The following is a 72,089-nucleotide window of genomic DNA, read 5'->3' on the forward strand; positions in this document are numbered from 1 at the left end:
CCCAAACTGATGTAGTGCCTCTATCGTCTAACCTCAAGCCGCCGAAGCTTGACATAAAACCTTTGCCCTCTGATTTGAAATATGTCTATTTAGGTCAAGATGAGAAATACCCGGTGGTGATCTCTGCCCACCTGGAGAAAGAACAGGAGAATATGCTCATATCTACTCTCATTAAGCATAAGGGAGCCCTTGGATGGACGATAGCAGACCTCAAGGGAATCGACCCCTCGATTTGTACTCACCGCATATATCTTGAGGATAATGCTAAGACCGCTCGACAATCACAATGTAGACTAAATCTAAACATGAGGGAAGTGGTTAAAGTCGAGGTTCTTAAACTATTGGATGTGGGTATCATATACCCCATATCCGATAGTCAATGGGTGAGTCCAACTCAATTAGTTCCTAAGAAGTCCGGGATCACCATCGTAGCCAATGCCAATAATGAAATCGTGCCAACTAGAGTTACTACTGGTTGGAGAATGTGCATTGACTACAGGAAGCTGAATATCATCATGAGGAAGGACCACTTTCCTTTGCCCTTCATTGATCAAATCTTGGAAAGGCTAGCTGGTCATTCCTATTACTGTTTCCTTGACGGGTATTCGGGCTATAATCAGATTGAAATCGCCCCTAAGGATCAGGAAAAGACCACATTTACATGTCCTTACGGCACCTTTGCCTACAAAAGGATGCCATTCGGATTATGTAATGCCCCTGCCACCTTTCAGCGTTGTATGATGAGTATCTTTTCTGACATGGTGGGGAAATATCTAGAGGTCTTCATGGACGATTTCTCTGTTTTCGGTTCATCTTTCAGCAAGTGTTTAGAAAGTCTTAAATGTGTGCTGAAAAGATGTGAAGAGAAGAACTTGGTACTTAATTGGGAGAAGGCCATTTCATGGTTCATAAGGGAATTGTCCTTGGACATATTATCTCGTCCAAAGGAATCGAGGTAGATAAGGCAAAAATTGATCTTATCTCTAACCTACCTCCACCCAAGAACATCAGAGATGTGCGATCCTTCTTAGGACACACAGGGTTTTACAGACGATTCATAAAAGACTTTAGTCTCCTCTCTCATCCCTTATGTAATCTTCTGCAAAAGGATGCACCATACGAGTGGACTGAGCAATGCCAGGAAGCTTTCACCAAGCTTAAGGGCATGTTAACCACTGCACCTATCATGCAGCTACCCGATTGGAGCCTTCCTTTTGAGCTTATGTGCGACGCTTCTGATTATGCTCTTATAGCGGTTATAAGCCAAAGAAAAGATAAGAGACCCTACGTCATTCATTAGGCAAGTAGAACTTTAAATTCTGCCCAAGTGAACTACTCGACTACGGAAAAGGAACTCCTAGCCGTAGTGTTCGCTTTGGATAAATTTAGGTCCTACTTGATCGGATCCAAGATCATTATGTACACAGATCACGCAGCACTTAAGTATCTTCTTTCTAAGAATGATTCTAAGCCCCACCTGATACGATGGATCCTTCTACTCCAAAAGTTTGATTTGGAAATTAAAGATAAAAAGGGAGCAGAGAACGTAGTGGCCGACCACCTTTCTCGCCTTAATACTTCTGATTCCCTTGAGGCGACCCATATCAATGAATGTTCCCTGATGAACAACTGTTTAGAGTCTCTCATTCACATTGGTTCGCTGATATTGCTAATTATCTTGCCACAGGTTCCATACCGACACAGTGGACTGCACAAGATAAGAGAAAATTCTTTGCCGAGGTGCGCAACTTTTTCTGGGACGATCTATATTTGTTTAAATATTGCCCAGACTAGATCCTAAGGAGATGTGTGCTAGACGATGAGCATCAGAGTGTCATCTCCTTCTGCCACTCACAGGCCTGTGGTGGTCACTTTTCTGCTAAAAAGACCACAGCCAAGATTTTACAGTGTGACTTTTATTGGCCCACTATGTTTAAGGACACTCGTGAGTTTTGCAAGGCTTTTGAGCATTGCCAGAAATTGGGAGCATTGTCCTGTCGAAATATGATGCCTTTGAATCCCATCCTTATCATCGAGACATTTGATTGCTAGGGCATTGATTTCATGGGACCATTCCCCCAATCTTTTGGAAATCTATATATTTTGCTCGCTGTAGACTATGTCACTAAATGGGTTGAAGCGATTCCGTGTTGGAATTATGACCATCGCACGATCATTAAATTCCTAAAAGAGAACATCCTTTCCCGATTCGGAACGCCTCGAGCTATCATTAGTGATGGGGGCTCATACTTTTGTAATAGGCTATTCGAGAGTTTAATGAAGAAATACGATAACTCTCATAAGGTGAGCACCCCATATCACCCACAGACAAGTGGGCAAGTTGAGATTTTCAATAGGGAGATCAAACACATTTTGGAGAAAACGATTAACCCTGACCGTAAGGATTAGTCAATCCGATTGACTGATACCTTATGGGATTACCGTACGGCGTTTAAAACCCCTATTGGAATGTCTCCCTTTAGACTTGTCTATGGGAAGGCTTGCCACTTGCCTGTGGAGTTGGAACATAGAGCCTACTGAACAATTAAAAAATTGAATTTCAAACTGGACAACACTAGCTCGCTACGCAAACTTCAGTTGAATGAACTTGAAGAAATCTGGAACGATGCATACTAGAACTCGAGAATTTATAAAGACAGAATGAAGGCATTTCATGACCAACGTATTCTACGAAAATCATTCACACCTGGTCAGAAAGTCCTTTTATATAATTCTCGATCACATCTCTTTCCAGGTAAGCTTCGATCTCGTTGGATTGACCCTTACATTGTGATCACTGCGTATCCGCATGAGGTCGTTGAGATAGGAGATCCTGACAATGGCAAGGAGTTTAAAGTAAATAGACATTGCTTAAAGCCATTTGTTGAGAAATTTGATTCAGAGGACATGTCTGTACCTCTGACTGATCCTGTTTACCAGGATTGATCTCCTAATCTGATGGAGGTATAGGTAGGTTTCCTATTTTCATAGGACTAAGGTAGTTTCCTTTATACTGTTTTAGGATAAACGGTAAACTTAGCACTCCTGGGAGCCAACCCAGCTTTTCATTCCGTTTCATTTTCCTAGTTAGTTAGTTCAATGTTTGTGGGTAACATTGCTGCAAACCCTCACGAGACTACAACTTGTCCACTAGGGGTAACCTAGGGGTTTAAAGGCTTATTGCATACGCTAAATGTAATCGAGAACACCTGTAAAAGTGGTGTAGGTAGGATTTTATTTTTGTTATTTTTATTTTACTTCTGTTGGTTTCTCTCTTGTGCTGACCCGCTCTTACGTAGATATCTTTGGAAAGCCTCTTGATTCTTTCGTCCAGGTACTATCTTTCCATCACTTCTCTTATATTTTTGTTATCCCATGTGCATTGCATATTTCTTTTACATTGAGGACAATGTAGATTTTAGGTTGGGGGTGGGAGATTAGGTCTCCTAATCAGTGTTTTCTTGGTCTTGAGCAGAAATTGTGAAAATTTTTAAATTTTTCTGAAATTTCGTATGAATTCGAAGTGATTTTGACGGCCATCTTGGATTTAAAATTACAAGATAAGTGATGTTGGTAATTTTTGACTCTTGGATTCAGTATCGGTTAGATTTCACAATTAAATTTAGATTGTTAGTCCAAGATTTGAGATTCTAAACATTGATTGAATCATGATTTCACATGTCACATCTCGCTTATATATTGTGGTTTTAGTTCGATATTAAAGGATTAATTTGGTGATCACTAAGCATGCAAGGAACTAGCTTGGAAAAGTGGCCCGTCATAATCAATTGAAGAAAAAGAATATATATATATATATATATATATATATATATATATATATATATATATATATATAAACAGATACCTTTGGAAAAGGTTGGCGAATAATCTTCACTATAGGGAGCGGAAAAGGTTGGCGAATAATCTTCACCATAGGTTTGCTCCCTATAGGTTTAGATTTGATTCCCCATGGATAATATGTGAAAAAGGGTTGGGTATACAATCTTCACTATAGGTTTGCTCCCTATAGGTGAGGATTTGATTCCCCTTCTTAGCGTTACTTTTAATGAAAAAATCAAAAGCTGGAGGAATGAAAAGATGATCCGTGGGGCAAGTTTTGGTTATCATGAATGCTCTTATTAGTTACCAATGATATCCTGAAATAGAGAAGTGAATTTTAATGATGATAAGCCGAGATTACACTATACACCCATTGAACTCAATGTTTAGAATTTCTCTGATTGATGGATTAATACTTTGAACTTGACTATGAAGTTTATCGTACACTTGAGACCAGGAGAAAATAATGCCCAACATTCATGAATCTTAGAATTCTAGTATCTGAATTGTTTTTCATAAATCACTCGAGTTTATAGAAATTGTCTTGTAATTCTTAAATTATTTTTCTCATACTTTGCTCAGGACTAGCAAAATGCTAGTTGGGGGTTGTGTTGAGGGTCAAATATTGCATATTAGACCCCAGTTATTACCTGAATTACGAACATGATAATGTTTTAACGGGCTATTTTCATCGTGTTTGTGATGCAAGGAAAATTGACGAGCATGGAGTGAAAAGGATGCTAAAGGCATGGATTTAACGCTCAACCATCACCAAGGCATTGGACGGGACTCTATGGGACCAAAATAGAGGATTTACACGCCAGAGATCAGAGAAATTCCAGCCACTCACTTTAAACAGGCCTGAAAGACGTCCATAATGCAAGATCACAGGGTTCCCACCATCTGATCGGCTCCAAACTTTATATATGGCCTGATGATCATGAATTAACCGTAAACATCGATTTTCATCTATGGGATACTTGTGGAAGTGGGCCAACAGACAGATTAACCCATGACTCTCTGATTTAGGGCCTACTTGATATCTGGATCTGCCTCAATTTTGGACTCAACGCCTAAAATGATATGATAGAACAGATGGACGGAACAGATTTCTTAACACATCAAGGAGAGCCCCACTTCATATGGATGGTGTACACATCAGGCGTACACCTGCCATGTACCGCAATAGACAAAAACCGGTCAGCTTACGCTGACCCGATGATGGCTCCCATTCAAAAAGAAAAAAACCAACAGGGACTTGCGGTCCTCTGTTGTGGGCCACCATCACGATTCTAAGGACCAATCTAGACAGTCCATTAGACCGGATTGGTCCATATTACCAAGGCCTAGGTGGAAGAGTTTCAAAATAACAGCAACGATGGCGTCTCAGCCATTTCAATGCAGGTTGAACGGCTGTAAGATTGATCAAAGTGGGCCGCATCAACGGACAGCAAAAACCACTCTTTCCCGACCGAAATTCTGAGAGAAATCCGATGGACGGCTTGGATTTCTCATTTGAAACTGATTGTGGACCCCACCATCGTCACAACGTAACGATTACGCACTCTGTTCCACGTCCGGGAATAGCGGGGAGTAGTGGCTCACGATCGTTGATCTTTTGGGTGATCCGGACCGTCCAGAGGACTCTCAAGACAGGGAAGGTTCCAACCATGATGTCAGCGGGTAAGATGGATGATCAGCCGCCCGAGACGATTTGCCGAACGCGGTTGAGCATGGGTCCTCTGCGCATGTTGCTAACCGACTACAAAACAGAGTCAGTTGTGTAAGCTGACTGGCTGGATGCGCAAGACCGCATGTTGTTGTATGGATTCTCCAGCGCTTCTCCATGCACCAACTCCACCACCTATAAAAAGGGAACGTGAAGATCCAAGAGGGGGGGATTGAAGGCTTGGGTTGTGAACGTGCGAGCAAGAGACATGGAGTAGAGTTTTCTTTGTTGTTTTTCTGTTTTTATGAGGTATAGTACAATCATGTCCATGGGTTGCTAAACCTCTTAGCTAGGGCTAAGAGGTGAAGCTTGTAGTCTGATGGGAGAGACTTTGCTTGTGCCTCTTGTTTAGACTGACTGATGTTGATTTTAGTTCAATTAAAAGGAATACTTTTAGTTTTTTTCAATGGTTTGTTGTGACTGAAATTACAATAGATCTGCGATGGTTTTGAGTATTTCTTCCTTTTTTTTGATATTTATGACGTCAGGAAGCCCTGTTGTTCACCATCGTCTCATGGGCATGGTCGGATGACAGTACCCTTCTTGACCTTCATGCATTGTTGATTGGTTGGTAATTAGTTTAATTCTGTCGTTTGCTTTGTCTCCTGGGCATGGTTTGGTGATGGAATCCATTCTAATTCATATACCTTTCATCTCGTGAAAACTAGATCAAGTAAGTTCAGTTTAATTTCCATGATTCTTGATGCAGGCATAAGATCTCCTTGATCTCTACAAGTAGATCTTCTGAATCCCTAGTTTCCTTCCTCTAAATTTTTTAAGTTTTACATTAATCTCTCACCATCATTCATCAATTTATATTTGATTTAGATTTCATCTTAGGCTAGTTCTATTACTACCTAGTTTCAGGTAACATATAAATATCAGTCCCTTGGGATTCGACCTCGGTCTCACCGAGTTTATTACTACATCACAACCCTATACTTGGGGAGTGAACAACTACTTCCGCCCCGAGCCCTAGGCGGTGCTCTACCACCTTTGGTTGCTCCACCACCCATGGTTGTTGTACGACGTAACCCCGATTTTCGTAGAGCACTACCAGTGGCAAACCGTAGGGCTACACCAGATGATTCAAGTTCTAATGACGAGGACCTTAATGAGGGTTTTGCCCGACGACTAATTCATGGAGGTGATCATCTAGATCGTGCTGAAAGAGACTATCGATGTAAGATTGAACTTCCTAGTTTTAACGGTTTATTATGTATAGAAGATTTTCTCAATTGGCTAGCTGAAGTAGAGAGATATTTTGATTATATAGACGTGTCAGATCATAAAAGAGTAAAATTGGTAGTGTTTAAATTAAAATCTGGTGCTTCTGTATGGTGGGAACAACTACAAATCTCACGAGCCTGCCAGAACAAGGCGCCCATCTCATCATGGCCGCGGATGAGACGTCTTCTTCGATCACGATTTCTCCCCAATGGCTATGAGTAGATATTATTCCAGCAATATCAAAATTATTGACAAGAAAATCGAACCGTCACAGATTATACTGAAAAATTTCAACGGTTGGCTACACGAAACGATCTGTCAGAATTTGAGTCACAGAAGGTGGCACGATTTATTAGTGGGTTGCGACCGACAATTCAGAACAGAGTTCAGATGTACCCAGTCGAGACCGTGGATGAAGCAGTTCAATTAGCGGTAGGGCAGAAACACAACTTGCAAGAGCTCTTGCTCATCCATACCCTTCAACTCGACATCCCATGACGGGTCACACGCAGGATCCAGTGTTGGCACGAGGAAAAGATCCAGTAAGAGAACGTCATCAACCTCCTACAATCGCAAACCGTGATACGGGGAGCGGCTCATTCAGACCTCAACGTGTAGCATCCACAATAGCTGGTCCGAGTAGGATTCCAAATCCTTATGCTCGGCCAAGGTCGAACAATGGTTACCGCTGTGGCCAACCAGGCCACTTATCAAACACTTGTCTTTAACATCCCGCAGCACACTTGACTATAAACGAAGGGGGCACTGAAGATGAGGTTGCAGAAGAAGACCATGGCTTTGATGAACATGAACAAACCACTTAAGAAATAACAGGTGATAATGAAGTGACGGGAGAGAATCGTGGCGAATTTCTAGTTGTGAGGTGATTACTATATGCCCCACGAAAAGAATTACATCCACAGCGACACGATATATTTCGTACTCGGTGCACTATCAACGGAAAGGTCTGTGATGTGATCATAGACAGTGGTAGTAGCGAGAACATCGTCTCAAGAGTGATGGTGGACAAGTTGCAGCTACCAACGACGATGCATCCTTCCCCGTACTTAATTGGCTGGATAAAAAAGGTGAATGAGACTAATGTAACTAAACAATGCACTATCTCATTTTCAATTGGAAAAAATTATAAGGATCAAATACTTTGTGACGTTGTTGATATAGAAGCTTGTCATATACTACTCGGTCGACCCTGGCAGTTGGACCGTGATGCGACCCATCGGGAACGAGATAATGTATACATTTCGTCAAGGATAGTCGAAAAATAATCATTGCCCCTATGGCATCAGAGAACCACCCTGAAGCTTCTAAAGTGGAGGAGAGTTTCCTCTTAACCATTCGAGATTTTATGGAGGAATCTAAGGAAACCGGCGAGGTAACGTCATGTAGTGAAGGGCGAGGAAGAGGAACCCTCAAACATCCTTTCAAGTTTAAGACTATTGCTAAACGAATTCAAAGAAGTCTGGCCTGAGGATCTACCTGATGGATTGCCCCCCATGAGGGACATCCAACATCACATAAACCTCGTCTCTGGGGCTAGTCTGCCCAACCGCCCTCATTATCGGATGAGTCCGAAGGAGTGTGAGATACTTCAGGGGCAAGTGGAGGAATTGATCCGTAAGGGTCTCTTGAGAGAGAGCATGAGCCCATGTGCCGTACCAGCATTATTAACGCCAAAAAAAGATGGAAGCTGGCACACGTGTGTCGACAGTCGGGCAATCAACAAAATTACCATCAAGTATCGGTTCCCAATACCATGGTTGGACGACATGCTCAATATGCTAAAAGGGGACAAGGTATTCTCTAAACTAAATCTAAAGAATGGGTACCATCAGATTCGTATCCGACCTGGTGATGAGTGGAAAACGGCATTCAAGACCAAGGAAGGGTTGTATAAGTGGCTGGTCATGCCCTTTGGCCTATCGAACGCACCAAGTACTTTTATGCGTCTAATGAATCAAGTTCTAAAACCGTTCACTGGTCGATTTGTGGTAGTATATTTTGATGACATATTGATATATAGCCAGGATGAGGCAGAGCGCAGGAAACATCTCAGGCAGGTGCTGCAAGTCCTATAAATTAACAAGTTGTACCTCAACTTAAAGAAGTGTAGTTTTTTAGCTGATAGCCTGTTGTTTCTAAGATTTGTTGTAACGTCCACAGACATTCGTGTGGACGATGAAAAGGTGCGAACTATTAGGGAATGACCGATCCCGACAAACATTCATAAGGTGAGGAGTTTTCACGGGTTAGCGACCTTCTATCGTCGATTTATGCGAGATTTTAGCACCATAGTCATGCTTATAACAGATTGCATGAAAAAAGGACCGTTCCAGTGGACCGATAAAGCTGACAAGAGCTTTCATGAGATCAAGCATCGTTTGTCTACAATACCGGTCTTGGTTCTTCCTAATTTCGACAAATTGTTTAAAGTTGAGTGTGACGCTTCATACGTCGGAATTGGGGGAGTATTATCACAGGAAGGCAGGCTAGTAGCCTTCTACAGCTAGAAGCTCAGCGAAGCCCAAAAGAAGTGGTCGACTTATGAGCTTGAGTTGTACGCAGTTGTTCAGGCGCTGCAACATTGACGACATTATCTAATTCAAAGAGAGTGTGTTCTGTACACTGACCATCAAACATTAAAGTTTATTAATAGTCAGACTAACGTGACTCGTGTGCATGCTAGATAGGTTGTGTTTTTACAGGAATTCACGTTCATTTTGAAACACAAGTCAGGGCAGCCGAACAAGGTGGCTGATGCACTTAGCCGTCGTACATCACTACTTGTTACGATGAGCAACAAGGTGGTAGGCTTCTACTGTCTTAAGGAGCTGTATGCCGAGGATGAAGACTTCAAAAATTCTTGGGTGAAGTGCCAAGAAGGTCACCTCAGTGTCCTTCATATACATGACGATTTTCTCTTCAAAGAGAATTGATTGTGCATCCCCCAACGTTCTCTGAGGGAGCAGATTATTCAGGAGATACATGGAGGTGGCCTCGGTGGACACCTTGGGCGAGACAAGACTCGAGCTCTTGTGGAAGAGCGGTATTATTGACCGCAATTAGTATGTGATGTGGGAAAAGCCGTACAACGTTGTCATGTTTGTCAAACCTCCAAGGGGCAATATCAGAATACGGGCCTATACACCTCGTTACCTATGCTTGACGGTCCTTGGGATGATTTATTAATGGATTTCGTGCTTGGTCTCCCACGAATACAACGCGGTATGAATTCGGTGTTCGTGGTGGTAGATCGTTTCTCTAAGATGACAAAATTTATTCCATGTAAGAAGACTCTCGATGCAACGCACGTGACAAATCTATTCTTCAAGGAGGTCGTAAGGCTACACGGGGTCTCCAAGACCATTACTTCTGATCATGACACGAAGTTCATTAGCCACTTTTGACAGACTTTGTGGACTCGATTCGATACACGACTTCAATTCAATAGTGCTTACCACCCACAGACTGATGGGCAAACCGAAGTTGTGAATCACATGTTAGGAAACCTCCTTCGCTGTATTTCAGGAGAAAAATCGAAGCAGTGGGATTTGGCCTTGTCTCAAGTAGAGTTTGTATTCAATAACATGGTGAACCGCTCGACAGGGAAATCACCGTTCCAGATCATCTATGGACGAGTGCCTCGCCACACGCTTGACTTGGTCCCTCTGCCCAAGCACCCAGGCACGAGCATTGCAGTAAAACATATGCCAGACAAGATCATAGGCATTCATGCGAAAGTGCAGACCAAGCTACATGCCTCGAACGAGAAGTATAAGGAATAAGCGGACAAGCATCGGCGACAAAAAGTGTTCGAGGTGGGCAACCGCGTTATGGTCCATCTGCGCAAAGAGAGATTTCTGACCGGGACGTACAACAAGTTGAAAAATAAGAAGATTGAACCCGTCTCAATCATTCGAAAGATCAATGAAAACGCTTATGTTGTTGATCTTCTAGATGACATGGCGATCTCACGGACTTTCATCGTCGCAGACTTGACCGAGTATCATGAACCAGCGCAGGATGAGAACTCGAGGATGAGTTCTTTTGAAGTGGAGGGGACTGATGTAGAGCGGGTCGAGGACAGTTTCATGGCCAAGATGGATCAGAAAAGGCCTGGTCGACGACAGAAGTGATCCGGACCGTCAGATCTTAGATTGGGCGTATCTCGCAATTCGGAATGAGTTACCTGATATAAAATATATGATTTTGGGGTAGAACGAGCTATTTTAGCCAACCAATCCCGCTACGCCGGGTTGCGCAGCCCGGAATTGCAAAAAACCCCTGGATCGACAGTCGTTTTCCTGCTTTAATTTCATTTTTACTATAAATAGTAAGTTTTAGTTTGATTATAACTCTTCATCCGTCGAGCTTTAAGAGTTGCGTCCAACGTGAAAAGAGCTTAGAATAATTAGGGGAACGGTTTGGTGAAGCCAAATAGGACACTTATTATTTTTGGCCGAAAACCTTGCGCACTAGTAGACATCACGACCGTCTATAAATAGTAAGTTTACTATTTATAGTAAGTCGCGGATTCTAGGAGTTTTAGTTGCAGTTTGATTCTGATTTCTTTCCCATTGCTTGGTACCCCTATTTAAAAGGGTTGTGAACTCGTTTTTAGTCATCAATTAATCAATTTCGAATTTCTTAGAATTTATTTCTATTTTCTGCTTTCTTTACTTATGAATTCGAGAAGTCTCTGTGAGGAGTCCAGAGAAGCTCCATGGATTCAGAGTAGTTATCCTCATCACGTTCATCCCTGCGTCAAAATTATATTTGGTTTCTAACATCATAAATAGTTATCTCAAAACTTTGTTTAGTCTCACTCACATCCACCGTTTATCATGTAGGGCCAATCTTTGATGCGGATCATTCATTGTGTGGGCCCTATCTTTGATGTGGGATGTCCATAATATTGGGCCCACCTTGGCTATGGGTCATTCATCATTAGGGGCTAACCTTTAATGTGCTTAGTTTATTAGGTAGGGCTCACCATTGCTAGGGGTCATTCATCGCTAGGGGAGGACCTTTGACATAGATTGTCCATCATGTAAGGCCCACTAGATCATCTATCCATTTATTTGGAGAATTTTTCAACCTCATAAATTTAGAAAAGGTTAATGTTCAGAGAGAGCATATTCTTTTAAATAATTTCTTAAGTCGCTGCAAACTAAGGAAATAAATTTCTTTAAAAGTTAAAAAGCAATAAAAAATAAACGATAAAAATAAGTTACTATTTAAAAGCTACTTAATTAAATTTAATAACTAAACTAACTTATTTAAGAAAAGTAACTTATTAATTTATGTAAGTTAAAAACGCTATTTTTTTAAAAAAAATTTTAATTTTTATTTATAGTATTCAAACGGGCCTTAGATTAGTCAATTCTTAGAGACTTGAGTGAAGATGAAAGAATTCTAACAACTGATAGGATTATTCTAGCCGTAAGATTGGCGGATCTTTGGCCGTTGAGTGTGGTTTCCTGCGTTTTCTTTTATTTATTTATTTTTATTTTTTCTTAACTTTTGTTAACGGTCCATTATTTGGTCCACCGATCAGCTAGTTAAGGTCATCTAATGAAAGCAGTTTCTGACCATTGGCTAATCCACCCAGAGGCCCACCCAATAACCCTTAAGTTCATGTATGGAAGAAACATTTACAGATCCTAACCATGAAATTAGTGGCCTGAAAATGGGCGGTCTAAATTCAAACGGCCAAATGGCTAAGAGATAACTCGATCAGTGTGGCTATCAAGCTATGTCTATCAAAATGTGGCGCCCATGATTTGTACACTTGATTGAGATGTTCTGCCACGTGGACGGTGGATGATTTGCCACAGACTAGGAAAACTATAGGGAGCCAGACAATAGAACTATGATAGATTAAAACCATGGTGGAGAAACACCGACTCTCCACCATCAACTCTCTCACATTAATTGTGGTAAGCCAGCGTGGCACACCGGTTGGGATCTAAGCTGTTCATTCAGGTGGGCCACAGTTTATTAAACAGATGGATGGATGAAAAAATTGGCCGTGTTTTTCTAAGCTGTCCACCCTTTTTTAAGACTGGCCTACTTGATGAGTGGACCAGCCTGATTTTTGGGCCATGACATTTCACGTCACCTGTTGGATGGAGTGGATATGCCACGCTGACGCATGTGATAGCGTACAGATGGGCAGAAGCGGATTGGGTGATGGGCTGTGGGGCCCACCGTGATGTATGTGGTTTATCCACATTGTCCATCCGTTTTTCCAGCTCATTTCAGTGCAAGAGCCTAAAACTAAAGTAGATCAAAAACTCAAGTGGGCCACACCACAGGAAACAACAGTGACTGAATGCCTACCATTAAAAACTTCTTTGGATCAAGCTGAAATTTGTGTTTTCTCATCATTCACGTCTGCATGACCTTATCAACGGGTTGGATGAAAAATAATCATTATGGTGGGCCCAATAATGCAGATCCAAATCTCAGGTGGACTACACTGAAGAAAATATCTGTAATTGAACATCCACCGTTAAAAACTTCTTGGGCCACAAGAGTTTTGGATCAAGCTGATATTTGTCTTTTACCTTCATCTAGATTTGGGTGACCTAATCAAAAGGTTGGAGGGCAGATAAGCATTACAACGTGCATTAGAAAGTTTTTAATAGTGGGCGTTCAGTTGCAGCTGTTTGCTGTGGTGTGGTCCACCTGAGAACTAGATCTGCCTGATTTTGAGATATTGTTCTACAATTATCTGTCAAAATGGATGGACGGCGTGGATAAAAGAGATACATCATGGTGGGCACGATAGGGCGCTGACTAGTACCGACGTCCGTGGTGGAAGCGTCACTGCCGAGTATGAGTCCGCTGCCTCTACTTTATCCTTTAAATGAGATCGACCCAGCCGCATTTAAAAGGTGCTGAAACGTGAGGCCTGTATTCGATCTGCTTAAAATCAGAGTAGGTGAGCGCTACATATCAACCGCTAATCCCCACCTTTTAAACAGGAAGATGGGCCAACATTTATATCTTTCACGATCTTAGCAGTATAGGTTGTGGGGCCCATCTGCTCGATATATATATATATATATATATATGGGAAAAGGTACTATGCGCTTGAGCTTATGGGACCGTCCCATGAGGTCGAGCTGTGTGGGCCCCACCGTGATGTGTTTTGAACATCTACCCCATCAGTCAGATGCACCATTCCATCATGGGCCTAGGTCTCAAAAATCAAGTCAATCCGTAACTTTTTGGGCCACACCACATACAGAAGTGGGGAGGGGCCATGCACCATTAAAACATTCATAATTATTTTTTGGGCCCACCGAGATGTGGTTTGCAAATCCAGCTCATCCATTATGTGTGTCCCACTTGGATGAGGGTTCAGACCAAGTTTCGGTAGCATTCAAAACTCAGGTGGGCCCCACCAAGTGCTTTTATATGTTTTTGGCATGTCTTCACATGATTTTAGATGGTATGGCCCACTTGAGTTCCGTATACGGCTGATTTTTGGGATATCCCATAATTTAGAGGGGACCCATCAAAGGCACGGTGTTGATGGTCGACACGCATCACGGTGAGGCCCACAGAGCTTGACCTCACGGGAGCTTATCGAGCGGGTGGGTCCCACATGGGGCCCACCACACACACACACACACACACACACACACACACATATATATATATATATATATATATATATATATATGGGAAAAGGTACTATGCGCTCGAGCTGATGAGACCGTCCCATGAGGTCGAGCTATGTGGGCTCCACCGTGATGCGTTTCGAACATCTACCCCATCAGTCAGATGCACCATTCCATCGTGGGCCTAAGTCTCAAAAATCAAGTCAATTCGTGACTTGTGTGGGCCACACCATATACAGAAGTGGGGAGGGGCCGTGCACCATTAAAACAATCATAATCATTTTTTAGGCCCACCGAGATGTAGTTTGCAAATCTAGCCCATCCATTATGTGTGTCCCACTTGGATGAGGGTTTAGACCAAGTTTCAATAGCATTCAAAACTAAGGTGGGCCTCACCAAGTGCTTTTATATGTTTTTGGCATGTCTTCACATGATTTTAGATGGTATGGCCCACCTGAGTTCCGTATACGGCTGATTTTTGGGATATCCCATAATTTAGAGGGGGCCCATCAAATGCAAGGTGTTGATAGTCGACACGTATCACGGTGGGGCCCACACAACTCGACCTCACGGGAGCTTAACAAGCGCATAGTACCTTTCCCCTCACACACACACACACAGATATATATATATATATATATATATATATATATATATATATATATATATATATATATATATATATATATATATATATATATATATATATATATATATTCGAGTCTTGCCGAGCTCGAGCTTCGAGCTAAGTACCTTATATATATATATATATATATATATATATATATATATATAGGGAAAAGGTACTATGCCCTCAAGTTGGTGGGACAGTCTCATGAGGTCGAGCTGTGTGGGCACGAGAATAATTCAAATAAAGAATCCAAATCATGGGTCCCACTTTTGGACAAAAAATCAAATTTATTTGACCATCTGACTATAGGATTGGTGGGCATTTATTGGACGGTTAACACCAATTATCCCATTTCAACAAACTAGTTTCCATGAATTGAAAGTTAAGATTGTTCAACCAATCAGATTTTGTGACTATGACTAAGTAACATTTACGCCATTTAGTTGGCATACTTTGGTTTTACGTATGCAATGTGCGCAATTTCTGAGTACCTGAGTATCAAGTGTCATATTCAACCGAGTATCAAATAGCTCCTCTTCTTTAAGTAGGTGATGTGGGACATGTACGACATCCATGTGCATGAACCATGTGTCTGGGCGTATCAAACACATAACTCCCTGCTAATTTCCGCATAGATCTTTATGAGGTGGTCCAACCTCAGAAGAAGGGTATGGATAAGGATGATCTATAAATACACCGGAATTTCCGTTTCTAATAAGTGGGCCTCATGTTCTGGTAACCTGGACCATGATAATTGCGAAACGCTCTAGATGGATTATTACCCAAAAATCTACTCATGGAAAAATCTTAGCCATTGGATTAGTGGCCTGCAGAGAGACAGGTAACAAGAGAGATATAATAACGGATATGATTACAGAATCATGGGTTACCTGTCAACATGGAAATTTGAAATTTGTCCAGGTTTACTTGTTTCGCCCATTATTATAGTAATGTACGGTCTTCATAAATTACTTTTTTCCACCCTACTGCTTAAATGTCAAATCATAAAGTACTTTTTTTTTCTCTACTGCTTAAATGTCCATTCATTACATTTTCATATTTTTTAATGTCAAATTATGGCACTCATAGACGCATATCATTTGAATTCAAACTCATAGACGCATATTATTTGAATTGAAGGCTGGTTTATACTAAACATTAAAGTAAACAAGTAATAATTATTTACTTTTATATTTCCTCTTACAAAGATTTGATAAGTACAACAAACTCACTTGGGTGATGTCCTTGCCATGTTTATTTGATAAATCTGTCCCCTACTATGGTATATATGATTTATTTATGCCTTCTGTTTATTTTGCTATCTCATTATAAGGCACGGTATAGATTCATATTTCTGTGGACAATAAGAATGGAAGCAGTGAGAATAATGAAACCAGTTGAACCCGACATTTCCTGTAGTGTGGTCAGCATGAGCTTTGGATCTACTTCGGCTTATATCCTAAAATGATATAAGAAAATAAATGAAGGTCATTGATGCATATAACACATATGACATGGCGGGTTTTGCTCAAAATGCAAGATGAAAATCAATTAATGTATCAAACCATTGCATTAATCATTATTATACATTTACCATAATTTATATGTAATTACACTAAACCAAACATCCATCAAGATTTCATAAAAAGTGTAATGACTACGTCTTCTTGTAATGCATGTTTGGCTATAAATGATTCTAATGAGTCTTGATTATTTACTCTTGCAACTATGTAATGGCATCACTTACATTTGATTATAATAATAATTTTACTGCTTTATTTGTTTTATTAAAAGATTACTTAAAATTAATAATTTCTAATGTGAAAAAATAACTATTACATTTTACTTGCCTCTTTTTCACGAGTATTAGACTTTCAACTTACAAGTCGAAGAGCATTTGTATCAGGCGGATGATTCCAGCAGGAATCTGACAAGTTAGTCCTGTCGGGCCAATCATGACATGTATCTTATCCAGCTTTTTTAAAGCTCATTTAAGGCATGAGACCAAAATATAATATAAAACAAAGCAACCCAAATGTGAAGTGCGAAAAATAGTAATTGGACAGCTAACATTAAAGGCTTTCATATAAAAGTTTTGGATCAAGCTGATATTGTTTTCCTACTTCAGGTCTATAACCTCATGAATTAGATTGGATGACAAATAAACATAACGGTGGATGTAATTATCCTAACTTCGTTTTTACTCCATTCGTGATGGTACGGGATCCATCGCCACCCACTATGGTTAGCTTGTGGGGACTCGGAGGAGTCGTGGCAGTTGTAAAGCTGAACTAATTCCTCTTGGATATTTAAATAAACCATGGTAGCTGACCGTCCTTCTAAGCCACCGATGGATGGCTACGTTCCTCATACACTCTGATTTCAGCAGTTGTGGGGCCCACCAGATGGATTGCCTAAAATTCTATAATCCAGCCTCGTTTGCTCATCATGGACGACCAAAATGCGTGGATCGGGGAAGAGTCAAGTACGACAGAATCAAAGTCAACATATAGATGAACGAATACATTAGCTCTTGGAATATAATACACGAGCTTTGCCACACCTGTTTCCAATATTGGGGCCCACATGCTGAGTGGTCCAGATTTTATTTTTGGGAAAGCATGTACAAGATCGAACAACCTGATGGATGGATTAGATCTCCCACCTATGTTTCATTCTGGCACGTGTGGCGTGTAATAGAGAAATGCTCCAGTGCTCTTAAAGCACAATAAGGTCTAGTGATCCTGGTTGGGTTTTGGACAGTTCAATCGGTAGATCTGAACTGTCTATTAACTCCAGGATACATTTCATGAAATACCATGCAAAATTTGCATGGATCGGATGATCCAATCCATCCTTTATTTGGCCTTATTTTCTCTGGCCATCCCTTTTCCAAGCCATGGATGGGATTTTATTATTGCCCAACAAGTAGTGATTATTTAGTTCATAAGAAATCCATGATGGGCCCTAACAACTAGATGGACCAAATTGTTGATTGGATCAAGTGTAAAAACTCTTGACCGTCCATATTTAAAGGCCATCGATCGGATAGTTAATGTTTCTTATATAGATCTGATATTTGCATATAGTCTTTAAATGTGCTTTGGTTCTAATGAACGGTCTGGATCAATGTATTGGACTGTCTAAGTGTTCCGTGGCAAATTAGAGCACTATAACTTATAGTGCACACACTTGCACAAGGCATACCATTTCCACGCTGCCATATATGCCAGATTGGCAGGCAGATTGTATATCCAAGCAATCTATCTTATGTGTACTACCACATAGATCTTCTTATCCAAAAATGAATCTGGTCAGCTCATCAGGTGGACGACTATTTTAGAAAAGTTTACGGGTTAGAAAACTTCAGATAGTATTTTCTCAGCCATTCATTTGTTTCCCAAACTGTGGCCCACCTGACTAACGGACGGACTGATTCTTGCAATGGTATATCTACATTATTGTACCCCTCTAATGGATGGATTGGATCTTGAACTGTTTTAGGCCGGGCCTTTGGGCAAGCCTATTAAAATTTTGATTTCTTAGGCCCGAGCACGGCCCATCGACACCCCTAATAGTAAGTAAGGTGGGTTATCTGAGCATGATCCTTGATAGATAGGCACACCGATATTGACTCAAAATAAACAGAATAAACTATTAACCCATTCTCTAATCCCAAAACCAGATTCATTAAACAATCCTAACCTTTATCCGTTGGCCACTTGTTTGGACCTTAGGATATTTTTTATTTTTAAGTTTTCAACTATCCAATAAATGTCCACCAATCTAAACCTAATTATTGACTTTAATTTAAACACGCAGCTACATGTGCAATGAATGACCTGATTTTATTTACGTGTGCCGTAAATATGTATATGCTGGGTGTGTTAGAATTGTATTCAACCTGAATTAAATCAACTGTTCTAATCACTGAAATAACTGGATTAGTACCAAATTCTTAAAGATTGGCATGATTATTCAGTCACTAACAAAGAATTAAACGATTTATGAAAGAGAAGATTAGTCATTTGGATATTTTCTTTTGGCCAAGAAGAAAATGACTTTTATTACAACAATGATAACTTAGTCACATTTGTCAATAAAATAATTATTAAGAGAGAAACGTAGGAAATAAAAGGCGTAATATTAATTTTATTAATTTACATGTAGAGACTGATAGCCTTTTGAACTTAGATGGTTATTAAAATTTTGACGGTCGTGAGACAGTTATAGTTTGATAAACAAGCTTCGAAGAAATCACTATGTACAGACTTAGGGATCGAAGAATTTCCAACTAGAAGGTCATGGATGATTAACAAAACTAAATATGACTTACTACAATGATATACTAGATATAAGTAGGGAAATTAAACTAAGTTATGCTAATCAATCCAAATTGTAGTAGCATGATGTTGAAAAAAATTAAATATACTAAACTAGGCTAGGCTAAGCTAAAATAAATGTCCATGTGAGACAAAAGATTGATAGGCACCGAGGAGCTAAAAAGAGATTTGTTTAATTGAATTGAGCAGGCGGCCTCGGAGTTCTTAATTCTGATTTATTTTTATAGTGAGATAGACTTCAATATGGATCAACATTCTGATAGCCTGCCTTGGCTCGAAATGCTTTTATTTTACCCTAACTTTTGCGATGGGTTAACGTAAACACTAATATAATTAAATAACCAATTACTGTTAAATTTACTTCATGAGATATCTAAAATTGAACCATAAATTTAAGTTTATTTTGAATTGCTTGGATGCCACGTATGCAGTTTTAAAGTAATTACTAGATTCCAGCGTATCATCCATCACACCCTGCCTGAGGCCGGACTTCCTGCCAAGGCCTTTTACACGAATCTATTAACATTCCAGTCTCTTGGAAAGAACCGCTAAACGATCGGAACAGACGGTTGCAGGTAGCTCGACCGCCTTACCTTTCAATGCTGGAGGTTCGGGAGCTGAGAATCTAAATGGGGCCCACCGTGATGTTTGTGAGAAATCCACCCAGTCCATCTGTTTACTGAGCTCATTTTAAAATTTATTACCAAAAAAAGAGACGGATCTAAGACCTAAGTGGGCCACACAGGACGAAAAATTGGGCTACCGTTGAAATATTTGCATGGCTAGTGAGAATGGTCTTATAAAGGGATTGGATGGCAAATCAACGTCAATGCAAAAAGGTTTCAACGGTAGGCAGTTATTTTCCTAGTATTCCCTCTGGTGTGGCCCACCTCGATCTTGGATCCAGCTCATTTTTGGTCACACGTCATTAAATGAGCTCGCAGAACGGACGGATAGGATGTATTTCTCACCAACTTCAAGGAGGGCCCCACCAAGATTTCCAGCGCAGGAACTTAAATGCGACAGGAAATCCGCGCGAAAACATTTTGCAGGAAGTTCCTGCGCTGGAAACCTAGGTGGGGCCCACCGTGAAGTCTGTGAGAAATCCACCCCGTCCATCAGTTTTGTGAGCTCATTTCTGTACACTGGATAAAAAATGAGCCGGATCCAATACCCAAGTGGGCTGAAAAAGTGAGGATTGAACTTCTACAGTTAAAATATTTGTGGGGCAACAGAAGTTTTGAATCAGGGTAATATTTGTTTTTTCAGTTCATCCCCTTAGGAATGACGTTATGAACGGTATTGATTTCATTTAAACATAACTGTTGACCCCAGTGAGGTTTCAACGGTAGGAATTTCCCTACCCACATTTTCCTTTAGTGAGGCATAATTGAGTCTTGGATACTGCTAAATTTTGGTCTCAAGTATTAAAATGAGTTCAAAAAACGGATGGAAAGGTTAGATTTCTCACAGACTTCATGGTGGCCCCACCTAGGTTTCCAGCGCAGGAACTTCCTGCGAAAGGCTTTCGCAGGAAATCCGCGTCCTGCTGATAGTCTTTCCCAATTAAAATACAACGCATTTAATTCGAATATGTCAAATAAAACTGTCTACACCCTAAATTGGTAATAGTTATTTCCTCGAGTAATTACCGTATTGTTCCAGGCTTGATATGACTCGTACTCCGTGAAATATATGTGGGGCCCATCATGATGTAAGTAGCTTATCCACACCGTCCATCCATGATGCCGGCTGAATTTAGGGCATGAGAAAAAAAAAGCCCGAGAAAGATCCAGAGCTCAAGTGTACCACACCACAGAAAAAGGGAATCAAACATCTACGGTTAAAAACTTCTTAAGGCCACTATTTCCTTTGTTATGGGACACTTGGGTGTTAGATCTGCCTAGTTTTTATGATCATGTCTCAGAATGTTATATTAAATTAGATGGACGGAGCGGATATATCATATATATAAAGGTGGGTCCCACGCATTTAAACAAGTTTTTTTATACCAGTTTTCCAAGCAGAACTGCAGAAATACATGCTACTTTTCTAACCGGATGAAAAAGTAACAATTGTTTATTTGAACAGAGGATTTGAAAGATCAAACAGGCTCACACACTAAAAAAAAAGAAGAGCACAATCCCGATCAATTTCCGGCGAAATTCGACGGAAAATTCCCGCTCCCTGAACAGAAAATCTCTCGAAGAGCGTCGATATCAACCGTCGAACACGTAAACGTGAATCTATTCATCCAATTCCGATCATCGATGACCGAATTTCGAACGGTGTCCCAGCTGCAGACGCCAGTGCTGAAGTCGCAGCAGAAGATCTCTTTCGGATCGGACGGATTATAAATGTAAGTAAAATCAGCCGTCGATGAAACGCCGATCGACGAAAGCCGTGAATCTGCATCCATGAGCTTTTCGAGCATCGCCGGTGGCATTTTTCCGATCTCGGTGCACTCAAATGTGTCACATTTCACTTCCCAAATGCTTAAGGTTTCAACGTTTGTGGGGTGGCCCACCAATCCGAATAGCATTAAACGATGGCCGGAAAATTCAATGGTGGAGAAAAACACAGATGGGTTTGGGCACAAATTCGATGTGGGTCCCCACGTCTCCGTCTCTGGATCGAACGAGCAAAATCCACCGTTGGTTTTCTCCAAGACGTACATTTTCTTATCGTCGACGGCTGTCGATAGCCAAGTGGCCGATGCGGAGTTCTTGAAGATGGCCGGCATGGGCTGGCACGTACGCCACGTGCGGGACGCGGCGTCGTAGAGCTCGACGGCCAGTGGTTCGTCTTCGAAATCGCACGTGCCGCCAGCGACGACGACGTGGGACCCGACGACCGCGATGACTGGGTCCAGCCTCCACACGCGCGGTGCGCTGATGTCTTCCCACGTGGTTTTGAGAGCGTCACGTGAGAGGGATAGTCTGGATAAGGAGTGCATGTAGAGGAGGTTCGAGTGGGAGGAGCGGATGATCGACGAGTGAGGCACCGGCACGTGCGGTATTCGGATCCACACGTGCGAGTGGGGGTCGTAGGCGTGCGTGCTCGTCGCGGAGGGATTCCGAGGGCTCTGGATGTGGAGGACAAGCCACGGTTTGGCACGTGTCGGGCTGCGGATGGATGAGTAGACAGCCCGTTGCCATGTCTTTGACACGTACGAAGCTGGCACGAGATCGAGGAGGGACACGTGAGAGAGAACTGTATCTAGTAGATCTCCATAGAGGGGAGCTTGTTCTTCTTGATCTTCCATGGACGATTTGTATGGATTTGGGGGATGAATGAATGGCTATATATAGAGGGTGGGGAGGGGGGAGTGAAATCTTATAAACCTCCACCCCAGGATATGCACAGTATCCTCGGCTTTTAGGTTAGTGGAGGCCATTGGTTCCCTTCTACAGATCATATCATAGGTCCTCGACCGATGACTTGTGTGCTTTACATATGATCTCCCTCCGAGGATATGCTCACCGTACTTGGGTTTTAGTTTGAACTTGTGGGGTTCATGGTTCAGTGATCCGAACGATAGGCCCGTTGGGCCCCACCATGGATGGACTACACCAGTAAAATCTCCTCGTGAGAGCAATCCTCAACGTTAGATTTGAGGTAAACGTCAGCGGTCCATATTTAAATAAATAAAGACTTTCTACTTCATATATCTAAATTACAGGAAAGATTACAGTAAAATCTACTGTCCATATATATATTTTTTTATAATTTTCTACTTTCTTCTAATAGATTACGGTAAAGATTTATTCTAAATATATTAAATGATTTTTTTTTCATTTTCATTTTCTATTTTAAATTTTAAGAGTTGAATTTCTATTTTATTAAAGTTAATTCTATTAAGATTAGGTAACTATATAGATAGAAAATCCACATTAATAAATAATTTTTAATATCTAAAATTTAATCGATGAAATGTCAAAATTTTAACTTAATTATTATTATTATTATTTATTTAAAATTAAATTTAGAATTTAAATTTACTTAATCAAAATTAATTGTATAAATCCTATAATTCATAACTTATTTAAATTACCAATAAACAACTAGTTTATTACCAATAAAATTCATAACTTAATTCTATAAACCCAAGTTTTGAATTAAGCTGTAAACATGTTGGATAACAGATAAATATTATGATGGCTCCGGATAGTTTTTAACGGTGGGCGTTCAATTACCATTATTTAATGTTGTGTGGTCCACCTGATATTTGAATCTGATTCCTTTTTTGCCCTGTGTCTTAAAACAAACTAAAAAAAATGAATGAATGGCGATATAAAACATACATATCAGGGTGGATCCATCTCTGGGATTTGAATTTCCTTTTTCAATTTTACCCATTTCTTGGAACTAGGGCTGGGCATCAGACTGAGTCGGATCGGATTTGGTACAACTCGGTATGGTCCGAAAGATGTCTGGACTAATCTGAATCCGACCCGATCCACGATCGAGTCCAGAAGACCTTACTCGAACAGATCCGTTACATGCTTGACTTGACCCGAACCGAGTCTAACTCGGTCAAGGAAACCGAGTCGGATCGGATTGGCTAAGGATCGAATTTTTCGATAGTGAAAATCATTATCCTCGCTGCTATTTTCGGTGTGGTCCATTTGAGCTTTAAATATGATTCATTTCTTTTTCAAATGTTTTAAAATTATCACAAAAAATGGATAAACAATATAGATATATTAAATACATCATTGTGGGGCTCATGTAACATGGATCTCATTTGAGCCGTTTGTACAACTCGGAACTCGAGAATACAACTGGCCTGTATTGACATGCACGACACATTACAAGGATGCGGATTTCCTGCGAAACATAAAGTTCATTTGTTGGGATCGTAGGTGGGGCCCACCGTGATGTTTTTCAGGAATCCACTCCGTTCATCCGTTTTTTGAGATCATTTTAGAATATGAGACCAAAAGTGAGCAGGATCCAAGACTTAAGTGGGCCGTATTAAAGGAAAAGGTGGTTAGGTAAATTCTTACCGTTGAAACCTCCTTAGGTTCGACGGTGATCTTTACATGACATCCATACCGTTAATAACGTCATTCCTACTGGGATGGACTGAAAAAACAAATATTAGCATGATTCAAAATGTCTGTGGCCCTACGAATATTTCAATAGTGGACGTTCAATTATCACTTTTTCGGCCTACTTGCGCATTGGATACGGTTCATTTTTAGCCTCATGTACTGAAATGAACTCACAAAACGTATGGACGGGGAGGATTTCGCACAAACATCACAGTGGGTCCCACATGGGTTCCCAGTGCATAAACTTCCTTTCGTAGGAAATTCGCGTCCGTTTTGGCACGACACGTCATCGTACCTATAGCTAGCTTGTGTGATGGTACATGGAAACGGATGGGCTACTCCCCTTGCCACCAGCTAGGTGGCTGTGGTCGGTGCTCTGTGGGCCCCACCATGATGTATGTCTTACATCCATTCTGTTCATTCATTTTTACAGATCATTTTAGACTTGATCAACAAAATGAGAGGGATATAAATCTCAGGTGGACTACACCACATGAAAACAATTGTGATTGGATATCCACCATTAAAATCCTCCTAAGGCCCACTGTACTGTTTATTTGACATCCAATCTGTTGATTAGGTCATACAGGCTCAGATAAAGGGAAAAAACAAAAATCAGCTTGATCCAAAACTTTTATGGCCCCCAAAATGTTTTGAATGGTCGATACTCATTCAAAACTGTTTCCTCTAATGTGGTCTGCTTGAGATTGAGATATACCTCATCTTTGGTCTTAGGCATTAAAATGATCTTTAAAAATATACGGACGGCATGGATGAAATAAATACATCATGGTGGGGCCCACAGAGCACCGACCACTAGCCATTGGCTGGTGTCAGGGGAGTAGCCAATCCGTTTCGTGGTACACCGGTGAATCCTCTTATTGTAATGAGTAATCTCTGTTGGGGCCCACCCTGAATGTATGTGATTTATCCACGTCGTCCATTCGTTTTTCCATATCATTTTAGTAGTTGAACCTAAAATTGATGAATATCCAAAGCCTTAAAATGAGCTTGCCAAATGGATGAACAGTTTGGATATAAAACATACCTGCTACTCTCTTTCTCTTTTCCTCTTTTTCTCTTCCATACACAATATCATTTCTCAATATATCTCTCTCTAGCAGAGATATTCAAGCTCCAAAACCTTCTTCTTGTCTTCTTCTTTAACAGAAATAGAGAGATGCAGAGAGAGAGAGAGAGAATCAAAGATATGGAGAGATAGAGAGAGATAGAGAATACATTGGGCGGGATTTTTTGGCGCCAAACCTAAAGTATAGGTGGTAAAAGTTATATATGTATATATATATACACACGGTCCGGATCGGGTCGGTCCGAATCGGATCAGGTTACGGATCGGGTCGGTTTGGAACAGGGCTTACCTGGATTCGACCCGAAAATAATTCAGATCTGGATTACGCTACCCGATCCTGACCAATCTTGACTATCGGTTCTATTCGAATCGGGTCGGATCGAGTTTGATCGGGCCGGATCCACCGGTTCGGATATGAAATGCCCAGCTCTACTTGGAATGAAAATGATTTCATGGTTCGTGTCAATTTACTGACATGTGTGTACTTGTTGATGTCGATGAAATCCACCCTGTCCATCAGGTGTACCACCCTGTGTATACAATAGGGCCTCAAATTTAGGCTAATTCAAAGTTCAGGTGGGCCACCCTGAGTTCCTCCTGTCCCTAGCTGGGAATGGATAGGGTGTCTGAGGAGCTACCGTGATGTATGGGTTCAATCCACACTGTCCATCCATTTTTTTCATATCATTTTAGACTATGGGCCCCAAAATAAGGAAGTTTCAAGGGTCAAGTGGACCACACAGTGTGGATTAAACACCTACAGTTGAAATCTATTTGGGACCACGGAAGTATTGGATCAAGCTGATATTTATGTTTTCCCTTCGTCAATGTATACATGACTGAATAAACAGATTGGATGGAAATTAACCATCACGGTGGGTCCTAAGGAGGTTTTATCACCGCTGCTTCCTTCATGTGGTGTGGTCCACTTGAGCCTTAGATATGCCTCAATTTTGGGATTTTACTGTAAAATGTTATAGAAAAATGGATGGACGGGATGGATAAAATCCATGCATCACAGTGGCCCCTTTCCGCATAGATATACACGTGCAAATACGAAACGCGTGTAAGATCGAAGCTTTTCGTACCGTTGGAAATAATGATTAGATCTTAGGGCCTAGACAATCACATGGTTTCACTCTTGAAGGAGGGTACAAGATTTTTCTTTTCTTTTTCTAACCGATCATTTTTCTTGATATTCTGTGGCCCACCCAAGTCGTGAAATAGCCCGATTTTACGGTAGAAGATATAAATAGTGCATCTCACCTTATGAAAAGTTCAGATCTCACACATGCATTTCATATTTGCATGTGTTTACTTCACGGCTCCCACACGTGTGAAATTAAAATAAAATTAAAACTAAATCGCTACCTTGACGCCTTTTATTGACGGTCAACGCCAGTATTGTAAACGTCGGAAGCGGATTGCATCCTGCCCGCTGGGCGGAAATCGGCGCAGGCAGGAGATCTGTGGGGCCCGCCTTGATATATTGGTTTCATCCACGCCGTGAATTCATTTTTAGATATCATTTTAGGATATGATCCAAAAGCTATCCAAGGAATAAGTAGAACACACCAAAGGAAACAACAGTGATAATGACACACACCATTGAAACCATCCTAATGCCCAAATGTTTATTTTCCATCCAATCTGTTCACCTGGATGAAGTGAAAACACAAATGTCAGTTTGATGCAAAACTTCGGTGGCCCCAAGAAGCTTTTAATGGTGGGAGTTCAATCCTCATTGTGTGGTTTGACTTGAGCCTGGCATATCCCTCATTTTTGTAATCTTTCCTAAAATGATCTGGAAAAATGGATGGATGGTGCGGATAAAATTCATATGTTATGATGGGCTGCACAGAACCCCTGCACAGACCGATTCCGTCCAGCAGGCTAGGACGCAATCGACTTCCTTAACGTTAGGGCCTGCTGGAAGAAAATTAAAGAGTTTTAAGGCCATTGGTCCTACCACCAACAAAAATAAAAAGCGAGGTGTACGGCGTGCGCATATCACGCGCAGAACCCACGTGAAAAAGGCAAAGATTCTAGAAGTGGATTGCATCCTGTCTGCCCCGGAGACCTCGACGGACTCATTCGAAATAGGATTGGGTCTACCATTAATGTTTATGTATTATCCACGCCGTCCATCCGTTTTTACAGCTCATTTTAGTGGTTGACCTTAAAATTTAAGAATTCTCAAATCTCAAGTGGACCACACCACAGCAAAAAATAGGACTAATGACTTCCACCGTTGAAACCTTTCTAGGGCCTGCATTGATGTTTATTTGTCATCCAACATGTTCATAAGAACACACGGTGGAAGTTCAATCCACATTACTTTCGGTGGTGAGGTTTACTTGAGATTTGGATATATTTTATTTTGTCTCCAGCCCTTAAATTATCTATTAAAATAGATGGCCGGTAGATAAAATATTTAAATCATAATGGACTCTACAGAGTTTACTCAGTATGCTTCCCACTCAGTCCATGAAGGGCCCATGTGAGGCCCACTGTGATGTATGGGTTTATCCGTACCGTTCACTGCTTATCTATTTTTTCCATAACATTTAATTTTGATATAAGCTCAAAAATGAGTCCATGGAAAAAACCAATAATAATGACAATAACAGCCACCATTGAAATCTTACTAAGACCTGTAGAAATGTTTACATGCTATCTAACCTACTCATAAGAGTAGGTCACGTCTTCTTGGATGAAAGGAAAATACAAATAATACCTTTATCAAAACTATTGTAACTCTAAAAGGTATTTAATAGTTCAACTCCCACCATAGGTCTACTTAAGCCTTAGTTCTAATTCAATTTAAGACTGAAATCCTAAAATGATACGAAGAAATGAATAAACAGCTTAAATAAAAATCCGTACATCGCCTTTTGTCTTGTCTTTTCGTTTTCGTTTCGTTTTCGTTTTCGTTTTGTTTTGTTTTTCCCCACGTTGGTTTCAATGCTCGCAGACAGCCATTTTTAAAGGGTTACAAATGAGGTGCGTGGAATGCTCCGCTACAATATGCAATGAGCTTCCATATTTGACTGGAGCAGATTAGGCGCGCCCGGCCAAACCCAAGAGGGTGTGTCCTTAAGTTTGGGCCGACATTGAATTATATATTCTATATATATGCTGTACTTCCGTTTCTTCGTATCATTTTAGATTATGGACCTGTCATGGGAGAATTTGAGCTGAATCCAATTGAAGCCAGCTCGGCTCGGCCAATTCTTTGGATGGGTCAATTGAGGTTCGTTCAAAGTTCAAAGTTTGTCCGGCCAAATAAGCGGCCGCATCAAATACTTCATTAGGCAATATAGTGAAACCACAAAGGTCCGACCCATGGCGATATATGGGTTCCGACGATTTGGACCGAACCGATTGCAAATGACTGGGGTGTACCTGTCTACAGCTGACCTGACTTGATCCGAGCCCAATCGGGATTAGTTGTGCTCAGCTCGTCTACTTTGCCTAAGTTCATACGATCAGTTGAGATAGTGCGGCTGAGCCGGGTTAAATCCAACAACGTACGATAGCATTAACCATTGCACCACGATCATAGAGTAATCGACGACATCAGCGCACACGCAGTTCCCACCTAATGGCAAAGATCATGTTGGGAATGACGGAGACATTTATTCCAATTAAATGGTATAAATAAGATACTTATATACAAGAATAGGTAAACAAAATCTCTCACCCGAAACCCACCTACATTACTTAAACCCAAATTCCTAACGTGACTTTGGCATCGGAGGGTCCCCTGCTCTAGCCAGATCCTCCTTTACTTTCCTCTTGTACAAGCTTACATGGCTCGACATGAGTGCCCGGAGCTTGGCACGGGTGAGCCAAATTTCTACATCGGCAAGACTATAAATGAAACCGGTCCAATTATAAGGCAGATATTCTTAGAAAACAAAGATGATTAGCCTTAAGTTATCTGGGGCCCACTGTACGGTACATGTTATATCTGCTCCGATTCATCCATTTTGACAAATCACATTATGGCATGAATCCAAGCATATGCCAGATTTAAAGCTCAAGTAAGCCACACCATAAGAGAAAGTGTGGGAATGAATGCCCACCGCTAAAAAAATCTCTAAATATCATGGTGGGCCTACGTGTTATTTTCCTGGATCTTGAGCGGATACTAGTGGCTAAAATAAAACTTGATTTAACTGGACAACAGGTCACTGTCATAAATGGATGCTGTAATGGTTAGGTGTTGGACTAATACTCTCATTCATGACCACACCTGTCAGACTCATGAGTCTCATCTTTGAGACGCCATCCAATCAGAACCGACAAATCTGGTACATTGATTAGGCAGTACTCAATCCATGTTCCATTCTACCTAAGATATATATATATAACATTGTGTTTGCATTACATATATAATAAGTAATGAGAAGTGGAACATACGCTGAGTAGCTCGTATGCTTAAGTGTAACGAGAGGCCGACCATGATTAATGTCGTTCGTTGATACTGTCCATTTTACTAATTTATATCAGTATATGAGTATAAAATAAAAGTATATTCGAGTACAAATAAGCTACGACACAAAAAAGAGTGCGAATTAAATGCCAAACAATAAAAATTAAAATTTTTGACGGCCATGTAAGTTTTTGGATCAAACTTATATCTGTGTTTTACCTTTATTCATGTCTGTGTGATGACAGATAAACATCACTGTGGGCTGTAGAAAGGTATTCACACTATTTCCTGTGGTGTGGTCCACTTGAACTTTTGATATGATTGCATTTTGGGATTATGCACTGATATAATCTGTACAAACGGATGTATGGTGTGGATAAGATACATACATCCACAGTGGGCCCCACAGAGTTTGCTCAGTACGCTGTCAGCTTCCCAAACGAGACAGATCACGGTAGCCCCATGGAGCAAATGGCTACAGGAATTCTCCAGGGCCCTGCCTGGCGTCCGACGGATGCATTTTCGTCCGATTGTATTGTACGCGGATTGGGTACTACCCCCGTTTGTCCCGAGCTCGGAACAGGCCAGGGTTTGAGGGCCCACCATGATGTATGGGTTTATCCAGACCGTTCATCCATTTTTTCATATGATGTTAAGATATAAGGCCAAAATGAAGTTTTGAATCAAGCTGATATTTGTGTTCTCCCTTCGTCCAGGTATATGTGAGCTTATGAAAAGTTGGATGGGAAATAAACATCACGGTGGGCCCTAGGAAGGTTTCAACGGTGGGTGGTGGGCGTTATTATCACCGTTACTTCCTGTGGTGTGGTCCACTTGATTCTTGGATCTGCCTCTTTACATTATACCATAAAATGATATGAAAAAAATGGATGGACGGTGTGGATATGACCCATACATTACGGTGGGCCCTCATAGCCAGTACCCTATCCGCGTCCAATCGTTTCATCAAATTTATCTTCCGAATCAAAATCGCGCTATGTACCCCTCCATATGTGTGAATTGTTAAGCATGTGAAAAATCCAACGTCCGTTACATGGATCCAAACTGTTATTATACTGAGACCCAGAAATCAGGTTGATCCGCTTATTGCATTGGCGACAGATGTATGAAATAGATGGAGGGTCAAAAAGTGTTTTCCAATGATCAACATTAACTGAGTCATGTAAATGTAGGAACTCACCTAATGGATGGCTTGGATCTAACACATGCGCTCCATGTTGGCACATGTGGTGGTGAGCAGAGTGTCAGAATTTTACATGCTTGTAGGATTAATGGGTTTACTCCTAAGCCCACCAGAGATCCACCAACCTGTTATGAAAGTTGAATGAGAAAATAATTCACATGCGGTTGTTGTGCAGTCGATTCGACTGATCTTGCCAGTCCACAAACTTATTATAAAAGTCTGCCTCCTATATGCTTGTACAGTCCATTTGATGTAAGACACTTTCACGTGGTAGATGGATCAAAGTAGGTCTGATCAGAGGTAGAAGTCATTAAGATAGGCAGAAGTCATTAAGACTGTCTAAACCTTAAAACAAGCATATCTTGTATACGGGAATGAGTTACTCGACATACCATATATGATTTTGAGGTAGGACGAGCTACTTTAGCCAAGCAACCTGGCTATGCCGGGTTATCCATGCCAAATATGCGAGATTCCATCACGAATTTGTGAGATTCCATCATATCAACAGTAAAATTTTATGTTTATTTCTATTTCTACTATTTTTAATGAGTTTTAGTTTAATTATAACTCTTCATCCATCGGGCTTTAGGAGTTGGGTCTGATATGAAAAGTGTTTAGAAAAGTAAATTTACTATTTATATTAAATTATGAATTGCAAAGAATTTTAGTTATAGTTTAATTCTTAAACTTCTTTCTAACCTTGTCACCCCTATTTAAAGAGGGACTCTATCTACCTTAAAATTATTTTTATTTTTATTTTTTCTCATAGATTTAGAAAGTCTTTGTGAGGAGTCCAGAAATTTTTCTTTCTCATGGATTCGAGAAGTCAATGTGAGGAGTCCAAAAACACTCCATGGATTCAAGTAGTTATCGTTGAAGAAGACGATGATCGACCTCATCACGTTCATCCCTACGTTGCCATTTGACTAATCCTGAGCATCCATTAGGTTTAGCATATTTTTGGAGCTATTACATGACTAATGCACTGATGAGATGATCCCAACCATTGAGAAGTTGGCTTTCTTTTTTGAAGCTTTCCATTTTCCCAAACATGGATGGGATGGTTAGGATTGTCTTATAAAATTGATTTATTAGAATCACATGAAATCTAGGATGAGTCCCGACGGACAAGTGGCTCAAATTTTTTATTCAATGTATGTTTATCTAAATGCTTTTTGACCGTGCATTTTATATGTTATTGATTGGATGGTTATAATAGTGTTAATTTCATCTTATATAATCATGTAGCATCTCCAAATGGGAGTCGGTTAGCTGTTATAGGCGGATAATAGGCTTAGTGGGTATTACCCTAATTTCGTGGGGCCCACCTTGATGTTTTTGTTGTATATCTATGTCATCAATATATTTTTAAATCTAATTTTAGTATGTGATCCCAAACCTTAAGATGATCCAAAACTTAGAAACAGTGATAAATGACAATTAAAAGCCTTCGTTGGGCCACAAAAGTTTTGGATAAAGTTGATCTTTGTATTTTAACTTCATCCATAAATTCTTGACATTATCATTAGGTTGGATTGGAAATAAACATTATAAAAACCTGGCGATGAGCCCTTTATAAATTTTAATGGTGAGGCAATCAATCACCACTGTTTCCTATGGTGTGGTCCATATGAGATTTGGATCTGCTTGATTTGTTGGACCAAGACTTAAAATGAGCTGAAGAAATGGAAGGATGGCATGGATATACGACGCATCATCAAGGTGGGTCCCACATTAAGGTCCCCTCAAAATGCCTTCACGCACTTTGGTTACAAGTCTTCTCATGGTGTGGATCTCTTCTCTTCTAATCTCTCTGCCCCAGCATGATTTATGTCTTAGATCCACACCGTCCATCAATTTTAATCTAGAGCATGAGCACAAAAATAGGCACATCTAAAGCTCAAGAGGACCACGCCCTTGGAAGACGTGTAATGATTGAATTATTAAAACCTTATTTGGGTCCACGGGATTTCTTTGCCATCTAACCTTTTCATAAGGTCACGAAGACTTAGATGAGCTTGATCTTTTCTGTAGATGAAGAAGTTATCAACAGTATGCGCCTAAATCCACTGCTTCCTTTAATGTGGCCGACTTGAACCTTGGACCTGCCTCATTTTTAGTGTCATGCCATAAAATAATATGGAACCGTGTGAATTGACACATATATAGTAATGGGGTCCACAGAAGTTTCGCACCCTATTTTCTTCTTTCTCCATGGAATATGCTGCAGCACAGCAAGCAACTGAATTTCTTGACATATGAAATATCCACTTCCCAAGATGAAGCGTTTCTTAGATCCACACAGTCCATCTATTTTTTCACGTAATTCTGAGATATGATCGTTAAAACAATGCAAATCCAAAGCTCAAGTGGACAACATCACAGGAAACAGTAGGAGTTGACTCATACTTTTAAAACTTCTTGATGCTGAAGAAGCTCTAACCAAGCTGTTATTTGTGTTTTCAATTAATTCAAATCCATGTGACTTTACCAACACATTAGATGGCAAATAAACTTATAGTTTCTTTAGTAAGGTTTCAACATTAGTAAGTTCAATCCCCACTATTTTTTGCGACATGGTCCTCTTGTCATTAGAATATTCCTCATTTTTGGTCTCATGCTCTATAATAACTTTAAAAATGGATGAACATATGGACCTAACACATAAATCATAATGGACTCGGAGAAAATACACACGTTCAAAGTTGTTATTATTATTATTATTATTTAACTTTTAACAGGTAAGCTATTTGGAAATAGCGATTTTTTGTGAGCTGGTACCATACACAATGATAGGACCAATAAGAAGCTACCGTGGTGTGGTAAATCCCTCTGCCTTGGGTGAATTTTCCCAAAAGCCTTTTCATGTGCCGTGAACCTAGGTGGGACCGCCGTGATGTTTGTGAGAACTCTATCCATTCCCCTCAAATTTGGCATGTGCTTCATCTTTTTAACTGCACCCTAAAATTAACTAAAAAAGCAGATGAATGATGTTGAATGCACTTTATAAATAGAGGTGGGCCCTGCCATCAGGGTCGCATTCAAGTTGCGCTCCAATATCAGCTTGACCTGGAAGACTTCTATTGCCCCAACCTATTTTTTATGGTTGGTGTTTCATCATTAGTATTTTTTGTGGGGGGTTCACCTGCACTTCAGATCTATCTCATTTTTAGGCTCAAGATCTGAAACCAAATCGCAAAATGAATAAACAGTATCGATCACACACATACATAGAGATCATACACATACATAGAGGTGAGATTGCAGAATCTTCCATAAACATGCCCAAAGGTAGGGACAAATCCATCACTTAGACACATTCACAGCCAAAATCCGTCTTTCGACATTTGTCAAGATGTAAGAGGTGATTTTCCTATTTGTCAAGATATAAGAGGTGATGATTTTCCACTATATTTGTAACTCTTATGCACTTTGTTTTTAAATATTTTGAAAGCTTGCATTTATTTAAAAATTATAGTAGGCAGTTACATGAGAGCAGCTAGTCATGCAAATTTGACTCTCATAACGCGTGCCAATGTCACATGCGTGTCACATCTGAACTAATTTATGAATTGATCATGGCATTAGTATTTTTATTTGTGAATGGTTTTATTTAATATTATTCTATAAATGTTAAAAATATATACTTTTTTTCTTATTTTATTGTCATTGACTTACTATTTGTTTGTTTAAATTATATCAAAACTTCACTCCACTATGTAACACTCATGAAAATTTCTGATTCTATGATAAGATATTAGTAGATTTACTTGCTTTCTGACTTTTTGTCTTTAATTTAGTGGAATTTTTTTTCAACTTTTAGTAAGCATTACAACAAATAAGGCTTTTTCAACTTTTAGTAAGCATTACAACAAATAAGGCATCTCGCAGACGACATCAAATCAAGGAACTAATAAGTATCTGATTTGGAATTTCAATTGAAATAAAATAATAATAAAGAATCCATTTAGAGATTTGAAAATAATTTTAAATAAAATTAACATATTTATATTTAAAATAAATTAATAATAATAACTCTATTAGATTTTATTAGTTCTATTTATAAGAGGAGAGCGTATTAAAAATGTAATCAATTCTTTTATTTCCTTTGGTCATTGGGCATTTGCCCAAAACAAATCAGGTGACAGGCTCTTAAGGTTCCTTATCAGGTGGGAGGCATGTGCATGAGAGAAGTGACGGTTTCGGAGTAGGAAAGATCAATTGTACATGTTCAAAGTACAAGTTCCACCTACTTGGCCTGATTTTTTGGGCCATGGGATGTTCATGATGGGACCCACTTAATGAATGGCATGGATATCTCACAACTATCCTACTTTGGCACGTGTGACATGGAGAAAGCCTTCAATCCCGAACGCGCGCGGTTTCGGAAGAGGGGAAAACACCTACTTCCGTGAGGCTGTGACCTTGAGGCCCACCTTGTTGTATGTGTTGTTTATCCACTCCGTTCATCCGTTTTGATAGCTCGTTTTAGGGACGGGACCAAAAAAATTAGCAGATCCAAATCTCAGGTGGACCATAAAACAGGAACCAATGGTGATTGATAGCTTGTGAGCCACAAAATTTTTGGATCAAGCTGATATTTGTGTTTTCATTTAATCCAGACCTTTGTGATCTTATCAACAGGTTGGATGGCATATAAACATTGCCGTGGATCGTAGAAATGTTTTAATGGTTGGTGTTCAATCGCCACTGTTTCCTGTGGTGTGGTCCACTTGAGATCTGTATCTGCCTCATTTTTTTTTTTGTTTTTTACTCTAAAATGAGTTGCTAAAACGATGGACGCTGTGGATATACATCACATCCATCATTATAGGGCCCACGGTCACGGCCTCACCGAGTACCCAATCCCAGGTTATATCTGTAGAGCTATCATCGATTGTCCACGTGGAAGTGTATGAGATGGATCAGAAACGTCCATCTAGTGTTCTCAGCCATAGATGGACCATGCTCCAAAAAAACACTAACACAGGACAATCATATCCATCTCTTTTCCTCACCAATCCCCCAAATTGAAATCGGTGACCACCAATCAAATATCAATCTAGATTTTTATTTTATTTTTATTTTCACTAAGTTTCTAACCATGGGCCATCCAATTTTGAGTCGGCCAGGTGTACGGTTCAGATCCATCATAACCTACCACATTGATGTTGAAAGGTCAGTAATTAATACTACCATGCTATAAAGAAGTCTCTATCATATCATCTTATCCGTCAATATGCCAGCTGGTTCATTTAACCTGCCACGTGGTTGATAAAAGGGTGGGCCCACTCATTTCCCTTCATTTTCTAGAACAAGGACTGATCACCTACCGACAAAGTACCACAAGGCTCAGCACATTACCATTTTTCTGGCACAAAATTTAAGTGGGTGGTCCACTCATGGTGGGCCACACCATTTCAGTCAAAAGAGAATTGATGATCAGACTCAAATAGGGGTATTTCACCCCACCTAATGAGTGGATCAGCTTAATTTTCAAGAATGTCCCACTCATGTCATGGTGCTCATAGTCTGCCCAAATGAGATGTTTGCTGGATAAATGGTACCAAATTGCAAGTGGTTGCATGTTCTCTTTTATAAATGAGTGATTTGGATCATTAATTTGTTACTGGGGCCCAACTTAAGAAGACATTAGGTATATTGGCATGTGGCGGTTAACTTCATTGATCTAGACCGTCCAGTAGGTTCGGTCCACTTCCATAGGCCACTGTAAAAAATATCACACTTACAAAAGGATAACTTTCCACTGTACGCTTTGGATTGAAAAATGTCCACTAATCAATGTCAATAGTCCCGTGGACAAATTCCACCTAGCATAACACCTGATCGTGGCCATTGTTCCTAGATGCCAATGTCTGAAAGGCTAGGATCATCATATCGAAATAAATCTTTTAATTCCCTCATGTACGCGCATATGCATGTGTGCACCTTTGCACACGTGTCCTTTGCATCTAATTTGAAATGTCTGTGTGATGTGGAATTAAACCTCAGGGGATAAATTTTGATATAAAATTTTAGGCCATAGCCAAGACAAATACAAATCAAGAGAGAAAAACTGTTTTTATTTTTCATGCCTCCCGTAGTTTTGGATCCAAGTAAATATTTGGCCCTGGGGGTTTCACGCGGTTCTGCTAGAGTCACATCACGCGTGATGAGTTCTAAAAAAAAGTTCACATGAGTTTTGTGCAAACGGATCTGCAGCCGAGCATTGTGTGTGTATAGAGGCATGCTCACCTACGCACCTACACACATGTGCTCCTTTGCACACGTGTCATGGGTGTCGAATCTGAACGGTCCATAAGATGCGGAATCCTATGAAACCTAAGGAGGTGAATTTTCACCCTGATCTAAGATTCTGGTGGACCGTAGCAAAGAGAAATTCAAATTAAGGGAAAAAACTATTTACATTTTTCATGGCCCATCGAAGTTTTGGTTCAAAGTAAAAATTGGTACCAAAGGGTTTTAAGAGGTTCTGCTTCATATGGACCGTTCAAATTTTCGAGACTCATCAGATATGACGAGTTCTCAAAAAAGTTCCTATATTGTCCGTTGGAACTATATATATATATATATATATATATATATATATATCATCATCATCATCATCATCATCATCATTATTGTAATTTTACCATTTAGGGTACAATTCCAAAACTAAAGATCCCAAGGTAATTGGAAATGTCCTAAAACCTAATGTAATGTTTATATAATAGTTACTTGTCATCTAACATGTTAGTAAGATCATATAAAATTTAAAAAATTAAAAAAATAGTGACTTGATTCAAAACTTTCGTGGCCTATTTGATGTAGAGCGGGTTGCAGACAATTACATGGCCAAGATGGATCAAAAAAGGCCCGGTCGACGACAGAAATGATCCAGACCATCGAACCTTAAATCGGGCGTATCTTGCAATTCGGAATGAGTTATGTGACGTAAAATATATGATTTTGGGGTAGAACGAGCTACTGAAGCCAACCAACCCCGCTACGCCGGGTTACGGAGCCCGGAATTGCGAAAAACCCCTGGATTGACGGTCATTTCCCTGTTTTGATTTCGTTTTTACTATAAATAGTAAGTTTTAGTTTGATTATAACTCTTCATCCGTCAGGCTTTAGGAGTTGCGCCCAACGTGAAAAGAGCTTAGAATAATTAGGAGAACGGTTTGGTGAAGCCAAATAGGACACTTACTATTTTTGGCCGAAAACCTTGCGCACTAGTAGACATCACGACCGTCTATAAATAGTAAGTTTACTATTTATAGTAAGTCGCGGATTCTAAGAGTTTGAGTTGTAGTTTGATTCTAATTTCTTTCCCATTGCTTGGTAGCCCTATTTAAAGGGTTGTAAACTCGTTTTTATTCATCAATTAATCAATTTTGAATTTATTAGAATTTATTTCTACTTTTGCTTTCTTTTCCTCGTGGATTTAAGAAGTCTCTGTGAGAAGTCCAGAGAAGCTCCGTGGATTCGGGGTAGTTATCCTCATTACGTTCATCCCTGCGTCAATTGGTATCAGAGCGAGGAATTCCCTCGGGCCGATGACAAACAACGAAGGTATGAATCAAAATCCTGTGAACGGTGATCCAGGGATTCGTTATCTTTCGGAAAGAATGGAAGCTTTCCACCGGGAGAGTCAGTTGACCATGCAAGGGCTGCAGGCAACTCTCGACCGTCTTGCGGATGCACTACTTCCGCCCCGAGCCCTAGGCGGTGCTCCACCACCCATGGTTGCTGTACGACACAATTCCGATTTTCGTAGAGCACTACCAATGGCAAACCGTAGGGCTACATCAGATGATTTAAGTTCTAGCGATGAGGACTTTAATGAGGGTTTTGCTCGACGACCAATCCATGGAGGTGATCATCTAGATCGTGCTGAAAGAGACTATCGAGGTAAGGCTGAACTTCTTAGTTTTAACGGTTTATTACGTATAAAAGATTTTCTCGATTGGCTAGCCGAAGTAGAGAGATATTTTGATTACATGGACATGCCAGATCATAAAAGGGTAGAATTGGTAGCGTTTAAATTAAAATCTGGTGCTTCTGCATGGTGGGAACAATTACAACTCTCACGAGCTTGCCAGAACAAGGCACCCATCTCATCATGGCCACGGATGAGACGTCTTCTTCGATCTCGATTTCTCCCCAGTGATTATGAGCAGATATTATTCCAGCAATATCAAAATTGCAGACAAGGAAATCAAACTGTCACAGATTACACTGAAGAATTTTAACGGTTGACTACACGAAACGATCTGTCAGAATCTGAGTCACAGAAGGTGGCACGATTTATAGGTGGGTTGCGACCGATAATTCAGGATCGAGTTCAGATGTACCCAGTTGGGACCGTGGATGAAGCAGTTCAATTGACGGGTAGGGCAAAAACACAACTTGCAAGAGCTCCTGCTCGTCCATATCCTTCAAATCGACCCCCCATGACGGGTCCCACGTAGGATTCAGTGTTGCCACGAGGAAAAGATCCAGTACCTTAGCTTCCTACAACCGCAAACCGTGATACGGGGAACGGCTCATCCAGACCTTAACGTGCAGCACCCACAACAGCAAGTCCGAGTAGGATTCCAAATCCTTATACTCGGTCAAGGTCGAACAATTGTTACCGTTGTGGCCAACTAGGGCACTTATCAAACACTTGTCATCAACGTCCCGCAGCGCACTTGACTATAAACGAAGGGGGCACTGAAGATGAGGCCGCAGAAGAAGACCATCGCTTTGATGAACATGAACAAACCACTGAAGAAATAGCAGGTGACGATGAAGTGACGGGCGAGGATCGTGACGAATTTCTAGTTGTGAGGCGATTACTCTATGCCCCACGAAAGGAATTACATCCACAGCGACACAATATATTTCGTATTCGGTGCACCGTCAATGGAAAGGTCTGTGATGTGATCATAGACAGTGATAGTAGCGAAAATATCGTCTTGAGAGTAATGGTGGACAAGTTGCGGCTACCAACGATAAAACATCCTTCCCCATACTCTATTGGCTGGATAAAAAAGGTGAACGAGACCAAGGTAACTGAACAATGCACTATCTCGTTTTCAATTGGCAAAAATTATAAGGATTAAATTGGTATCAGAGCGGGAGGTCTTGTGTTTGAGACTCCTTACCGGAGGTGATTAATGTGGGCGTATTTTCACACTGTCTTAAGTGGGGTGGTTTGTGGGATGTAGGGGCACACTCGGGGTGGGTGGCCCGCATAACCCATCGATTTGGGGCCCAGGTGAGGCGGAGCCTATGGATTTGGGGCGCATGAGGGGGCGGAACCCATGGATTTGAGGCTCACGAGGAGGGTTCGGTTGAGGACCTAACCCATGGATTTGGGGCCTGGGCTATGAGATAAAGGGATTAATTCGCCACGCTCTAACAGTTCGAGCCTTTAGAGCAAGTGGTTAATTGTCCCGCATCACTATTAATGACCAATTATCACTATTTTTCATTGCAAGCCCCAATGAAAAATGAATTTAATTCATTTTAAGCATTATTTGTTAAAATGATTTGGCAAAATATATAAAGGCCAGTTGTGAATATAAAATACATACATCAAGGTTGGCCGGTGATAATAGATATACCTAAACCGCTCCAGTATTAATAAGACTGGCAAAAGCATTTATAATCATGAAACTGCATTTTAAAACTTTGATATTAAGGTAAAAATATTAATGTTATAATATTGAAGTAGTATAAAATTATTATCATTATCATTTTGCTGTCAAACAATCCTAGTCATGAGGCAATGTTGTCAGAGAAGCAAAAAAAATTGTAAATATCGGACCTTTTGTTTATCTCCCACTATGGTAGCTGTGCGGAATCAGCTCACGTGATACATAACACGAGGTGTAATAATACATGATTTCGGACGCGGATTTCCTGCGAAAGCCTTTCGCAGGAAGTTCCTGTGCAAGGATTCTGGGTGGGGCCCACTTAGATGTTTGTGAGAAATCCAATCCCTCTATCCGTGTTTGAAGCTCATTTTATGAAGTGAGACCAAAAACGAGGATGATCCAAAACTCGAGTGGGCCACACGAGAGGAAACAGTGGAAATTTAGTGACCACCGTTGAAACATTTATATGGCCATAAAAGTTCTGTAACGGTCTAATTTTTTTGATGTTTTCACTTTATCTGAGTGAAAATGACCTTATAAACGGCTTCGATGGCATATAAACAGCAAGGTGGAGCCTACGAAGGTTTCAACGGTAGGAATTCCTTTCCACACTATTTCATCTCCTATGGCCCACTTGAGTTTTGGATCCTCCTCGTTTTTGGTAACACGTCTTAAAATGAGGTCGAAAAAAGGATGGATGGGTTTGATTTCTCACAAACATGGCAGTAGGCCCCACCCAGAATCCTTGCGCAGGAACCCCGTGCGAAAGGCTTTCGCAGGAAATCCGCGTCCCATGATTTCACACGATTTTTATATGTTTCTTTTGTCATTTTCTCTTTAGATCGGAAGCGGATTGGCTGGTGTACCGCACACCACTGACATGGCTGGTGGGTTGATGTCTTCAAGTTATGTGGGTCCCATCATGAGGTATGAATTATATCCAAGCTGGCCGTCCACTTGGCCAGCTCTTCTTAAGGCTTAAACAGAAAAATAAGATAGATCCAAAGATCCAGTGAACCACATGGTAAAAAACAACAGGGGATCGATCATCTACCATTGAAACTTATTTGAAGACCAAGTAAATTTTGGATCAATATGATATTTGTTTTTCCTCTTCATACTGGTCAGTGTGACTTATGAACAGATTGGATGGAAAATAAATGTTATGATGAGCCGTACGGATGTTTTAATGGTGAGAATTATTGTTATGGTGGGCCCCACAGATGTTTTAATGGTGAGAATCATTATCGCACTGCTATTTGTGGTGTGGTCCACTTGAGTTTTGGATATGACTCATTTTTAGAAGGAATATAAAAGATAATGTCATCAAATGGATGAACGGCGTGGATATAATAAGTGCATCATTATTAGGCCCCGTAACTTTGATATCCTTTGAACCGTTACTAGAACTCAGCCTTCGAGGATCGTAACTGAGCGTCGTCTCCGCATGATGCGCGCCCACAACAGCTAGGTTGGTGGGGAAACGGATTGGCTACCCCCAAGCCAATGGCCGGTGGTGGGTGCTATGTGGGCCCCACTATGATGTATGTGTTTCATCCATGCCGTCCATCTATTTTTAAAGATCATTTCACAGTATTAGTTCAAAAATGAGTTATATCCAAATCTCAAGGACCACATTACAGGAAACAGTGTTGAATGAGGGTTGACCATTAAAAACATTTTGGGAGCCATAAAAGTTTTGGATTAAGCTGATATTTTTTTTAAAAAAAATCTTCATCTGGGTCTGTATGACCTAATCAACAGATTGGATGTCAAATAAACAGTATAGTGGGCCTTAGGAGGATTTTAATGGTGTATATCCAATCACTATTGTTTTCATGTGGTGTTATCCACCTGAGATTTATATCCCTTTCATTTTTGGGATCAAGCCATAAATTGATATGTAAAAATGGATGAAATACGTACATCATGGTGGGGCCCACAGAGCACCGACCACCAACCACATGGATGGTAGCAGGGGAATAGCCAATCCGTTTCCGGTTGGTGGTGTGTGGTACTCCAGCCAATCCGCTTCCGTTTATTCCTTTTGGTTCACCGGACACGGATCGCGTCCTACCTAATCCGTCCGGGCGGGGCTCTGTGAGACCCACCGTGATGTAAGTGTTTTATCCACTCCGTTCAGTGCTTTGGGAATATCATTTTAAGATGCAATAGTAAGCATTAGCATGTACAAAGCTCCAATGGACCACACCAAAGAAAGCTGTGTTGATAATGACACCCACCGTTGAAACCTTTATAAGGGCCAGCGTGATGTTTTTTTACCATCCAACCTATTAATAATGTCATGTAGACGTGGATGAAGTGAAAACACAAATGTCAGCTTGATCTGAAGCTTCTCCAGCTCCTAAGAATTTTTTAATGGTGGAAGTTCAATCCCCACTTTGTGGCCCACTTAATCCTTAGACGTGCCTAATTTTTTGGTTCACATATTATAATTATCTGATAAAAGCGTTTAACGGCGTAGATAAAACAGTTACATCCCAGTGGCCCCCACAGAGCCCTGCCTGGATGGATTACCGTTCGGGCGGGGGTAGGACGCAATCCGCGTCCTGGTTCACCAACCAAGCATTGCATCCGACTGTACAGTAATCCGGCCCCTCCCCCCACCATCGAATGACTAGTGATCGGTGCTCTGTGGGCCCTGCAATGATGTATGTGTTTCATCCATGCCGTTCATTTATTTTTCTAGATCATTTTAGGGTATGAAACAAAAAATGAGGTATATCCCAATCTTAAGTGGACAACATTACAGGAAACAGTGTTGAATGAATGTAGACCATTAAAAAAATTTTAGGGGCCATAAAAGTTTTGGATCAAGCTGATCTTTGTTTTTTTCCTTTCATCTAAGTCTTTATGACCTAATCAACAGATTGCATGTCAAATAAACAGTACAGTGGGCCCATTGTGATGATTGGGCTTTATCCATGCGGTTCATCTGTTTTTCATATCATTTTATAATATGATCCAAAAATGAGTTATATCCAACGCTCAAGTAAACTACATAGTAGGAATTGATCACCCATAGCAGCAGGTCTAAGCCGACATTTGTCTTTTCCCTTCATGCATGATATAGAGGTGACCTTACAATTAGGTAGGATGGCAAATACACATCACTGGGGCTCTTAGAAAGATTTCAACATTGGGTGTCATTGTCATTGCTGGTCCGATGGAGTCTTGGATCTTCCTCATTTTTTAAGTTTTTACAGCTTACCTCGAAATAATCTGAAAAAATGGATAAAAGGCATGAATAAAACCTAGACATCGAGGTAGGCCCCACATAGCTCCTGCCATGATGGATTATTTTACAGGTACAGCAGGACGAAATCCGCTTCCCGCGGTCGGTGGGTTCGGTTGGACAATCTGTAAAGCATGGAATACATTTAATTTTGAACTTTGATAATCCGGCAGAGTGTGCTGGATGATGCACAGGTGCTTAGAAATTACACGTCGCATATAAGTATGTCAAATTAAATGGTCCAAATTATGGCTCATGGGTTAGATGTATCATGAACTAAAATTTTCTTTAATTTGATTATCTGACTTTCAGAGTAGTGGATATTTATTCAACTGCTAAAAGTGAAAAAAATCCAATAATCATATTTCAACAAGCAAATGTCCACAGATCAAAGGTTAGGTACCTTTTACATAATTTGATCTTGGGACTGAAATTTAAGGACAGTGGGTTCCACAATTTAGTCAGTTTAATTTAAAATAGTGCATGCCACGTGTACAATATCTCTGAGTGCCTGCATATGAAGCGACATACGCTGCCTGAGTATTTTATAACTCCCCCATTCCAAAATACGGCCAAGGGCAGGGGTGTCAATGGGCCAGGCTCGGTCCTGTATAATTAGAATTTAAAATAGAGCCGGCCCAAAACGGTTCAAAATCCAGGCCAAGACCTACACCAGGCTCAGCCCATTGACAGCCCCGGCCAACTAGAAAAAAGCAAATATGCTTCACGTGGAGTTCGGATTCGGTAGTGACCCTATAGTACTAGAAACGCTCCATGAGCCCCACCATGATTTATGTGTTTTAGGATGCCTTCCATCTATTTTCCCATTATTTTAGGGTTTCAGCCCAAAAATAGACAAATCCAAATATCAGTTGTGCCACACTAGTGATTGGATGCACACCATTAAAAACATTTTCAAAGCCACGCATTTTTTTAGATCAAGTTGATACCGTGTTTTTCCTTCATCCATGCCTATGCCATGACCGAATCAATAGGTTGGAAGGCAAATAAATATTAAATCGAGATTAGGTGATATAATGCAAGGTCTTCCAAGAGTGAAAGAAGTGTCAGAAGTATGTTGACTGGTGTAGGCCCTAAAAAGTTTTTAATGATAGGCCTTCAATCACCACTCCGGGTCTTGCCTCGGTAGATTTAGATATGCTTCACTTTTGGGCTTACGCTTTAAACCAGCTGGATGGGCATGTATGGGTCATTGCACAAAGACTTATGCCCTAAAATGCTTAAAAATGATATCGCAACATGGATAGGCATTTAATGATACAACTATTACCATTAAATTAAGTCAATTTATAACCGTAGTGGATTACAATCGCAAAAAAACTTATGAGTCAGGCATGGTGGTATGGACACTGTTTCTAAGTTGTTGGCATACGTTGAGGTAACATGCCTCTCACATAGGCAAAACATTGGATGACGAACCCGCCATGTTAGTAAAACATTAGGTGACGAGCGTCCCTATAGTGACTATCGATGAATGTTGCGACCCTACTATGTTATTAATGGTTTGGGTCGCATGCCTTCTCTACATTCGGGGTATGGGTGATGACATTCACCGTAGATGTGATTTTCCTTGGACAACAAGCACTAATATTGACCTGATTGAGTTGTATAAACTATTAGGTGATAAACCTAAATTTGAATCAAGGGACATTGGTGAGGGGCCGCTATGTGCCACCACGACTATTGATAGAATGGATGTATCCTAGTTTTACCGATCAATTGATTGAATTGGACATAATAACTACTTGGCTAATTATGTATATCATTAAATTGTTAAGTTGTGTTGTGGGCTAAACATTGCGCATATGTTAATGTCTTCTTTAATAATTGTGTTGATGTGGAAAGTTTACGACTGTTGTGTTCTTAAGCATTTATCATGTTAAACACTGTTGGGTTGTGTTGCGGGGTAACCATCGTGCATATCATCATGTCATTCATACATTTAAATAATTAACTTAAAAGAGTTTGTTTTATAATGCTATAATTGATTATGCTTAATCGTGTTGATAACATGTGTAACTTAAAAAATGTAACTACTAAGTTAGCTACTAACTCTTACATGGGATGACGTTTTAAAACACCAATCAGGTGATATTATCGATGCAGGTACTATTGAGATCTCAGACTAGTAGGCTTAGATCGGCTTGTACCACCGCTGTTATTTTTTGGAGGATTTAGCTAAAATCGAAAGTTTTACACTTTAATCAAAGCCCGAAATTGAGTTCAGGTCGAGTTCGGATAGGTCCCAGTTCGGCCTGACTCGGTCCGAAACCCGACCCGACCCGACCCGCTAAGTGTATATAATATATATATATATATATATATATTCTCAAATAACCTAACCCTACCTGTCCCTTCCCACTTTTCCCTTTTGAGATCGCCTGACCCCAGCAACAGCGCCCGACCCCACCAAACCCTACTCCTTTCTCCTTGCCCGACAGCCCGACCCCACCACCAAATCTCTGTAATCTCTCTCTCTCTCTCTCTCATCTCTAATCTCTCTCTCTCTCTCTCTCTCTCTCGTCAGACACTGTTCGACCATAGTTCGACGCCCCCCTTATGCTCTCACCTCTCCAATCTCTCTCTTTCTCGTCCGACCAACGGGCGGACGTTGGCCGACCACAGTCCGACGCCTATGTTCACTGGTTCTGGGAAGACAAACTTTTTCCATGGTATGTAATTGCATTCCAACCCATTTTCTTACTCAAGTTTTGATCAGTGGATCCTCATTACTTTGGTCCCTATATTCAATGGATGGCTCAGATCTCTAGTACTAACATGTATTCCCGCTCCCTCGCATACCATACGCATCAGATATACGCCCCTCCTATATGTTGATATACATATTTTTAGCTGTCCATTTGTTTCAAAGGCTTCACCCGTTCATGAGCTGAATGCCTATAGACTGCTCAGTGTCCCATGTGTGTTATGTCAGCATGTGTGGGGGGGTATGCAGAGGCCGTGAAATACATGCATGTTGATGTGGTATAGCAAATTCTAGCCAGGGATATCGGTGGCTAAATGACTTTAACTTGGGTAACTCTAGCAATTTCCTTGGCAAATTCAGTTGATACGAACTTGTTTTCAGTGTCGATTACTAGAAGAGACATCCCTGCTTTGTATATTTTCCCAACAACATCTAGAATCTCATCCTTGAGAGCCCAAAAATAAAAATAAAAATCGAATGAGCTTGCCAGATAAGAAGATTAGTGTACTGCCTCATGAGGAAATAAATAGGGAGATGTATGACCAATAAAAAAAAGGGAGGTATATGACAATATTCAACCAAGATTATCTACAGTACATTGATAAGGGACCCACCCCAGATGCCCCATAAAAAAGAACAAAAATAAAATAAAATAAACAGTGTTAGTAGCGACATCGCTACTAGCCGAAACTTTGTGGGCCCCACAATGATATCCATGCCGTCTGTCCATTTTGGATCATTATTTTAGTGCATGAGCCCAAAACTGAGGCAGATCCAGATCTCAGGTGGACCACACCCAGGAAACAGTGTTAGTTGAATGCTCACCATTGAGAATTTCCTAGGACCCACTGTAATGTTTATTTGTCATCCTACCTGTTGATTAGGTCATAAAGACCTGGATGAAAGAAAAACAAAAAAAAATAAATTCAGCTTGATCCAAAACTTCTGTAGCTGTAATAAGTTTTTAATAGTGGCTGTTCAAAAATTCAGCTCAGAGTTTCTAATAAGTTTTTAATAGGGCCCACTGTCCATCCATTTTTCCATACCATTTTAGGATATCAGCTCAAAAAGGAAGAAGAACCAAGTCTCATGAGCCACTGTAATGTTTATTTGCCATCCAACCTGGAAAAATCAAATATTAGCTTGATCTAAACTTTTGTGGGCTATTAATGGTCCATCACCATTGTTTCCTACAGTGTAGTCCACCCGAGAATTGAATTTATTTCATTTGTTTTGGCTCATGCACATTGTCATTCACTGTAGTGGAATATGGTGGTGAGGCTTAATGTTTTCATTTAAATTATATATTTTAATCCCACATATAGCTATTGTTTTACACCCTTTCTTAGGCAAAACCATGTCAACCCAAAAATGTGTTCTTTGATTTTGCCGTTTCTTTGGCCAGATTTCAATCATTTTCTTCAAAATAGAACAAATTTTAATGCGGATATTTCTCAGAGGGCACTTTTCGCGGTATGGAGTTTTGGTGGTTATGGTACAAGCTTAGAACCAGAAAATACTGTGCCCTTACATTATCAATGATTATATAATTCCCCTGTAGCTTTCAAGGCAATCTAAAGTTAAATCTGAGTTGAGTGACTTAGTCTACAACTTTGAGCTTCTTGCCCTTTTTCAATTTAGGAAAATCAGATTGTAAAATGGGGCTATGAGGTTAGTATCGGCCAAAACCAGTATGTATTGCCCAATGCATACCAGTAACATTCATGGACAATACAGCTATATCAGCCTGAAACAGCCCAATACAGGGTGATGACCCTATATCAGTGTTGAAATATGACCACATGGGTGGTGAATGATATGATATTGATATGCCAGAACAGATTTTTGAACCAGTGTGGCAATCTTCCAAACACAAGTGCATAAATATAAGTGCATTTTCAAACTGAGTAGAAAAGTAATAAATACAAGTGCATTTTGAACTTCCAGATGTATGATTTGTGATTTATTTATATCTTTCATTGCAATATTTGATAATTGATTTCAGTTTGACTAAATAAATATGTGCACACTAAGTAGTCATTTATATTTTTATAAATGTTGTTAAAGTTAGTTTAATGATGAATGATACTTGCGATTGAGAATGACAATAAACAACTTATTATATATATATATATATATATGTTATCCTTGGAGAATTTATTTTTCAGGGGGACATGATATTCTTGTAGCCTATGGTATGGTGCCCCAATATTGTTTGTATGTTACTAGTGTATATAATAGATATTATTAGGTTAATTTATCAAAACAAAATCTGAAAAGTTATTTTAAACACATTTTGTCATTAGTTAGCTACATGTTGAATGTCAATTACGATTAATTATGGAATTGTTTAAGTATATGACTATCAGAACAACAACCCGTTTGGTAGAAGAGGTAACACCTCTAGCCGTGCTCTTTGAGCAGTAGCTCCTTTGGAGCTCGCTTTCACATTGTCCCAAGGGTCCTAGCGTGGAACTACCAGATCTGCCAAATGTTTTTTGTTTTAGTCTTAATCTATGCTTATACCAATTGCCTATTGAATATATTTTTATTTTTTTATTTTTGTTGTAGTATAAGATAATCAGTTGCCCACTTGAGGATTTTTATATTGCCAGACATAAATTGAGTGTGTTCATGGATGCATAGAAATTCTCAAATTTTTTCTTTTTGGACAGTTCAATGTTGGATAGACAGTAATGTTTTCATTTATTATAATTTAAATGCACATGCTTGTTTCGGTTCGTCTCTCCTAATTCTCTCTGGATATATTTCTTGTATTTACTTCCTCATCAAATATCTACACTTTGTGTGGATAGTTGACGTGTGAATCAAATACAAGATTAATATGAGTCCAGAATTTGAGTCCTATGGTTAAATTTTGGCGTAGCATTTAAATTTAATAATGAAAGCATTACTATTTATTCAACATTGAATGAGTAACTGATTTAATTATTTTTTATATTGATGTTGTAGTATAGGATAATCAGTTACCCATTTGAGGATTTCTATGTTACCAGACATAGATTGAGTGTGTTCATGGATGTATAGAAATTCTCAAATTGTCCTTTTTTGGACAGTTCAATGTTGGATATATATTAATATTTTCATTTATTCTAATTTAAATGCAGATGCTTGTTTCGGTTCGTCTCTCCTAATTCTCTCTGGATATATTTCTTGCATTTACTTCCTCATCAAATATCCACACTTTGTGTGGATAGTTGACGTGTGAATCAAATCCAAGATTAATATATTCTAGAGAGATAAGGGGAGATGCTGCCGAAATTTTGGCGTGGCATTTAAATTGAATAATGAAAGCATTACTATCTATCCAGCATTGAATGGGTAACTGATTTATCCGCTTAGGAAATTCTTTACTTAGGTCCAAGGATAAATGAAATTGTTTCATATCTTTAGATATGGCTAGTGAGGATGAAGTCCCACCTAACCCTAGTGCCGGTGCCGGTGCGTCAGCCACCTTACCACTTATTGTTGAGGGAGAGGGGTCTTCAACTGCAAACAAAGGAAAGAAACAGTCAGTTGTCTGGGATGATTTTGAAGTAGTAGTTAACAATGTCCCCAAGATCAGATGTATGCACTGCAAAAGTCTATACACCAAAAGTGTCGGGGGGTCGACGTCTCATTTAAATAGACATAGACAAAGTTGCATAAGGAGACCTAAACTTCCACGTTTAGGCCAACAATTACTATCGTTTACAAAGTCCGAAGGATCTGCTTCTGAAGGTACACTTACCACTCATAAGTTTGAAAAAGGGAAGCTGAAGGAGTGGTTTGCAAAGCTTATTATCATTGATGAGCAGCCATTTAAGATGGTAGAGAGTGAAATATTTATGGGATATAGTAAATACCTTAATCCTCAGTTTGAGAAGGTCTCCCGTGTTACTGTGAAGAGGGAGTGCATGAAGATGTATGCCAGTGAGAAAATGAAGCTGAAAGCAGTTTTAGATTCGGTTTCAAGGGTAAGTTTGACGTCTGATATGTGGACGGCGCAAAATCAAAGAAAGGGTTACATTTCATTGACTGCACACTATGTTGATGAAAATTGAAAACTCTGCAAGAGAATATTGAACTTTCGCCACCTTCCACCTCCCCATTCCGGTTTGGTTATTTCAGATTGCATTTACAACTGTCTACGAGATTGGGGCATTGAAAAGAAAGTCAGTTCATTAACTTTAGATAATGCTTCGACAAATGACAGTGTAATATCATTCTTACGTAACCAGTTCAAGGCAACCGACAATTTATTTTTTGAGGGAAAAATATTTCATGTTCAGTGTTGTGCATACATTCTCAACTTAATTGTACAAGAAGGGTTGAAATCAATTGACTAAACTATAGAGAATGTGAGGGAGAGTGCGAAGTACATAAGAGGCTCACCGTCAAGATTGAGTATATGAAATGGCATCATCCAACGTCTGAATTTAACGTCTCCAAAAATGTTAAAGCTAGATGTATGCACACGTTGAAATTCCACTTTTGAGATGTTGGATTCGGCCCTGGAATTGGAACATGCCTTTCCAGAATATGCTGTGTGTGATAGAACATATGCTTGGTTGCCTACTGATGATGATTGGAGCAAAGTGAAAGAAGTTCACAAAATTTTTAAAGTTTTTTATGATTGTACGAAATATTTTCTGCCAATAAGTTTCCTACAGCAAATATGTTTCTTCTATCTATGTGGAAGATCAAGGATGCCCTGAAGAAATCTGCTGATGACGGTCCATTTTTTCTCTAAATCATGACAGGTGGTATGCAAATAAAGTTCGATAAGTACTGGGATGATTGTCATCTGATAATGTCCTTCGCCGTTGTTCTTGATCCTCGGCGCAAGATGAGTTATGTTAAGTACATCTTCATGAGGATTTATCCTACTTAAAAGGCAATATCTGAAACCTCGAAGGTTTGTGATGCAATCGAAGCATTGTACAACGCGTACACAACCACAGTGTCCACACCAAGTGCTTCTGACGTTAGATCGCAAGTTGCTTCAAGCTTCGACGATGCTGATTTCTCGTCTTTCTTAGCAAAAGAAAATACAGACACAGACACGAAAGAATCAGAGTTAGACATGTATCTCAAATAGTTAGTCGTACGCGGTAGGATTCAGAGTTCGATGTTTTGGAGTGGTGGAAATTGAAAGTTAGTGAATGAAAATACCTTATATTATCGATGATGGCACGAGATATTTTGTCAGTTCCTATTTTAACCGTGGCATTAGAATATGCTTTTAATACAGGAAGTAGGGTCGTGAGCAAGACTAGAAGTTCCCTTGCACCAGAAATAATGGAAGCATTAATTTGTACACAAGATTGGTTGCGTCCGAGTTTAGGAGGTTATGATCTTGATGAGGAAGAGGAGAATGTGAATGAATCCGTAATACATGAAACAACAGCAATATGATGGTTGTTTGGGATGGATGTTATGATCTTGTTAGATTATTTGAATTTGCAAATGCTGTAATGGGTACTCTTTTATTTTTATTTATCTATTATGTTGATGGATGTTATGCAAGCTGTGCAATGCATTAATGGCTTTTTTTAATCCATAAATTACTTTTATTTTATATCGGTATTTCATTATTGCTAAAAAGCCTAAAATACTTTTCCAACACCATATATATATCTTCAAGCGAACCATTGATTGACGTTTGGGACTATGGCTCCTTAGTCCATTCTCCAAGGTCTGGAAAGTTAAAGATTTTATGTAATTTGTGTGGAGCAAAGTTTGTTAACAAAACTAATCGGCTCTGATTATACTTATCCTGTCGGGGTGAAGATGTAAAACCGTGTCCTAAAGCCTCAAAAGAAATCCGAGTTCTTTTCCAAGAAGTTCTTGATTCAAACGAAAAAGCTTCTACTCCCCAATCCAAACTTTTTGAGGTAAAGGAGGAAGCTAAATTATTAACATTAGAAGAAGAACAATTCCAACTCGCCTTAAAGCGCAATATGGAAGAGGCCTCTACACATCAGTGATGTCCTCCAAGACCACATGATGTTAAGCAGGTTTAAGTTGTACGGGTAAAAAGAATAATAGTAAGAATTCAGTTAAGTTTCTCTCCAGTCTGGGTGTATTTTACAGGATGTTGGGAATTACGTATAAATCTTCTCATAAAAAAGTTTGAAAAATCTAATTCAGACTATACAAGAGGAGGGCGATAAAAAGTTATCTCCACCTTCTGAAGAGGGAGAGGTGAATGAGTATGTATATAAAGATTTAAATAGCTCGGGCTCAGCAGATGAATTTTCTTAATAGTAGTCAGTAGTGTATGACTGTATTCAGTTTGTATAAAATATTTTATTTTATGCTTTGTCAAATGTATGTAAATGTCCTGACTAGTTAGATTTTTTGTGGACTTTATAATTCAACTATCTAAATAGTTGATCGAGGGCCTTATAATGAGACGCGGATTACCTGCCAAAGCCTTTCCCATGAATTTGCTGTAAAGTTCGAAACTGGCCCAAACTCAAGTTTGAAACTGGCCCGAACTCGAAGGTTCAAAACTGGCCCGAACTCGTCTGATTGCTGCCGGGCCGGATTCGGGCGGAGATGTTGGCCCAGTGACCAGGCCCGGTTGGGTTCGGGCCTGGTGCGACTGTTGAACGGGCTTGGACGGGCTGAGGCCAGTTCGACTTGGCCCGACCCATGTACACCCCTATTACAACCGATCATAAGCACACACCGCTTGGATCAAACCTTCTTCACTCATGTAGGAGTGGATAAACAATAAGAGAACAAGAGAAAAATGGAGAGATCTCACCAATCACGAAGACGTAGAAGCGCTGAGACGTGGACTGCGAAGTAAATCACCTCTATGAGCAAAATCTCCCTTTCATAAGCTTCCTCTCTTTCTTTCTCTCTCTCTCACCTTTGATAGCCCTAAGCCCTTTTAGAGTACCTTTAGGAAACCTTAGAAAACTCCGGAATACACCCTAATCCCGCATACACCCCTTTATATAAGAATAGAAAGAGGTAGAATCCAAATAGGAAACAAAATCCACAAAATCTGCGTTTCCACAATTGCATATGCGTAACTCTTCGATGATATCGAAGGTCTCTCGATGACAGCCTTCGATATCATCTAAAGTCCATCGATGATATCGACAGGACCAAATCTGCGTAGACCTTCGATGTCATCAAAGGCCTTTGATGACAACCTTTGATTTCATCTAAGGTCCTTTGATGATATCGAAAATGGACCAAAACTTTCTAGCGACCAGGGGTGAAAAATTTCGAAAATACTTGATGATATCGAAACTGATTCGATTTCATCGAACCCAGCAATGAGGAAAAAATCTCCATCAAATCTCTCCATTTTCGACTCAGGAGGAGTTCGTCTTCTTTAAGTTAGGTAGGTTTCTACAAACCTCAAACTTGCCCTTGAGCAATGCCTTGACCATCATGTCTGACCCATTATCATCCGTGTGGACCTTTTCAACCTATAACACCTTGTGTTCTAAAGTATCCCTAATCCAGTGATACCGAATCTCTATATGCTTCAACTTGGAGTGCTAACTTGGATTCTTGCTTAAGTGTATAGCACTTTGACTATCGCAATAGACCACGTGATGCTCCTGCTTCAGGCTAAGTTCCTATAGGAACCTCTTCATTCAAAGCATCTCTTTTATATGCCTCTATGACTGCAATGTACTCGGCTTCTATCTTTGACAATGCTACGACCTTTTGTAGCTTGCTCCACCAAGAGACCGCTCCTCCTACAAACGTAAATATGAACCCCGATGTAGACTTTTTAGAATCTATGTCACTTGCCATATCTGTATCTATGTAGCCCTATAATACAAGTTTTTCGTCACCATAGCATAAGTTCAACCTGGATGAGCCTCTTAGATACCGCAGTATCCATTTCACCGCTGCCCATTGCTCTTTGTCAAGATTAGGAAGATACCGGCTGACAACACCAACTGCATATGCTATGTCTGGGCGCGTACATACCATAACATTTATCGAACTTCCCCCTACTGATGAGTAGGGTATCTTTTGCATCTAATCTGCCTCTGCCTTTGTCTTGGAACACTGCATGTTACTCAATCTGAAGTGACCATCCAGTGGAGTACTGACCGGCTTCACTGCATTCATATTGAACCGCTCTAGGACTTTCTCAATATACCGTTCTTGTGACAGCCAAAGCTTTTTTCTGCTTCTATTACAGGTTATCTACATTCCTAGAATCTGTTTAGTCGGACCCAAGTTTTTTATTGCAAACGACTTGCCTAACTCCTATTTTAGCTTGTCGATCTTCTTGATGTCTTTTCCCATGATGAGCATGTCATCAACATATAACAACAGAACTAAGAAATCACCATCCGAGAACTTGCACGTGAACACATAATGGTTTGACTCCATTTTGTCATACCCATGTTGTACCATGAACGAGTCGAACTTCTTGTACCATTGTTGTGGAGCTTGTTTCAACCCATACAAGCTCTTCCTCACCTACACACCATATGTTCCTTGCCATTGACTTCGAACCCTCTGGTTGGTACATGCAGATCTCTTCTTCCAGTCACCATGAAGAGAGACAATTTTAACATTTAAGCTGCTCTATCTTCGAGATCCATGCTAGTCGCCAACCCAAGCAACACCCGTATGGATGTCATCTTCACCACCGGTGAGAATATCTCCTTGAAGTCTATGCCTTTCCTCCAACCGAACTCTTTCACTACAAGTCCGGCCTTGAACCTCGTCTGTGAATTCTTACGCTCAACTGCTTTTTGAACACCCACTTTTGCTCGGTGCTTTCTTACGCTTAGGTAGTTTCACCATATCATAGTTGTGGGTCTTATGCAAGGATTCCATCTCCTCTTGCATAGCTTTCAACCACTCCTCCTTATACTCGTCGGCTAGGGCCTCGAAATAATCTTCGGCTCTCTTCTATCGGTGAGCATAATGTACTCATGCGGTGAGTACCTCTTGGACAATGTCTGTCCCTAGATGACCTCCTCATCTATGGCTCAACAGGTGGATCATGGGGGCTGCTCTCCCAGTCCATTTTCTGTAGGAACTCCTCGTCCTCTGCACCTTGTTGTACTCCCCGTCATCATGCACCACGGGAGGAATAATCGGATCCATGTCCTCTAACTCACGAACTAGGATGGTTCTTCTCTGGCTTACCAATGTTTTCTATATACGATCTTCACAGAAAACCACATCTTTGCTCCCGACGAGCTTCCTCTCGGTCGGATCCCATAATCGTAATCGAATTTTTCATCACTGTACCCCAAGAACACACACTGCCGATCTTCATATCGAGCTTGAACCTCTTATCCTTTAGTACGTGAATGGATGCTCTGCATCTAAACACCCTGAGATACTGTACGATGGATCTGTCCAGTCCACACCTTCTCGGTACTTCTCCATTCAATGGGATGATGGAGATCTATTTATCAAATACACCGTTGTGTGCATTGCTTCTCCCGAACGTCTTGGGCAACTTTGCATGGGATAACAAGCATATGATTCTCTCAACAATGGTGCACTTCATTCGCTCGGCTACACCATTATGTTGGGGGATCTTGGGAACCATCTGTTCATGTCGTATACCCAGGGGACTTACAATACTCTTGAAAGTCACCAATGTATTCACCACCATTGTCGGTGCGGATGCACTTTAATGATTTACTTCTCTCTCTCGACCATAGCATAAAACAATTTAAACACACCAAAGACCTCGTCCTTGGATTTCAAAGCATAAATCCAAACACTCTTAGATGCATCATCTATAAAAGTGACAAAATACAATACCCCACTCAAGGTTTTTGTCCTCATCGGACCACAAACATCTAGAATAAACCAAATTTAATGCATGCATTTTATTAACATGAGAAACAGCTTTAATAAATGAAACTCTATGTTGTTTCCTTGATAAACATGTCAATAATTGAATCTTCCGCTGCGTTCAACCCACCCTTGTACACATTAATACTTGCCTTATAAAGGGTGCAACACTTCTTTCCTCTAGCTATGATCAATGAACCCTTGATGAGCTTCCAGCGGCCACCAACAAATCGGATTTCATCGCCATCATCGTCTAGCCTTCTCTTCGACATCAAGTAGAGGTGAAGGTTTGGGATATGCCTCACATCCCTGAGAACCAATATGCAGCCCACATCAGTCTTCACACAAATATCACCAACCCCTATGATCTTCGATATGCCAAAATTTTTCATTTTCACGGTTCCATAGTCACCTGACTTATACCTTGTGAAGAAATTCCTGCGTGGAGTCGCATGAAACGAGGCTCCCGAGTCAATCACCCAGTCGATGTCCTGACTCGTAGCCGTGAGACAAACATCATGATCTGCTGAAAGAATAACTACAACGTTGCCATCTGAAACGACCACAGTGGAATCTGATTCATCTTCCTTTTCCTTTCCTTTTCCTTTCTTGTTGTTCTTATTCTTACGACATTCATGCTTATAGTGGCCCTTCTTGCCACAATTCCAGCAATCAACATCTTTCTTTGTGCTCGACTTGCCTCTTGATTTATGTCGGGCCTTCCTGCCTTTCCTGTTCTTTTTTCTCCCTCGTTCCTATGTCACAAGGGCCTCTTGCTGAGTAGACTCCTAAGACTTTCTCCTTGTCTCCTCATTGAAGAGACAGCTAGTAACCTGTTCCATGTATATCTTTTTTTTCTGGTGCGGAGTTACTTAGAGACACCACCAATGTCTCCCAACTATCAGGCAACGAACTAAGAAATAGTAAAGCCTACAATTCATCATTCAGGACCATCTTCATAACGGAGAGCTAGTTCACTATATTTCTGACCTCATTTATGTGCTTGGCTACAAAACCACCATTATTAAACTTGAGATTCACAAGTTGCCTTATCAGAAAGATTTTGTTAACAGCTGTCTTCCTCTCATACAGCCCTTCTAAGTTCATCCATAAGCTAGTGGCTTAAGGTCTCCGTAGACACATGGTGGAAACAGAATCATTCAGCCATTGTTTAATAAACCTCACCGTCTTCCAGTCCAAGTTTCTTTCAATCATCATCAGACATATCCTTGGATTTTGTTGATATGCCTAAAATTGAAAAATATAAGTCCTTGCAATAAAGCAAGTCCTCCATCTTAGCTTTCCATATGGTCGATTAGAACCATTGAGGCTAATCATCCTTGATGAGCCACCTTCCATAATTCGGAATCGATCTCACTCGTTCAATGAACTAAGCTTTGATACCACTTTGTTAGGGGCCTTGCACAAAACCTTAGGATCTAGCCTCTAAAAACAAACCAATTATGGGATAATAAAACAATGAAATAAATCAAAGCACAAACCACACGACATAAGAGATTTTTACGTGAAAAACTCTCAAAGATGTAAAAATCACTGGACATTGTCCAAAGCAACAATTTATTATGAAGTAGAACATTACAACCGATTACAACCACACACTACTTGAATCAAACCTTCTTCACTCATGAAGGAGCAGATGAACGATAAGAGAATAATGAAAAACAGAGAAATCTCACCAATCACGAGGACGTATAAGCGCTGAGACGTTGACTGCGAAGTAGATCACCTCTACGAGCAGAATCTTCCTTCCACAAGCTTCCTCTCTCTCTTCTTTTTTTCTCTCTCACCTTTGATAACCCTAAAATCCTTTAGAAACTCCTTAGATAGCTTAAAAAAACCCTCTTGCATTACTATAAAATAACCCTAGGACCCCTATTTATAGTTTAGGCAACTCCCTTTTGCACCTCTTGCGAAACCACATCAGATTTACGTAGTCTACACCATATCCGGACTAAATCTGCGTAACTCTCGACTAGTCGAGCGGCCCACTTGACCGGTCGAGCCTAACCCTCGACTGGTCGAGCCTAACCCCCGACTGGTTGATACATTTAAATAATTAACTTAAAAGAGTTTGTTTTATAATGCTATAATTGATTATGCTTAATCGTGTTGATAACATGTGTAACTTAAAAAATGTAACTACTAAGTTAGCTACTAACTCTTACATGGGATGACGTTTTAAAACACCAATCAGGTGATATTATCGATGCAGGTACTATTGAGATCTCAGACTAGTAGGCTTAGATCGGCTTGTACCACCGCTGTTATTTTTTGGAGGATTTAGCTAAAATCGAAAGTTTTACACTTTAATTGTTTTGGATATGTATAATTACTATTTGGGCGGACATTATTTTTGAAATTGTATATTTTGAATATTAGTCATAAATTTTCGGATTTAAATACATTTGTTTAATTTTTCATACTGCTGATTTAAAACTACTCTTATTTTGATCATATGTAAGTGTTAATCAGACTGTACAGACATGTGGAAACTTGCCCGCGTGTATTTTTATTTGGTTCACACCCAGAAATTTAAGATTGAAGTCTCTGTAATCGAGTGCCGAATTTCACAGCATGACAAGACCTCGGGGCATGATCCCAAAAAGGAATCATATCCAAACTTTAAGCGGACCATACCACATAAAGAAGTATGGATTAAATGCCTACTTTTGAAAACTTCTCGGGGGCCACATAAGTTTCCGATCAAGTTGATAGTTATGTTTTTTTTTCATCCATATTTGAGTGACCTTATGAATATGTCAGATGACAAATAAACATCATAGTGGCCGTGGGAAGGTTTCAATGGGGCACCTTGTTGTCGCTATTGCTTTCATGCTGTGGTCTATTTGAGATTTGGATTTGCCTCACTTTTGGGCTCATGCTTTAAAATGATTTTTCAAAATAAATAAACATGGATATAACACATATCACGAAGGTCACAGAACTTTGCTATATCAACACACTGCCTAGGTCAGTAGTGTGCGGCACACCAGACAACCAGCTTTCAGAGTGGATTAGGTGTATCGGGGGTAACAAATTAGCTGTTGTTTCCTAGACTGTGGGGCCACCTTTATGTATTGTACATCCACTTCGTCCATCAGTTTTTCTAGCTTATTTTAGGACATGGTCAAAAAATAAATTAGATCCAAATCTCAAGTATTAAACCACGGTACATGAAAGAATGATCACTGGATACCCACAGTTAAAAGCATCCTATGGCGCACCGTAATAATTATTTTCCATCTAACTTGTTAATAAGCTCACGCAGACCTAGATGAAGGTTAAACACAAATATCAGCTTGATATATATACTTCGTGGCCCCAAGAAGTTTTTAATAGTGGGATTTCAATCGCTGCTGTGTGGTCCACTTGAGATTTGGATCTGCTTCATTTTTTGAACCCATCTAATCCGCTCAGTATTCTGGTGCGTTCATCAGGTGGTCCACTCATGGGGTGGGGTACAGGTCTACCTTAATAATACTAGACCCCAGACTGGTAATGATTTTTCTTATAGCCAATTGTTTTTTTCATCCACATATGGCCCAAATGATGGATGAATCACTCTTACTTTTGGGATGTAAAATTCACAATGGACCAAACTTGATGAATGGACTAGATCTTCCACACGTGTCATTTGAACACGTGTGACCACAAATTGCCCCTTGAATCTATCCTCCCATGTGTGTGGCATTGCCATAGATGTGGTTTTAGGTACTTTCGCATGGTGTTTTCTATAAACCTTAGTTCGTTTCTATCAAGAGAGATCATTGTATTTAGAGTTATTTATTTATCTGTCTTTGAGCATAGTCAATTGGTGTAAATATATAAATGTACTAAAAGAAAATTACATGAATATCAGCATTATGGTTTGTATTTTTTCTCTTTTTCTTTTGATCGATATTCTTATAACCCCAAGAAAAACAATCCTAACCTCTATTTTATAAACACTTGTTTATTACAATACTGATGAATGGTTTTCACTTTCAACTATTTATTAAATGTCCACCAATCTAATAGAGAAATAACATAATAAGTGTAATTTTAATTATTCACATACTTTACATACATTTTCTAATTAATTTCTATGAACCTACATATCATCTATCAAACTCTACCAAAATATCAATTTTTTTCCGTATTGCAAGATCTTTCCTAACCCAACTCTACCAGCACGGTGACATTTGGGGGCTTGCTAAAGCCATGTGTGTACAAGGCATACTTTCTACACAATGCTACTGTGGGAGATTGGATTTTCAAAGTCATCCAACTATAAAGACATTCTAACCCAAAAGTCAAGCTCATCTTGTGAGTCATTATATTAGAAACAAGTGAATTATTTTAAAAACTTCTTTAACTTGTACATTTAATTTTTTCATGATCAGTGACCCACCTAATTCATTTGGGGATCTAACTCTTGGATTAGTGCATTAATAAAGTAGACTTTTTTAATGTTTGTCAAATATTTTTATTTTTGTGTAAGTAATTCTCAATATCAAGAAATTATTTATTGTTATTAAATGTTTCTCTTCTTAAAAGCATCCCAATTTTTTTAATTGTTTCAACTTTCAAATCATTAGGTTAGGAAGGACGGCTTTCTTTGCATCCTCACACCATTTCCACACAATGTCATTATCAACATGGAAAAAGTCCAGCAGATAATAATCACCATTCATGCAAGGGTGAGTTAGGAAATGCTTTTTCTACCTTCTTGTTCTGTTCTTCTGAACTTGAACCTAACCTGATGTCCTGCCCAACCCAACCCAACCCAATGCTTGTGATTGTTCCAAACCCAAACTAACCCAGCCCGAATTTGCTTAACCCAAACCCAACTCGAATCCAAATTAGGTTAGCATTGTCCAACTTGAACCCAACCCAAAGACCTTGAAAACCTGACTGGGTCAATTAGCTTGGGTCAACTTGGATTGTAGCCTTAATCACATGTATTTGGATTGGGTTTAGGTCTGGTCGGGTTGGGTTAGGTTGAGTACAGAGGAATTTGGGCTGGGTCATCTTGAGTTCGGGTTGGGTTCAGGTGGACCACCCAACCCGTACAAGTTGCACCCCTATAACAAACAGTGGTGGGCCTGGGTTTGAATTTGGGACGTGATCATGTAAGCACATCGATTGCGTCTACCACCGTACACATGGCCAAGCATGCCATGATCCAGGCCGTTGATTCAGTGGGCTCCATCATGTATGACCCATGGGTGAAAAGTTACACTGATCATGTCCTCCTAACCATCTCATCCACGGACTTGTGTCTTTTAATTGTAGGTTTTTAGTAGACCATTGCACTTTTTTGTTACCAACCTATTTACAGGCAGCTAATCAATGGGTCGGAGTTGTCCCACCAGTGAGATTTTTGGGCTGTGGCCCATCCATGGACGTTCTTACCAGATGGAGGCACAAACCACCATACACGTGGCCATATGTACGGTGGACATTAAATGTCAGCCGGCGTATTAAGACAGCATCAATTCGGATAAGGGAAGAACCTGCCGTCCAAAATTTAGTGGATGCCAGTTTGAAGATAATAATATCTTTTAGGGCTCTCTATCACGGGCCACTACTCGGCCGTGTATTCAACGACACGAGACCTTAATATACGAGTACATGCAACCAATGGGCATGCCATATGACGCAGGGATGAACGTGAGTCCCCCGTCCGGGTGACTGGAGATGATACGGTAGAGACGCAAGAACGGGATTATGGTAGAGCCATTTCTCTGCAGTACATGTGGTTGGTTGATATGCAGATTGGGTCCCGCCATATGTAAGGAGTCAACATGGATGGCTTATGTCTCAAAATCATACCTATTAGATAATCTTGTCCATCTTATCTGTGTCCAATAAAGTGACGGTGGAAAATGAAAGCAGTTAACGTCAAATATATGGTAGGGATGAAGCGTAGGAAAAGTTAAAAAGTAATGGATAGAATAGCCTCACGGCCACCGGTTTCATTTTTAAAATTAGATTGTAATAGGGTGGATTGCATTCAATGATGACTGTGTCAGTGGATTGCAGGCAATCCCATGGGATTGCTAAAACCAGGGCATCTACCACCAAGTATGTTTGGCTCGCCTAGTCAATCCTGGGATTACGCCCAGCCAATCCCTTCCAATTTGTTTATCCAAACATGTCTCAAGCAAAAATCATGGGATTAGGTGGGATTAGGAGGGATTGGGTGGATTTCAAGGTAATGATGGTGATGTCAGTGGATTGCTTGCCATCCCGTGGGATTGCTCCAATCCAGGCAGAATTTCATCGTGCTTGTTTGGCACGCCCGGCCAATCCCGGGATTACTCCTTCCAATCCCTTCTAATACAAGCTAATCCAATCCAGCCTGCCCGGCCAAACAGGCCCTTACTGTTTATAACAACTATATTTATTTATTTATTTGTAAGCCGTCTGTGAGTTAAAAAGAGGTTTTGATGTGCTATATATATATATATATATATATATATATATATATATATATATATATATATATAGCTCCTGGGACGGACTCGTGGGGAAAAGGTACTATGAGCTCGACCTCATGATAAGCTCCCATGAGGTCGAGCTGTGTGGGCCCCACCATAATGCGTGTCAACTATCAACACCGTGCATTTGATGGGTCCACTTTAAATTATGGGATATCTTAAAAATCATCCGTATATGGAACTCAGGTGGGCTATACCATCTAAAATCATGTGAAGACACCGTTAAAACATATAAAATCACTTGGTGGGGCCCACCGGAAAATTTCATGCGTCTGAAACTTGGTTTGAACCCTCATCCAAGTGGGACACATATAATGGATGGGCTGGATTTGCAAACGACATCTCGGTGGGCCCAAAAAACGGTTATGAATATTTTAATGGTGCACGGCCCCTCTCCACTTTTGTATGTGGTGTGACCCACACAAGTCACGGATTGACTTGATTTTTGAAACCTAGGCCCACTATGGAATGGTGCATCTGACTGATGGGGTAGATTTTCGAAACGCATCACAGTGGGGCCCACACAGCTTGACCTCATGTGACGGACTCGTGAGGTCGAGCGCATAGTACCTTTTCTAACACACACATATATATACATATATAGAAGACGATTCGATAAAGAGATGAGATTTAATAAATGCATATGAGGGTGGTATATGTCACATCACGTGAACAACCATGTGGAGGTACAATGTGTCTCACACGCCTCAGGTGTGGTCAGCCATGTGAAGGTACAGTGTGTCTCAAGTCTCCATTATAGCCTCTGTTGCCTAGTATATGTAGTGTTGAGGTGGTAATGTTAGCCTGCCTATACTTCTCGTGTGTTGAAGTGGGGATGTTAACCTGTCAATTTATGTATCTCGTAACAAGTTATGTTGATGGGATGCTGCCCCGCCTAGACGATAATCCGTACAGGGCTATGTGGGGCGCCCCACCGTGATGTAAGTGTTTTATCCACTTCGTTCATCGTTGTTTTTTTTTTTTTTTTTCCAGTTCATTTTAAGATATGAGCCAAAAAATAAGGCAGGTACATGTCTTAAGTGGACCAAAAAGTGGGGATTTAACGTCCACAGTTAAAAACTTCTTAGGAGCTAGAGAAGTTTTGGATTAAGCTAATATTTGTGTTTTTACTTCATCCATGTCTACATGACCTTATGAATAGGTTGGATGGTAAAAAAACATCACAGTGGCCTTTAGAAAGGTTTCAACTATGGCTGTGATCATCACTCCTTTGGTAGGGTCCACTGGAGCTATGGACCTACTTAATTTTTCAGATCATATTTTAAAATGATATGAGAAAAGCGATGAATATCGTAGATAAAACACTTACACCACAGTGGGCCCCATGGATCCTTGCTCAGACGAATTATCATCGGGGCGAGGTAGGACACAATTTGCATCCATGTTTATGATGCAGGTGCATCATCAAGGAAGAGTTGTGCACCATCACTAATAGGGCGCTCGTGCTACTTTGACTTGCTTTGCTTTTTAAGCTCTGCTCTTTACATTGGGGTGGGGTGGCACATGGGGTTGGGTTTGTGAGATGCAGAATAGCCATGGGATGGGTCCGATTGTGGGACCTGTGAGATGCGGGGTAGCCTACGGGGAGGTCTTGGTCGATTTGCCTGTGAGGCCCACCAAAGGGATATTCTGGTGCTTCCCTAATAACTCTAGAGTTTTTGATGTTGGCTAATACTCCTTGCATTAAGTGGTATCAGAGCGATGTAGAAGCTCTATTTGGTGGGCCCACATGATCATTGGGCTAGATCGTATGATTGGATTACTTTGTAAGTGTTTATTTTTCAACTATGATTCTTTCTCCTATTTCAAACCAATACCACAACCTTCCTTTATTAACGGGGTCAAATTAACCTAAATGAAAAATATTTGTTGAAATAGTCTTATGTTGCAAGGACTTAGACCTTACCCTGGAGGAAAATGAGTCTCCTAAGCCAACTGATTCCAGTTCAAAATCAAACAAAGCTTATTATAAGGCTTGGCTTAAGTATAATAAAATGTGTCTTAAGATCATGAAGAATGCATTCCCGGAGGCCATCAAAAGTGTCATGCTATATACTGAGAAAGTAAAAAAAAAATTGGTCGAGGAAGGGAACCAATTCTAGAAATTGGATAAGGTCGAGCTGAGTTTGCTTTTTAAATAAGCTAACTCATGCATCATACAACAACCATGGAAACATAAGGGAGTACATCGGTGAAATGTTCGATCTGGTCTCTAAAATCCGTGCGTTGGGCCCTGAGATAAAGGATGAACTCATCATTTACTTAATTTTGAACTCCCTACATCTTCAGTTCAATCTCTTTCATATAAGTTATAATACTCAAAATGAGAAATGAACTTTAAACTAATTAATTTCATAGTGTGTTCAGGAGGAAGATAGGCTCGGAGGGTTGGGCAAGACACACAGGGCACACCTAGTGACATCTGGTAAAGAATGTAATGCAAATAGGAAAAGGAAGCTAATACAAGAAATCATTCTTTAAGTCATTGAGGCAGAAATCAGGCCCCACCTACTAAGGGGCAATTGAGAGTAAAGTGAAATAAAAATGATGCCTACTTATTTAGCAAGAAGTTAGGTACTCAAAAGAAGGATTGAACAAATTTTAAAGAATGGCTAGTTAAGAAGGGTAAGAAACATGCATTAGTTTGTTTTGAATCTAATTTGATTAATATATCCACACTCTCCTGGTGGATAAATTCTAATACGTCTATTCACATATACAATTCTATGTATGATATGCTGCAATGTTGGTTGCCAACTGATGTTAAAAGATCAGTTTATATGCGGAACAACATAAGGGCAGATATGGAAGATGTTGGCGTCTATATATTTAAGTTATCGTCAACATGCATTTTTGATTTAGTAAATATTGTTTGTATGCCTTCTATAAGGCGTAATTTAGCTTTTATTTCTTGTTTAGACGGACTTGGTTATTCGTTTGAATTTGAGAATGGAAAGTTAAGTATTTAATCTAATTTAATTCGAATGTGATTGGTTTTGACACTTTAATTAATGATGCAGGGAAAGATGTGTAGAAGTTGAGCATGTCTTCCTCAAGGATAACTATTTTGAATCCATGGAGCTTCTCTGGACTCCTCACAAATATGCTTCAAATCTACGAGGAAAAATAAAAATTAATTCTAAAAAATTTGAAATAATTTTATTGAGGATGAAAAACGAGTTTACAACTCTTTAAATAAAGCTATGAACCCTATGGAGAAGTTTCGGAATTCAACTACAACTAAAACTCCCTAAAATCAGGATTTACTATAAATAGTAAACTTACTATTTATAGTTGGTTGTGATTTCTACTAGAGCACATGGTTTTCAGCCAAAAATGGTGTCTTATTTGGCCGAATCATGATGTTCCCCTAATTTTTCTAGGCACTTTTAGTGTTGGACACAACTCCTGAAGCCCAGCATATGAATAGTTACAATCAAACTAAAACTTACTAAAAATAGTAAAAAGGAAAATAAACAGGGACTTTGACCATCGAACTGATGGACTCTCACAAATTTAGCATGGGAAACCCGATGTAACAGGGTTGGGTGGCTAAAGTATCTCGTCCTACCCCAAAATCATTCTGGTTTGCGAGATACGTCCGTTTTAAGTTCTGACGGTCCGGATCACCTCCGTCTCTGATCGGGCCTTTTTTGGTCCATCTTGGCCACAAAATTATCCACGACCCGCTGTACATCAGTTAAGAACATATATCAGCCAAATTTGCAAGCTTTACACATAGATAATATCAATTATTGGCATGAAAATAGTAAACGTATTAAGCAAAGCTTATACCATAAAGATTCCTCCATGCTTTGATACAGCCGTTTAGGCTAGGTTTCTCTCGTAAGAGATTAAAAAGACTTGTAGGAAAGGTAATCATTTACTCTCTAGACCTTTTAGATTTTGAAATCCATAAAGACTGTATTAAAACTTAAACTGACCAGAGTTATAGAGTTATCCCATCCATCCACGACAAGTCTCATCATATAAATGGTTTTAATCACGATTTACGGACACAACTACTCGGATCAACTCGCACAATCTCAAGTCTGGGTTGCATCGGCAGACCAACTCATGGCATCCAATCAGATTGGTACTATCGGAGTCATCCGAGTCTTATGACCATAGTTTGATTGAAACGTTGATACAAACATCCTTAACCTGTCCATTCCTTTTGGTACAACGGTGGCCCACTTGACAATTGGACCAGGCCAATAAGTCTAGATTTCAAGGACCAATCCCTGACCTTATAGGGTCAGGCTGCCCAGTATGCCATCCCTATCTTAGGCCTGATTTGGAAAATACACATAGTCAAGGGTTTTGTGTGCAAACTGGATGGTTATATTAGTTAATCTGGACCATCCAGTCCAGTTGGTGGTGCACTTGATCAATAGATCCCATTCGTCTACATGATGGGCCAACTCTTAGATGGGTATGCACCCATACATCTGCTTCAGCTGGCTTTAAAACTAATATTGTTATCCATTGGATGTGGATGGCTTTTTGATCTAACTGTTCATACCCCAATCAAAATGACCCCAAATAAGAAATGCACTAACAATCCACATTGGGTGGAGAAGAGATGGAAGATTAGCGGTTTGGATCTTCCAATTTGGGATTTTTTTTTTTTTTTTGCCTTTAAAGAAATTATGTCCTTTTCGCACAAAATAAACTTGATCTCTCTTATAATAATCTTAAGTAATCTTCACATGTTGAAATGAATTTAAAATGATATAAGAAAATATATTTTGCATGATATGTTTAAAATCACTTGACCATTTTGCTCAAGGCCGTCAATCGGCCAGGCCAGCCCGTCTGGCTTTCAAGACTGTCCCATTTCTTCATGGCCTTGGACTGAAACAATAGACCCATGGCCTAAAATTAAGTGTCCATTAATCAGACTGGGCTAAATCTCTATCTAAAAACCTATCAAGGGTCCCACCCATGTAGGCTTTCGACTTCAGGGGCTCTATCGGGCACACTCCTTTCAGCCCATCATGGGCGTCATGGACCTGGCCTAACGCTGGGGCCTACTTATTACATTGTGGTCCGGTCTTGAACAGACCCTAGCCCAAGCCCATATTAACAACCCTAGTTTTGTTTGACCAGTTGCCTGATCTTTGACTCTTAAGCCCAAACGCGACTCGTGACATGAACACTGCGGCCCGATCCCGTTACTAGCCCTGGTACTGTGAATTGAATCTCCACCGTTGGTTGAGATGCTTTTGTAAGATTCCGTTCACAATGCACAGAAATCCTCCAGTGCGTTCGGCAGCTGGAATCATCAAAGAAATGTGATCTTTGGGTTGCTTACCACCATGTTCGGGCCCAGCTGATGAATGGCCTGGATCTCATACTGTATGGTAACTTGGATATTTGGGTCAGGACAACTTCTGTAAAAGTAGAATTGTTTATTTATAGAGTCAGACGGTGTGGATTTCTTCCAGCTGGATCCAGTCCGATGGTAGAAAGCCCTCCAAATGACGGCTAGGATCATTTGATAACGTTTTTGGAAGTATGGTCCATCCACGATGGGGCGCAAATGATAGATGGTATGGATGTTGTATATGCATGCTACATGTACGGGATAGAGTGCTTGTATGTATTTTATGTTTATTCATCCACACGCAGCCACACATGGCCTGATATGTCAACCTACAGATCCTAGCCTTCTGTCATGTGAGCCACTGCCTTTAGATCTTCTTTACAAAAAATGAGGCAGTTTCACCACTCAGGTGGGCCACATCGTAAGAAAATAAATGAATGGCAAGAAAAATTGCTTCACCCGTCTTTTCGTTTTTTACACAGTGGCCCACCTGAGGAGTAAAATGGACTAATTTTTTGCCTGAAGAGCTAAGCAGAGTGGCCCACTTTATGTAAAGCTTGGATATCTCACACGTATACCACGTGTGGGGGGGGTAGGCAGGAATCCACCCAAATGTGGATTTACAGAAGGGATTAAAATACAACTAATGAACTAGTGAAGGTCAAAAGACTTATTCACCCTTTTTTGGAATGAAAAACTACAGTCTAAAAGAAATTGCCAACTATTCTAACTTTCTAAGTGCACAATGGCTTAAAATAGATTATGGTTTTGGACTTTCAATCTCTCACAACATTTCATGCTTCTAATTATTCCTTTCTCATGGGAGATATTCTTCATGTATCTTCTAACCATGAACTTGTTCTCTGTTTTCAAATTTTGTACTGACAATGATGACTTCTTTGAATTTTATCTAACTTATTTTTATGTCAAAAATCGTCTTCAGGAAATCTATAAATTGAAGGAAGTATAAATGAAACTTGATCGCTTCAACATTGATCGTCATCTTTTTAAATCTCTCTACTTTCTTGCTGCTTATGTTGGGAAATATGTATTCATGAATTTACAAGTAAAAATGAATTACATTTTTTACTATGTGAAATGTCTAAAATTTATAGACTTCCTTTATTTCTAATTTATGTAAAGCCTTTTCTCCCAACAAATTATTCATTCTGATTTAGGGGTCTTTGCTCCTATCTTGTCTTCAAATGGCTATCATTACATATTTTTTGTGGATGCTTTTAGTTGTTATATTTGAATATATATTATCTTTAGTTCAAAATTTTGATACATTCAATGTATTTATTTGCTTTAAAATTATAGTTGAAAACTAATTTAAGCATAAAATCAATAATTTCTACAGAGATGGGGTAGTGAATGTATTAAATTTGCATCTTTTCTTGCGTCTAAATGTATTAAGCATCATCTATCATGTCCCCATATACCTAAACAAAACAAGTTTACTGTACGCAAGCATAAGCATATAGTTTAAATTGGACTCACCTTAATGGCACAATCTATGGTTCCCCATCATTTTTGGAATCTTGACTTCGATACTATCATTTTCCCCATCAATCAATTACGTTCTCCTATTATTAATAATAAAATCTCATTTTGAATGTCATTTTAGTAAGGTTCCCAATTACAATTTTTTGAAAGTTGTTAGTAGTAAATACTTTTCCTTCTTTTGTTCATATAAAGCTAATAAGCTTGTTCTTCATTCTCTACCATGCATTTTCTTAGTTACGCTTAGTTATGGTGGGCAACCTCATGCATATTGATGTTTTCATGCTCTTATTAGGCATTTTTATATCTCTTGACATGTTATCTTTAACAAGACCAAATTTCATTTTTCTCAAACCGCCCTACAAAAACCTCCTCCCAACCTACCCTCTCTCACCATTATTTGTGTCCACCTTTCATATCTCTTACAAACCATTCACCTTATACCTCACTCGTGCCGTCATCCGTGTCCTCTCCGGCTTCACTTTTCCCTCTTTGATTACTTGCCATGTCACCCCTAACCACTACCCAACCCACTCACCCTTCTCCATCACCTATTTTGCCCACTTCCACTCTCCTTGCTAAACCTCTTTTGGCCGAATTAGTAACTATTTCTGATTAGCATGCACTTAAACCATTTGAACCTATGGCACCACCTCCTTCTAAACGAGCTAAGGATGCCTCCATAAAATCTCGTGTTCCAACTCACAACATGGTCACTAGTATAATGAATGGCACTTTCAAACCTAAAAACCCTCATTGCTCCGCGTTATTCACTTGTAATTGATTCCAACACTGTGCCTACATATATACTTCACCAATGCAAATAAAGATCCTCATTGTTGGGTTGCTATGTTTGACAAGTTTAATGCTTTTCTACCAAATAATATATAGAACTTGGTACCTCCCTCTCTGGTTATGAATGTCATTGGTTACAAATGGGTGTTTCGGCTTAAATGCAAGCCTGGTGGTTTTATTGATCATTATAAAGCACGATTTATTGTAAAGGATTTCAATCAAAAAGAGGATTGGACTATGATAAAACGTTCAATCCAATTATCAAATCAGCCACTACTCAGAACTATATTGAACATTTTTGTGAGTAAAGGATGGCTTTTTCGTCAACTTAACATCCAAAATGCCTTCTTGCATGGTACTCTTAATGAAGAGGTCTTCTTGTGTCAATCTCTTGGTTTTGCTGATTCTTAGTTTTCTAATTATGTATATTTTCTTAAAAGACACAATATGGTTTAAAGCAAGCGCCTCGTGCATGGTATCACAAACTTGGTATGCTTCTTCATCATCTCAACTTTATTTATCATGCAAAAAGGGTCTCTCGCTATGTGTTTGCTTGTCTATGTCAATGACATTTGTTGATGTCAAAATCTGGTCAGCACTCCCCTCAGTCTCCCGAACCGTAGACCACTGCAGCGTCTTGATCCTGCACAATGAAAACAGGCAAAGGTGACCCTGGCTAAGCCGGAGGACCCTTCGATGCCTAATTCAGGTTAAGGGAATCTGGGTCTAAGTGGGGAGTAATGGAGGATGTCAGATCTTGTGTACCTGTAGTGGTAGGGTCTCAATGTATTTATATCTGACTGTTGGATAGTTCAGGCCCGCTATTGTCAGCATGATTTACCCAATCAGCGGGATACTGAGATCGTGGGGATATCATACGCAATTCATGGATCGTGTAGCATATTGAGCGGATAATGTGTATCTGGGAGCGAAGTATTCGACCACGTTCGCTTATGGTAGTTTCCGAATTTGGCAGACGGAGTACCTGTCTCAACATATTACCTCGGCTCAGCTCGTCTTGACAAAACGTCACTTAGCCTTGGTCATTTAGCTTGCTGAAGAAAACTTTCTTGGTCCGAGTCACATTTCGAACTGAGCTAGTGGACCCAGCTTCTTAATTGTCAAGTGTTTTGGAATCCTTTTATGAAAACCTTCTACTTGAAGTCCGAGGCAAGATATCGGATTTATCTTATCAGGTCAGACCTCTTACAATCGACGTCAGTGATCGGATCGTTCGTCTTCCATCAGATGTTAGGAAAACGGCTTATCACTTCCGATCGGAA

The 72,089-nt window shown here is 40.0% G+C and overlaps 1 protein-coding gene across 1 annotated transcript; it reads right to left on the reverse strand.

Moving 5' to 3' along the window:
- Positions 1 to 21,515: 21,515 nt before the first annotated feature.
- Positions 21,516 to 22,705, reverse strand: LOC131235339 (F-box/kelch-repeat protein At1g23390). The gene has a single exon (XM_058232481.1). It carries the CDS (start codon positions 22,685 to 22,687, stop codon positions 21,572 to 21,574), a length of 1,116 nt encoding a protein of 371 aa, XP_058088464.1. The 5' UTR covers positions 22,688 to 22,705; the 3' UTR covers positions 21,516 to 21,571.
- Between the last annotated feature and the right edge of the window lie 49,384 nt (positions 22,706 to 72,089).

This window comes from Magnolia sinica, chromosome 19 (assembly GCF_029962835.1).
Source record: "Magnolia sinica isolate HGM2019 chromosome 19, MsV1, whole genome shotgun sequence".
Taxonomy (NCBI): domain Eukaryota; kingdom Viridiplantae; phylum Streptophyta; class Magnoliopsida; order Magnoliales; family Magnoliaceae; genus Magnolia; species Magnolia sinica.

Excerpts from the sequence above, each read along its gene's own strand:
- LOC131235339 (XM_058232481.1), bottom strand. The coding sequence starts at position 22,687 with ATGGAAGATCAAGAAGAACAAGCTCCCCTCTATGGAGATCTACTAGAT.